General features: G+C 44.1%; 1 long non-coding RNA gene across 1 annotated transcript; it reads right to left on the bottom strand.

Moving 5' to 3' along the window:
- Positions 1–47498: 47498 nt before the first annotated feature.
- Positions 47499–48080, bottom strand: LOC138565889 (uncharacterized). Its single transcript, XR_011301682.1, has 3 exons — positions 47971–48080; positions 47768–47866; positions 47499–47622 (listed from the first exon to the last, which is right to left on the bottom strand). It is a non-coding gene; the product is annotated as an uncharacterized lncRNA (long non-coding RNA).
- Positions 48081–72089: the final 24009 nt, after the last annotated feature.

Here is a 72089-nt window from a genome sequence, read left to right as displayed (position 1 = left end):
GCTGCCAATATTGCAGAAGACTGGTTCATTCCTAATTTGTTGGAACGCATTGCACTGTTTATGGTAAATTGCATTGTGTGTCAAAAGTTTACTGCTGGGCATACAGTGAGAATGATTAGAGGAGTAATACCTCAACCAAATTCTCCATTTCAGCATTTACGAGACATGTAATGGATATAGGTATCTATTAGTGGTGGTGTTCCCCTTCTCCAGGTGGATCGAAGCGGGTCCATGTACACACCCTGATGCCACTTGCACAGCAAAGATTTAGTACGCAAAATGTTCCCGAGGAGGCGTATGTGTAAAATGCTAAGATCTGATAATGGGCCACCTTTTTTCAATAAGCTATTCAAACAAATAGTGCTTTTACTAAGTATAAAGCACAAGTTCTCTTCTGCTTATCACCCACAAGTGAATGTTATATGTGAGAGACTCAACGGCCTCCTCAAAAAAAATTCAGCTGAAAGTAGCATGAGCCTCGCTTTAATGGCCCATTCTGTGTTGAGGAAGTGTCCCCTTCAGCTGTTAAAGTATCAGGAAGATGGGTTTGGTTGTATCCAAACAACGTGAAGGTTTATAAAGGCGAGACCCTCCCTCCCACCTTTGCTGATTCAGACGCAAGACAAGAAGAAGAATTTCCATGTGTGCAGATTCAATCGATGACTAAGAAGAACTATAAAGCAACGGGTGATTCAGACGTACTTTATTTGGACTGGAATTCAATAGATACTCCTTATATGTATTTTAGCACAGAGTGCAAGGACTTGCAGAGAAATTACAGAGTTTGAAATTAACTTTTAGAAATATATTAAAACAGTGAATACATTAATTAGAGTAATGCCTACACATCAGTTCATGAGCAGAAATTAGAAGAGAGACCAATACCCAGATTCATTTCGTGGGGAATATCTGTTTTAGGTGATAAAAATATATGATACCTGCCGATAGTGACGTTCATCAGCTTGTGGTTCCTGTCTTTGTGTTTATACTTCAACCTTACCCTTCTCTTGTCAGAAGAGACGTTAATATTCAAACTTTTTTACAGGATCCTAAAAACAGTCCAGTGATAAGAAGACTCCTCATTGCTCTGATTGAACAAATTGTACAATTGCCAATGTCAGAGAAACTCAATGATTGTATTAGAAATGATTAATGAAGAAGACGACATGATTATAGAACATGAGTTCAGCAAGTATGTTAGGAGACATAAGAGAGATGCAGAGGAAGATAATGAAGGGATAAATACTTATCTATATAATTCGCTCACCAGGGATATAACATGTGGTACCAACACATGAAAAAGGTGGGGGACAGCTCATCTGATGAGAGTTGCACTGTCTGCTCTCTCATCCCCTATGCCATGAGTACAGTAAGGACTTTCATTTCAAAGGAGGTATCAGCATACAATGCGAAATACCTCAGCCATCTTGCAGCAGGTACTACTCGAGGAAAGTTCCAAGGAAGTTGGGCGACCTTGCAATGGAGACAAAGATGGTCATTTCCATATCAGGATGACTATATCAAGACCACACAAATGGAGAAAGAGCCTGGATGGAATCACAAAATGCTTGTGTATCCTGCTGCAGGACAGGATGAGGTGATCATTGAAGAAATTAAGAGAATTAACTGTCCTGATATGACGCAAATAGCAGGATCACCTGGATGTTGGAAACAAACAAAACTATTGATCTATGGACGAGTGCATACCAAGAAGGGATGGTAAGAAGGAATTATGTCCTGTGCAGCTCATCTGGTGAAAACGGACTACATACAAGAAGTACAGGAAGTGAATGATGGATGCTAAAAGTCATGGGCCAAACACTCCAAGTAACTGACATGGGTAGAAGACGAATCAGGCCCAGTAGTTGTAATCCCATTGGTTAATGCGACACTATGTTTCTGAAGTCATGGAAAGAACCATGTGGGATATAACAAGGAATGCAAAACCACAATTGACGTTCCCTGAATGAGAGAAGAGACTGCTATCCTTATCGATCGATATTGGCCTTGTGGATCTAGAGCCTATATGAAGCTGCCAAAGGATTGGGGCGGAGCGTATTCAATGGTGCTCATCCATGTTCCAGCATTAGTGATTCCTCAGAGCAATCTAAACATTGGTGAATTTCCAAAGGTGGATGACCATTTGAGAAAAAAAAGATCATTTGAACTCATATGGATGAAAAGAGAAAATGATTTCCCAGCCAAATCAATAACAGCGCATGAAACTATTCCTGAAGAGCACAAGTTGTTCAGCAAGCCTGCTATGATAATGACAGCTATATTCATGCCTGGAATTCAGACAGTGGCAAAAGCCAAATGGCTGCAAATCACCAGATGAGAGTTTCTGCAGACGATCAATGCTACCATCAAGGTATTCAACGCCATTAAAGAAGATCTGAGGGCCATACGATTGATGACCCTCCAGAATAGGTATGTCCTTGATATGATCACAGTGATGGAAGGAGGAGTTTGTGCCAAAATCATGCCATCATGTTGCACATTTATATCTTCTCACGATGGCCAGAATGGGACCTTGACAGACCAGGATACCAAAATGGAAGCTGAGACAGATGACATTGAAGATGATAGTTGGTTTGTCTCCTTGTACTCATGGATCCCTCAGTGATTGGCAAATGTATTCAAGGTTCTTGGAGTAATTCTGGTACTAATAATGTTTGGATTCTGTATAGTCAGGATGGTGATTGTCCAATGCAAGAAAATGGAAAAGAAGGTGGTAGGAATGAAGATCATAATTGTAGCCAAAGATGAGCCATACGCCAAGGAGCTGACTGATGATGCTGTCATAAAATACAGAGGCCAGCATCATAGCACCTGAGGGAACACAGTTTCTATATCCAAAGAATAATAAGAGGTATGTGGGACAATAGTTCTATTGTACCCCCAAATGCACAATGTAATTACATGACCTAGAATGTGGATGAACATGTCAAAACAGCAGGCACCCTGAGGGGGTGATGAAGATATGGACACCGAAGAAACACTTCTTCAAGAGAAAATATCAGGATTTAGAAACAATTGAGGCGGTGGTTGAGGACTTAACTAGAGGGGGGGAATGTAGAGGAGCAGCAGCATGCTGGAAACCCTACCCCCCTTCCTCCCATACGTTGTAGACCTGAGATTGTGCCGTGTTTGACACCAGCAGTTGTGCCAATACTGCAGTGTGTGTTCAAAAGAAGATACCCTTTGAGACAACCCTCCCGAATGTATCCCCTTAGTGATGACAACCTAAGGGAGGAACTCCCTGAAGGAATATGAGAAAGAGCAAGGAAAAGAAGCTAGTGACGATACAAAAAGTAGGAACTGACTGAATTTTGATTTGATTTGATTTATTTGATTTGATTTATTAAATAAATCAAATCAAATCAAAATTCAGACTGAAGAGGATGCATAGATCCTAAGGAAATTAATGACGAAGTAAAGAATCAAATCAGCTTTTAAATACAAAGAAGAACATTAAACGTGCACAAGGTGCCGCAGAAAATCAACCATTCAAAAAATGTACAGATGCTGAAATGCAAGGTAGACCAAGTCACCATAGAAGCTGGCTATACGTAGTGAATAGAGTGCAGGCAAAGCCGGCATTACATAGAAGCTGGACATCGGTATCATGTATTTAGTAAGCCAGGACACATGAAGCGGGATGGAAAAGCTGTGCCACAGCACGAATAAGTAGAACCGTGGAGCTGCAAGACAAGGCTGTCTGGCCTGGAGTCAAGACTGAAGCAGACAAGGTCAGCTATCTATTCTGGAAATGGGGGAACGTGCAAAGGATGAATCATCCCTTGTTAAGGTGCAAAGAAAGAACACCAAGAGGGCTAAGTTTAATTCTTTTAGAGCATTTAAAACCGGACCAAATCGTGGTCTCCTGTCACGTGAACCAAGGATGAAAATAGAGTTCGAATTTAGAGTCCCAGAACATGATAGTGAGTGCTTTCACTCCCCTTGTATTCTGAAAGACAAGGATACTTTACTTTGCAAGGCCAAGTTCAAAGACAATCTTCACGGCAGAAGGCATGGGCAATGAGAGATGCTGGGCTAATTGGGTGGGGAGGTAGTGTCATGCCCCATCTCCTTGCACCTGGTTCTGGGCTTATGTGCTGCTAAGTGAACAGAATGTTCCAGGCCTGGCACAAGCATGCCAACCAATTATATTAGTCCATATAATGAAGGACCTTATATTTTGAAAACCAATGTTTTGAAGATGACATGTTTTGGAAGTAGGCATATGTTGTCCACCTGATAGTGGGCAGCCAATTACAATCCTACTTCCTTTAGAAAGTATACTTAGATGCTCCCTGTAAGCCAATTCCAACCCTTGGTAGGTTTCTCATTATTGTCACGTAGTATGACGTTGCCTCTGATATTTTTCATATAAAAGCTATGATTTGTGTGAAAGTCTCTGAGAGAACCTGAGCGTACATCCATTGATGATCGTTGTAAACGCCCTGTTTTAGATCATTGTTAATAAAACAGTATTTTGTCATCTTCCTGAGTTAGTTTGGTTGTTTGGACTCAGAGTTTTCTGTGTAATCCCATCCATTATATATGCTTGTTCCTAAAGGGTCCTAATCACATAAAGGTTTTAAGGAGCAGGGGACACACCTTTCTCTGTCAAATATTTTAACAATTAGTGGATGGATGTACCCCAAACCAGTTAGTAACTTTAAGTCAACTCTTTGTGCCTAAATTGTTTCTTATTTGGTCTGAATCTGGACATCGGTTTTCATACTACGGCTTTTCAAAAACTGAACTTTTTCTCTATGGGAAAATGAATGGGCTGAAAACTGTGAAACAGTTTTGTCTTGTTTTCTTAATCACTTTTCCATTTTATAACGAAAATGTCATTCAAATCCACCCAGCAAGTCAAAAGTTATTAGCGATGGAATTTTGGGAAAAAATTGCTGCTTTTCATTTCTGAATATTCTCTCAGCCTCTCTGCTGCAATGCATGATGTGAGATATAGCTATAAATTTGGGAGAAGTGGGAACCCCCTTCTCCATCAAATATATATATATGTTTTTAAACATTTCTTTATTGGCATTTATCAAACAACTTCCCCACCTGCCCCACCCCCCTGTCTCGACCTCCCATGCCCCACAGGGGCCGCATAGTCTAGCTCTGAATTATAATGTACATATAGTTTGTTGACAGCGAAGGGGTTCTCTCTGGTTTCTTTCATAGTCACAGTCAATCCAGGACCTCTCTGCATCCACTTGGATCCCTTAGGTAATCCACTCCATTGCTACTATGTCCCACAGTTTGCAGAGCCAACACGTCCCTGTGGGTGGACTTTTTTGCTTCCAGTTTTTTTGCAATAACCAGCCAGGCCGATATTAGTAAGGTCACCATAGCTCTTTTCTGTGGCTTTGAAATTATATGTTGCTCTGGGTCTAATAGTCCACATAGGTTCTCGCCTAATTAGAGAGGTTGAATTTCTGGTACTATTTTCTGCATATAGGCTGTCACCTTTTCCCTTGTACCCACTCCAACATTCCTGAGATGCAGAGTCATACATTTTATGTAGTCTGCTAGGGGTGTAATGCCATTGTAGTATCATTTTATACCATGCCTCTCATAATTGTAGGGACCTGGTCAATTTTTTCTTTCTTTTTTAATGTTGTAGTTTAATTTTTAAACTTTTCATTTGTCTCCAGTTTTCAACAAAAAAAAATATTTTTAGCTTGTTACAGTTTTGCCCAGGTTAAGGATTTCTTGTAGGAATTGGCATATCGTCAAGATAAGTTTTTGCGATCTGCCGTTGAGCATCTCCGTCCATCTATCCTCTGTCTAAATTACTTGTTCTCGAACCTTGTAGTAGGTGCCAAATCTTGTTCTTTGTTCTGAGAGTTCTGTGCATTCCATTAGTAGATGGAAGAGCGTTTCAAATTTTTGAGTGTCTGAGCAAAATCGGCAAAAGTGCTCTGTTGGCGCAATTTGTCTGGTTTTGGCTAGGTAATAGTGTGTCGGTATTGTGTTCATTCTAACTTTCAAGTATATTGCACGTATTTTAGCATCAGGGAAGATGCTCAAGTAAGCTGGTAGTTCATAGATAGATCTGATATCTGTCGCACATTGTAGATTGAGGGAGTATTTTGTTTTTTCTTCAAGCGTTTTTATCCAGTCAGTTTCCATTATTTTTATTTTTGCATATTGAGGGCGGAGCGTAAGCATTTCGTGTGATATTTCTTCTGATTGCATTAGTTGTTCTAGGTTTGCTTTCCACTTAGCAAGGATTGTGTTGAAATTGTTCCATCGTGGGACCTCAAGATTTGAATTGCCGGTGTTTTTTCGTCAGTGAGGAGCTTTCGATATAAATCTAGTTGTTTCCATAGAACTATTGAGCTGATGGACTGTAAGGCTAATTCATGCCTGATTCTAGGCATAGGGAAAGCAGGTGGGAGTTGGAGAATCTTACGCCAGAAGAGTGCTTCTATTTTTGTCCGGCTATGATCTGTTGCGTGTATCATGGCCTCTGTTCCGTAGACTATTGTCGGAATCACCTTTTGCTTGTAATATGTGATTATGGGTTTAAAAGAATATTTCCCAAATTTGCGCTGGATCACACATCCTTGTCTTGCCAGAGATTGAATTCGTTGTTCTATTTTCAGCGTCCACTCTTTTTCAGATTTGGATTGGTTTATGTGGATGCCCAAGTATTTGAATGTAGTTACTTCTTCAAGCTGATTGTCGTTGAGGTACATTTTCAGTTGTTTCCCGTTGTTGTTGGTCGGTCTAGTCAATTGCATGATTTTTGTTTTTTTTGTATTGATGGTGAGTTCATTAAGATGTATGTAGAAACTTAGTTGACTGAGGCTGTGTTGTAGGCCTGATGGAGTTTTGTCTAGTAAAATTATATCATCTGCATATGTCATTATTTTTACCGGTATTGAGTTGATCTTCGGCGGGTTGAGGGCATCAGTTTGAAGGTGAGTCTAGATATCTGCAGTGAAGAGGTTGTACAATGTAGCTGCTAAAGGGCATCCTTGTTTTAGTCCATTTTCAGCATTTATTTTTGGTGTTGTATGGCCTTCTCTTGTGAGTCTTATTGTTATAGAAGTATTTGAATAGAGTTGTTTAATTGGGCCTAGTATGTCGTTGGGACATTCCCATTTTTCAAGTTTGTTCCAAAGTTTTTGGCGGGATAGCCCGTCAAAGGCCATGTGGAGATCGATAAATGCCACATAGATTTTTGTTTTGCTGTTGATTGCTTCGTGTTTTATTAAGTTTAGCAATAGTAGATTGATATTAGTCCCAACGTTTGGGGTGAAACCAGTTTGTCTTGTAGCAAAGCGCTTTGTTTGGGTTGCCCATTAGTTCAGTTTTTTTCAGTAGAATCAAAGCAGTTTTCCTAGAGGGTCTAGTAGCGTGATTGGGCGGAAGTTTGTCGTGTTGTCCCTTGGGCCTTGTTTATTGATGGGAACAATGGTTGCAGTTTTCCATGACTTAGGGATCTGGTTAAGCTTATTTATGAGTGTGATGATGTTTCTCATGAGATTGGCCCACGAGTGCGGATCTTTCTTTATCATTGCATTTGATGTCCAATCGGGGCCTGGAGCACGCGATATATTGAGTTTCTGGATAATTCCAACGATGTCTTGATGGCTGCAGGTTATTGTCCACTTTGCGTTCTGTCTTTGTGGGTTTCTTCCAGCTTCTGGTCGAACTTTGTATATTTGTGTGTAATGTTCAATCCATTGGTGTTCTGTCACATTTCCTGTCAATTTTTGTTGGTGCGCTGCGTTATTGTTCAGGAGATTCCATAGGTCTCAAAGATTATGTTTTTTATAACTTTCCAGGATTACTTCTGCATCTGCTTGTAATAGCATCATTTTGTGATGTTTTATCCAGTTCTTGTACGTTTGCTTGGCTGCTTTTGCTTTAACCAATGATTCCTTATCTTTTTTTTTCAGCAATTGGCGCACTATATTTCTCAGTGCCCTTTTTCTTTCAGCAAGCTCCTTGTTGTAGGAATTTTGCTGAGTCTGTGAGGTTTGGTGTTTGGCTGTTTTATAGTGAGGTTGGAGAAGCCATTGATAGTTTATTTTTTGGTCATCGGGTAGAGAAGTTTCAATAAATTGTCTTGTAAGTCGAAGTGTGGCTTGTTGGGTTATGCAGAGTTTTTTCCCAGCTGTACATACTTCAAACGGAGTAGGACGATTGGGCTGAGGTCGACGCAGTATGTCTTGTCCTTGTACGACAAGTTGGTTGTGGTCGCTCTTTGTTGTTGCAATTATACTTGTTGTTTCTACTGCATCTCTTAGTTCTTTGGAGAGGTATATATAGTCAATTATGGCAGATGATTTGCCTCGAGACCATGTGGGAAGAAGCTTGCCTGTTTCGTCTTTAGGATATTTGATGAGTAATAGATTGCGGATACCGGTTTCTTTGATCCATTTTTTTGCGCGGGTTGTTTGTTTTTAGATTGGCATTGGTTGTCCAACTTTTTGTCACAAATGTAGGTTTAGGTCTCCACATATTATGAATTCAATTCTTGTGTGTTTCAGGATGAGTTTGTCAATTGTTAAAAAGACACCATCTAAGAAGGCTTTGTTGTTGATTGCCGCTGGATTCCAGTATAGGTTCATGATTGCAATTTTCCTTTCATGGTTGGTGTTCGATGTTGCGCAATCTGGACCGCTCTTTGTCGTTATTGTTATGACTGTGTTTTGTATCCATGGGTTGATATTTGTTGTGTGAAGTATAGACCATGTGGGATCAATCTTAATTAGCGTTAATAGCCCCGAGGAGGGTCTTCCTTTAGTTCTTGTTAGGACTGGGTTGAGGTAGGCTAAAAAGCCATCGCAACACGGGGTATTGGATAGCCAAGTCTCCTGAAAGCAAATGATCTGGTATGAGTCAAATTCCGGTGATGGATCGTTGTCAATTTCAGGATGTTCCTCCACAGCGCCTCCCAATGACCCTTTGGAACAAAATCCCCCAACGTGTTCTCCCAAGCTATTTGGTACAGCCAGATCTTGTGGTCTGAGCACTCGTGGAGTATCGTATATAGATCTGACACCAGATGTTTATCACCCATATGGTTGGCTGTATATGTCTCAAGTTTTGTCAGCGGCCTAGCTTCTGCCTGACAGATCTCCCTCTGTCGTAGCCAGTGCATGAGCTGTACATATTCGTATCTATCTCCCTCCGTTACCCCTACGTGTGTCTTGCTGTCCTCAAATGATGCTATTTCCCCTTCCCACACCATGGCCCTCATTCCGAGTTTGGAGGTAAGTTCCGTCCCTTACCGGCATGGCGCAAATAGCGTGTCCGAGCTGGCAGAAGCCTTACGACTTTGTGGGCACAAGCTTTGCGCCATGCCGGTAAGGTACCTAGCGCCATGCCCCAAAAGGGCCCCAAAAAGCCCTTACCGGCATGAAGTGCACTGTAGATAACACTACTGCCATAGTCCAAAGCGGCATTAGCGATGACCGGAAATAGTGGTGACTGTAATTAGCGGTCACCGCTATTTCCAGTCACCGTTAAATAGCGGAACCAGAAATAGCGTCATCGCAGAGGAACGGGAAGGAGCGCGGCTGCCATCTTTAAAAACACAATCCATTGCCAGCCTCACCACACAGGACCCCTGGGACACTGGTGATCGTCCGGAAAGTTAATCAAACCATCCAGGAATGCCTAATGCACAAAGAAGGGATCTGCCCGCCTCAGAAAGGAGCGCTTCAGCCCAGATGAACTCCAGATGCTCGTAGACACCCTACACGAGCATGCTGGGACTGTGTTCAGCAGCAACATGAGGAGAGAGGCTGTGTTGCGAAAAAAAGGAAATCTGGGCACTAATATGCCAGAAGATCAGCGCAGTGGGCAACACCCCCCGCATGGTCAAGGATTGCCGCAAAAGGTGGGATGACCTGCGGCTAGGGGTGCAGAACATTCTTTCTGCAAACCATGCCCAGGCCTTGGAGACTGGAGGAGGACCAAGTTCTCCAATTAAGCTCACACCGTGGGAGGAAACATGTGCGGCATGATTGGGCCAGAATCCATAGAAGGGGTCGGAGAGATGGAGTGTGGCGCCACGTCATCAGCTGATGGAGGTGAGTGTCCAAAGCAAAAATTGCTAATCCAAAAGTGATGAAAGTCAATGGAAAATGTCTGTCCAAAGAGTGACGCCATGGTCGGCCACACACACACTCCCTGTAAAGTATGCCGAAGCAAGTGAGACACAAGCTAGTGCCTGGTGCAAGGCCGTAACGTACATGACACATCGCACACAAAGTAGCAAATTCCATGAGGCACACAGCGTCAATGATCTAAATATTGTGCATGTCAGACAGCACAGTACCTGGCCAACATGAGTGACACCGACATATGCCTGTATGAACCACCCATGTATGGAATGACATGCCGTTCCCTACATAAATGCCTATTACCCACACTTGTGTGGATGTGCAATCGTACCAATGTATGTATGCTGGCTATCCAAACATCACTCATGCCGTCCCTCTCTTTCACCCCCACAGGCAGTGAGCATGACAGTGAGGAGCAGGACAGCAACCTTCCCTCCACATCCAGGGGCCAAGCCAGGATGGCCACACACTAGGGGGACAGATACCACCAGAAACAGCAATGCCCGTGGAAGGTTACACCACCCCCGTCCTTCACTGCACTGCCTGCAGACACCTGTCCAATGCCACGTTTGGAGGTGTTCAGTGTGGCTGGGGAGGTGGCAGCCACGGCCCCCCTCGCAGTTGAGGACAGCCCCAATGACATCTGGGGAACCATTGAGGATGACTCAGTCGAAGTAGTCCACACCCCAGCACAATTGTCCACCCCCAGGTATCCATTAGTGACACTAGTGATAAAAACACGCGGGTGCAGTCTGGGCAAGAACAGACACAGGGACATATCAGCCCCGTATACAGTCCTGGGGAGGATGAGCCAGCAGGACATGGCAGCCCGATCTCCAGCAGGGCCACTAGTGCAGCCGCAGGAGCAAAGGGGGCTGACCAGCTCTCTGCCCTAATATCGGAATTTGTGCAGGACAATCGGCAGGCCAGGGAGGAGTGGCATGCGGATTTGAGGGCACTGGGCCAGTCCATCACTGAAAACACAAATCGCCTCTGCAAGGTGCTCAGCCGCATAGCCGATGCTTTGGAGGCAGCTCTTCCTGGTTAACAGCTTCTGCATGAGGACACACCGTCCAAAAGCAACTCTACAGAGACCAACCTGCTCCGCCGGTTGCTCTGTGTGCTGCGCCAACGGGACATGCCTCCCCCTGGCTCCGGGAGCGCAAACTGACTGTACTGGCAGCCTCATGTGGGCTCCATGGACCCTATAGGACTTGTGTGGGGTAGTTGTGGGGGGGAGGGAGAGGGGAGTGAGGGTGTGTGGGGGAGTTGTAGGGGGAGGGGGTGAGGGTGTGTGGGGGAGTTGTGGGGGGAGGGGTGGAGGGTGTGTGCGGGAGTTGTGGGGGGAGGGGGTGAGGGTATGTGGGGGAGTTGTGGGAGGGGGAGGGTGTGTGGGGGAGTTGTGGGGGAGGGGGAAGGGTGTGTGGGGGAGTTGTGGGGGGAGGGGGTGAGGGTGTGTTGGGGAGTTGTGGGGGGAGGTGGAGTGGGAGAGGTGGAGGGGTGGAGGGTGGTGGAGGGTTTGTTATTCACGTTCATATTATTACTTTGAATACAACAGTTGTGTTAAAAAAATGAGTCGACATTCATCATTGCGCATATGTCATTTAATCTTGCACAGTGCATAGTGTACATGTATCCCCACACCCAGTGCCCTATGTCATAAAATCATGTCACCCTCTGCTGACTGCTGGCTCTGCTCCGCAATGTTTTCCAACACAACCGCGTTGTGTTTCTGCCTGCTGTGGCTATCACTTTGGGTCTCCGGTGCTCCCAGGGGATGCTCCGCAATGCCGCGTTGTTTCTGCCTGAATCTGCTTTCCCATTTGGGGCTCTCGGGCTCCCTATAGGGAGCCCGAGAGCCCCAAATGGGAAAGCAGATTCAGGCAGAAACACAACGCGGTTGTGTTGGAAAACGCTGCGTTTTTTCTTTCCGAGTTTCTCAGGCTCCTCCGAGCCGGAGGAGCCTGAGAAACTTCGAAAGAAAAACCGCAGCGTTTTCCAACACAATAACGTTGTATTTATGTTTGCGGTCGCTTCAAAGGCGACCGCAAACATAAATACAACGTTTTTAAAGCTGCGGTTTTATTTCCTCCAGCCCGGAAAACTTAGAAAAAAAAACGCCGCTAGTGCTTATTTTTTTTTTTAAATAAATAGCACTTACCGAGATTCAGCTGCAGCTTTCCTGCTCTGGTCTCCGGTCCCCGTCCTCCGCGTACAGCACTAATGAAGGGAAAGCCACCCAGCGATAGCTTTTGTTTACTACAGCTGGCTAGCTTTTCCTTCATTAGTGCCGCAAAAGCAAAAGCCAGCACAGGAGGGCATCCATTTCACAAAATGGATGCGCCCATGTGCTTGCTTTTGCGAATTTTGAGCTTGAATAGCTCAAAATTTTACATAGGAAGTTTTAAAAAAGAGAATGCTAGTATTTTTTTTTATGTGGCCTATCTATTTTTTAAATAACATTTTTTACTAGACCATGGGCCTCATTACGACCCAGGCGGTAAGTATTGAACATTACCGGCATGGCGTAATGAACGTTTACGCCGTGGTCCGATGGCGTAAAGAGCGGCACATTCCGACCCATCACGCACAAGCATTACGCCATGCCGGTAATGTAAATTACGCCATGGCGTAAATGACCCTAAAACGGCCCCTACCGGCATAGTACGCCGCGCAATGTGCACTACTGCCACCCATCATAGCAGCGATCGTAGTGAGCGGTCATCGTAATTAGCGGTCACCGCAGTTAGCGGTGACCGTAAATAAGCGGAACCGGAAGTAGCTTCATCGCGGCGGAACGGGAAAGAGCATGGCGGCCATCTTTAAAAACACAATCCATTGCCATACTCTCCAACCATTCCACATCCGACCCTGAGACCTGTCCAAACCCATAACCCACCCAATTACCAATCTGAAAATGCCCAAAGTTGTTAAGAAAGCATGCGATCGGCAGCGCCAGGACCGCTTCTCCCGCGAGGAACTAACCATGCTTGCTGAGACCCTCCAGGACAATGCTGCGGTGGTCTTCTCTACGCAAATGTCCAGGCCAGCAATAGCCAAAAAGAAGGCCATATGGTCCCTGGTGGCACAGTGTGTCAGTGCGGTGGGGAGCGTACCCCGCAACGCACAGCAGTGCAGAAAGCGGTGGGACGACCTGAGGCTCTGCGTCAGGAGCATCCTCTCGGCGATTAGGAACCTGGGCACGGCAACCAGGTGTGGATGTGATTCCCCCATCAAATTGCAAGCATGGGAGGAAATATGTGCATCCACCATTGGAATGGAGAGCATACAAGGAGTCAGAGGGATGGAGAGAGGAGTCCCGACATCAGGAGATGCAGGTAGGTGGCTCCAATCAAGTCTTGCAAAATTCACCAAAGTCCAATCATGTGAAGTACTATGTTGCCCCATAGTGTAAATGCAACACATCAGTAGGAGACTGCCCACAGACACATCGGAAATCCACCCTGTACACACGCACACCCTAACTGCCGGCCCCCACATACCACCATGCTACTTCCACACAAAAGCTGTATGCCCCTGCCTCAAATGTGCTGCATGTACCTACTGATAAGATGTCATTCGTCACAATGCACGCACAATGTCCGCAGACCCATCAATAACACTCTCCCTCCTTTGCTCCACCACAGGCTCTGATTCAGACCTCCAGGATGAGGACACCACTGCCTCCACAGCCACCAGGAGGGCCAGGGCAACTGTGCCTAGGCCGCAAGCCTCCACCTCTGCCGCCCCGAGGATAACACCCCAGCAGCCACAAACCCTGCCAGGGGAAGAGGACAGGGCACTGACAGGCACCACAACTGTCACCACTGAACCAGCAGCAGCAGCGCACATGACACACATCGTGTCCACCGAAGGGACAGGCTCTGCTGCAAGCAGCACCCTTGGCGAAATTGCTGCCATAGCAGCATCCTCCGACAGTGAGGCACGGAGCATCGAGGAGATTGATGATGGAAGCCCCACTGCCCACCCACATTCCCCCTACACATCCCTAAGCCCCCTGCAGGCGGATGCCACACAGGGGCAGTTGGAGGCTGAGGATTGGCCAGCCACCCCATCCCCGCTGCCAGAGGTGAGCAGCCCAATGGGCATGCCAATGCCATTGGCCATGAGCCAGAGGAACCAGCAGACCCTGGATGATATTGTCACCCGGCAGCAGCAGCTATCCACCCTCCTCAATGAACACGTTGCAGAGTGTGGGGGAGGCAAGGGATGCCATGGAGAAATGCGCAGACAGAGTCACGGCTGCCATTGAGTCCTCCACGAAGGGCATCTGCACAGAACTCGCTGCTGTGCGGCACGTCCTCTCAGAACTGGTGCAGACCATTCGGGACAGCCGTCCAAATGTGCAGCCAGGACCCTCCTCGTCAACCAGCTCGGCACAGAGCAGCCCCATCCGCAGATCAGGGAGGAACCTGCGCAGCACGGGCAGGGGTGCCCCGGGGGCCAGGGGAGGGGACTGTCATTAGTGCCCGGACAGTGGAGAAGAACTACATCACACACTGCTGCACAGACTGAACCACACCTTCGTAGGGATTCCAGGGGGGAGGGGGGAGTGGGTGTGTTGGGGTGTTCAGGGGGGAGGGGGTGTGTTGGGGTGTTCAGGGGGTAGGGGGGAGTGGGTGTGTTGGGGTGTTCAGGGGGGAGGGGGGAGTGGGTGTGTTGGGGTGTTCAGGGGAGAGGGGGGAGTGGGTGCGTTGGGGTGTTCAGGGGGTAGGGGGGAGGGAGGAGTTGGTGTGTCATACCTTTTCACTATTATAATACACTTTATCGTTTAGCACAAATCCAATGTGTGAACATTGCTCATTGCGTATGTGTGCTTTATTGTTGTACAGTCCACAGTGTGCATGTCCAGACACACACAGTGCCCCAAGTGCCGTCTCCATGTTACACACACCCGCCGTGTGTGCTAGAAGCATTGGTCAATGAGATTCTGACGCATTTCACGCCCCTCCTGTGCATCGCTGCCTCCTTGAGGTGCTGCCACATCCCCACCCTCCTCATCCTCATCGTCAGGTGGTTGCAGTTCTGCATCAGGGGGCAGGGGCACATTTCGTCTGACGCACATAGTGTGTAGCATGACACATGCCATGACGATCTTCGCAACCTTCTCATGGCGGTACTGGAGTGCTCCGCCAGACCTGCTGATGCAGCGGAAACGTGCCTTCAGTAGGCCGAAAGCCTGCTCAATCACCACACGGGTATGTGCATGGGCACGGTTGAAGTCCTCCTCATGCTGGTTCTGTGGGTTCCGGACTGGTGTAAGAAGCCACCTCTTCAGGGGATAGCCTGCATCACCTGTATGTGGGCAACAATGTATGTGTCAGGGATGAGATTGATTTCTGAACATGACGTGCCACCATGCCTTGCATTCAAATGTAACTTTGCACCACTTTTAGTTGCGCTAATGGATTCACACTATGCAACCGCTATATGTTCATGGCTCTCATGTACTGTTTTGCATGCCAAAACACAATGTATGCAGGGGGGGCAGTGCCTTGTGAGTGCCCATCCATTGTGTACGTTCAGGCCGTATCTTTAGGTGACCTGGCACGTGTCCTGTGAGGTTAACGCTCACATGATCGCAACATTACTGTCTGCCTCATTATGACCCCAGTGAACAATACTGATGTCAATAGGGACAGTTTGTGGGCCTTCCTGTCTGTGTTGTGGTGCATTGATGTTCCAGTCCATCATGTGCCTCCTTTGGGCACAGTTATGGGGGACAGGCCTTTCAGTAGATGGTGTTTGGTGACGTGCATGTAGGTGCATTTCATTGGAGTCAATGTGGTCACATTTTGTACAATGCACTTGCAGATGGTTGTGTCATGGTTGGGACACACCTTCATTCACATGTTAGGGCTGCTTAGGTCAGGCATCACGTATACAGGTGTCAGATGACGTATGGCCTCAGGGTATGATCTGGCTACTGCTTGTCGCAGCCAGGTGAAGTATGCATCATACCCCCCCCTTGCTGCCAGGTGAAGTATGCATCATTCCCCCCCCCCTTTCTGCCAGGTGAAGTATGCATCATTCCCCCCCCTTTCTGCCAGGTGAAGTATGCATTCCCCCCCCCTTTCTGCCAGGTGAAGTATGCATCACCCCCCCCCTTTCTGCCAGGTGAAGTATGCATCACCCCCCCCTTTCTGCCAGGTGAAGTATGCATTGGTACGTCGATCACCTACCCACTTCACATTTCCATGCTCATGACATGAGACTCACCGAGTAGCCAGGATATTGGCCCTGCATTTCGCTCCATGTAGCGTGGTATTGTGGAGTTCCGCAGGACCACTGAATCATGGGTTGATCCGGGGAATCGGGCACAACAATGTGTGAAGATCCTGTTGGAGTCACAGACCATTTGCACGTTGATTGAGTGAAATAGTTTACGGTTGCGGTACGGTACCTCCATGGCACGTGGGACCGACAATTCCACATGGGTGCAGTCGATGGCACCAATGCAACCAGGTATGCCAACTAGTGCATGGAAACCCATTTTGGTGTTAGCAATCTCCTGGGCAGACGGTGGCAATGAGATGTGGTCATCTGTGTGCTTGAGGAGGGCATGCAGCACTTGGATCAGTGTACGTGAGAATAATGGTTGTGATATGCCATGCAAGTGCCCCACTGTGTGCTGGTAGGTGCCTGTGGCCAGGAAGTGGAGCACGGACACTACCTTCAGTAGGGGGGGGGTGGCGGTGGGTGTTTCAATCATGCTGACGATGTCGTTGTGTATCATGTCCACAATGGTGGTGATGGTGTCCCGGTCCAGTCGTTACAGGGTGTGGATCTGCTCAGCGGTGAGGGTGAATGGACTGGCTCTGATGCGTGGGATTGGGGGCTGCCTGCGTGGTGCCACTGGCTGTGCTGGTGGAGCTTGCTGGCCCTGCCTTGCCCTCCTTCTCCTCCTGCATCTCCTCTGTGCAGCCTCTTGTTGTTGTTGTTGTTGTTGTATTTGAAGTTGTAGCACTTGCATTGCTATCAGGTCCTCCAGCCCCAACATTGCTAGTCCTATTGGTATCATTGTGGAGTGTGACTGGGTGTGGGAAGGGGTTGGGTGTGCTCTTTTTGTACTTCCTGAGTCTGTATTGCCTCCACCTGTGCTGATTCTGTGCACCTGTGGCAGCTGGATTCACTTTACATGGCCCTTTACGGTTGGTTCGCGATGGCGTAATTAGCACCATGGCGGTAAGGTACTTAACGGGCTGGGTGATGGCGTTAGGTGCATGTCCGCTTGGGTCGGCATTCGCATACCTATGCGCCATGCCGGTAATTACAGTGTGGGATCTCGCGTGCGCGCGTCCTTGGTGCAGTTAGCGGCAGCGTTAACTACGATGCCGCTAATGGCATCGTAGTTAACGGTCACGGCTCATGATCGGACCTAGCGGAAAACGATGGCGGTAATCATTTACCGCCATCGTTTCTCACTTAGCGCCTGGGTCGTAATGAGGCCCCATGCCTTTAACGGCTGATGTAGACCAGCCGTTAAAGTTGGGACCCCCAAAGGGACCTTGGTGCTAATTACAGTAGCAAAAATGGGAATGGGAATTATGGGCCAAAAATGGGAATGGGAAAGGGCCATGGAGGAAGGGGGAATTACCGCCCCGCCAACCTTGGAATGGGTTGGTAATTCACCTTTCCTCCATGGTGGTACCAGTATGGTACCGGCGTCAACCATGGTGCTAATAGCACCATGGTTTACCGCCTTCCATGTAATGAGGCCCATAATCTATTCTAGAGAATGTTCAGTGGGCATGGGAGAAACATGTGTACCCTGTTTCCGGCCCCTTTTTAGCGTGTCTAAAGTGCCACATTGCCATTCAAGCCAACCTGCTTTAGATGGGTACCTGTTGATAACTGGCCACTCCTATCCCTGTCTGGGTCCCACGCTATATTAAAATCCCCTGCAAGGAGATTCTTCCCCTCTGCAAAGCATTGTCAGTTATAAGAAAGAGTCCTGTCCAGTATTGGGGGCGTATATAGTGCCTAGTGTCATCACCCTATTCTCCAGCAGAACTTGCAAAAAGAGAAACCTCCCATTCGAGTCTGCTAAGGTTGTAATTACTTTCGCCCCCAGGGAGTTCTTTATGCCCACTAATACTCTGGCTGTTTTATTCTCGGCATTTGCCTGGGGGATTTGTGTAAACTGATGTATGCATAGCCTATGGACGTCTCCTTTTTTGATGTGTGTTTCCTGTAATAATATCAAGTCCGCCCGCTCCTTTTAATCTGTGCTCCTAGCTTTTTCCTCTTCCCAGGGGTATACAGGTCCTGTACGTTATGTCAAAGAATGTGCAGCAGCCTCATCTCTGCTCTGTTCTTTTCCCCCATGACTACTTTTGTAACCCCTTAGGTCCCCATCACCCTGCATGTTTGCACTGTCCTTCCATGCGGCCCCCCAACCCTAGCCATCCCCTGCACCGCTCCGCACCTCCATCATTCCTCCATAACCCTGTCCAGTCTAGGCCTGGTATCCTAGGATGCTTACCAACCGATTGGGAATCGGTCCACATTTTCACCTGGACCCCTAAGGTTGCACTTAACTTCTAGGATTCCAAGCGGTGCCCCTCTCGCTCCCTGTACAGGCCCGATCTCTGTGCTGGATAGTATTCCACTGTTCCTCTTCTCTCCATCTATTCACTCCCCGTGCTTCCCTTTCTTCCATTAGCCTCGGCCTTTCATTGTCTCCTTTGTATTTATCTTGCAGGACTAGTCTGTGTCATTTTTCATCCCATCTTCGTCTGGTGGGGGGACCTTTCATTTTAACTCCTCTCCCATGGTTTGTATCTCTGTTGTTCGGCCCCTTGTCTTTGATCCCTGGGGTCCGGCTCCCCGTCCACCATCCCCAGGATTGCTAGGCCTTCAGCACATGTGGTGGCTCTCTGCTGTCTCCCCGCTCAAGAAAATAGTAGGCCAAAAGAAAAAGTCAATTTGTAGACGATTTCTTTCTCCACCATTGTCGTCGTCACTTGCCCCATTGGTCTTTTTTTCTGTAGTGTCGTAGCCACCAAGTCTTGTAACAGGCTCACCTGCAAGCCATTGATAGTGATCGTGGTCTGGCCCATAGCTGCCCCAATGTTCTCTTTATAGGAGGCCAGTGGTGCCAATACATCCCTGGGCCTGTTTTCCCCACCACTCCTCATGGGGCCCACCCTATGCATCTGATCTATTTGAACCTCCTCTGGGGCAGTGTCCATCACCAGGGCTGGAAAACACTGCTGCGCCATTGATTTCAGATCTGCCTACGAATTAGTCTCTATCAGGCCCTTTATTCTTATTTCGGACCGTCTTGAGCGGTCCTCCAGGTCTTCAGCCTGAATTTCCAGGTTCTGCATAGCAGAGGCGGTTTGCTGCAGTAGCTCAGAGTTCTGTCCACCTCCTTTTAAACTTCAGATAGGACTTGTTCCGCTATGTCTGCTCTATTTCCCAGGGAATTGATGTCTTCTCTGACTTCCTTCAAGAAGCTTTACAGTTCTTCCATAAGATTTGCCATTTGTTCCTGTAGAGACACTGTTAGCCTCTCCTCCATGACCTTTAAACATGCATGCAGATCCTCTTTGCTCATGGCCATTTCACTGGTTCTTGGGGGGCCTCGCCACCCTTATATTTTTGTCCCATTTCACCTGAGGAAGTCTCTGCTGGGGACCTTCTTTCTAGCTGGCCCCTCCTCTCACTTTTCTTGATGGTCTGTGACACTGGGGTCTGCTTTCCTTTTGTTTCGGGCATCTGAGTGTGCTCTGGAGGTTTTGGGGCTTCCCTTGGGCTAGCCTGCTTCCTGTTCTTTTTTCTCTGTTTGGCTTTGTCAGGGTTTATTTGGGCCCCTGCTGTGTTTGGCTCTGGCCTTTTAATGACCCCATGCAGCTGCTCTTTTCACTGCCTTCTTTGCTTTCCCCAGGGCTGGGGCACCAACTCTCCCCTCTGTTACCTAGGGTCCTATCTTCACCTCTGGGCCCCCCTCTCATTCTTTTCTTTGTTTATTGGTTGGCAGTGGATGGAGGGCATGCTAATATTGTTTTTTTTCTTCCTGTCACCCCCGAGGGCCACTGCATGTAATACTCATCCCTCACTGTGTGGGTGCAACGCTCTCGTTATTTTATTCCTGTGCGTTCTTTACTGGTGGCCCCTTGCAGGACCAGACTGCTTTCGGGTTGGGTGTAGCGCCCTATGCGTGTTGTGGTCGCCACTGCCTTCCCTCCATATGGGCATGTCTGCCTGGGGCCTTCCTCCCGCTCACCTGCTTTTTCGTTCTGCCCCAGCAGGGCGACCGAGATCCGCCTCTCCCATGTCACTTCTGATGCCGGGCCACTGCTATGCCCAAACACTCTCTCGCTCCTGTATGGCCGCCTCTTCAAGTCTTTGCTTTAGCCGGGTGCCCTCTTCACCCGCTCTGGCGTCTCCGACAAGGATTTCACCACTGACGGACTGCTCCTGACTCTCGTGGCATCCACGGTACGCTTCTCCACTTGTCAGGGATGCTGCCCGGCTGCTTCAGTCTGGTCCCCTTCTCAAAAACTTTGGTCCAGCTTCTCCACTGTCGCCACAACTCTTCTCACTGGGGTTCCACGTATTATTCCTCCTGTTTTTCAGCTATCAGACGTGATCTTTATTTCTTCTTTCATGGGACTGGCCGGGAGCTCATGGGAGTGCGACCTCACTCTCCGGCGGCCATCTTGGAATATCTCTGTCAAATATTTTAACAACTCATTGACAGAATGACCCCAGACCTCTCCCAGAAATCGAGTCACCGCTTAGTGCCAAAGTTTTTTTCATACCTGGTCCGTCTAGCAGTTTTTGCTGTGCGCTGTGCAGAAATTTTGACTTTTTCTCTATGGGTAAATGATAACTATTTCATTTTTTCCCAATATTCCCACTCTGGGGTTGGCGCGGTCATGACAAATGTTTTGTTTGTAAAATCTCAGCAAAATCCGTAATGCAAGTCAACGGTTATTAGCAATTAAATGATCAGTTTCTTATGGAACTTGATATTCATGACGCACTATTATATTACACGGCCCGCAGTAGCGGCCTTGTAGTTATGGTTAAGTTGCTAAACTCATAGGAAGAGCACTTTCTTAACTTCGCGCCCCCTGGACAAATCCTCACCAAACTTTGAAAAAAAGGTATATGACTGGCTCTGAATTTTGGGTGAGGTTTTGTGCGGGGTGTGAGGGCAAAGTTATAGGGGGGTCCCAATTAATTTTTTTTTCCATAGACTGAATCGGGAAAATCTTTGCGCACAGCTACAGCCCGAACGGCTGGACGGATTTTCACCAAATGTGTGGTAGGAGCAGAGGCTTGGGTCAGAAAGCATGCTTTTGTGTGTTTGGTGGAAATCGGACCAGTACTTTTTTTGCAAAACACTGAAATGTAGATCCCAAAGAATGTGTGATATCTGGGTCCGCTCCGCAGACCCATTTCCCTGTTTGCTCCGCGGACAAACAGTCTAATTGGCCTGTGGGACACAGTGATGTCGGCGACGATTGGACATAGCCAGTGGTTGGCTGGAGGAAAGCGTGCTGTGCGTGAGTGTTTTTAGGGGAACACCGCCATGGTGTATCGGAGGATAGTGGCGCATCGAAAGGCATTGGAAAACATGGTTTTCAGGATGGGCTGGGTGAAAGAGGGCGAAGCTAAGATATTGGCAATGTTTTCTGCTGTAGCACACAGCTGCGGGTGGTTACGTTGACTTAGTGCATTTTGGTTGTTTTGCAGCAGTGGATTTGTGGTGAAATGTTTGTTTGCTTGTCTGACTTGGCTTGTAGTGGTTGTGGGTAAGGTGTAGCCTTTTTATGCATGGGCATTGCATGTAGAAAGAGCATAGGGCTTGGGCACCACCCTCGCAATGTAATGCCTCCAAGCATGGGAGAGCAGTGAGGCACTTAGCGGGTAGGTATGCAGCCAAGACACTGTTGCTGCAAAGGAGGCCATAACGACATGGAGAAATGGAAGGATTGTGTGGCAGCACACTGTTGCAATGTGGAGCATTCTCGTAGCTGCTGACAAACATATCATATGTTGGTCAGTGTAGGCAGACTGTATAGGGGATGGGGAGTGCATTGGAGATAATACAAGAATATTGGCAGCCGGTCTACTATGTTGTGTTGTGCCTGCAAAGGCCCTACTGCCTTGTGTGCATGGCTACGGCCCTTGGCCATAACAGTGTGGGTACTGGTTGGAAGTAGGTGTGAGAATGTTGCATTGTTTGGGTCCGTTATTGTAGCTATACGTATTTGTAGGTAGGAAAGCACCGTGGGAAATGTTATCATGCATGCCTCTATTGCCTTCCAGTGGGTGTGTAGTAGGACTGGGCAATTGGGTGCATGGGCCTCCGCTTATGTACCGAAGAGCCTACGACTTGGGCCCAGCCTTCCTTTAGGGAGGGCAGTCAGACATTGGCACATTGAAGGAATTTGTACGCAGGAACTCACATATACTTTATTGGTGGGCAGTTGTGGAGGCGACTATCCTTTTTTGGTGAGTGCAGGGAGACTCCATTGGGGATGGGGAGTGTATTGGAGACAATATGAGGATATTTTCAGGGCTTGGGCACAGCCTTCCTTTAGGGAGGGCAGTCAGACATTGGCACATGGAAGGAATTTGTATGCAGGTACTCACATAAACTTTATTGGTGGGCAGTTGTGGAGGCAACTATCCTTTTTTGGTGAGTGCAGGGAGACTCCATTGGGGATGGGGAGTGCATTGGAGACAATATGAAGATATTTGCTGCCGGAGTGCTATGTTGTATTGTGCCTGCGAAACCCATACTGGCTTGTGTGCATGGTTGGGGCCCTTGGACATAATAGGGTGGGCACTGGTTGGAAGTAGGTAACAGAAAGTTGCCTTGCTTGGGTTCATTACTGTACCGATATATACTTGTGGACAGAAAAGGAAGGTGGTCACATATTTCCATGCTGGCCACTGGTTGTAAGAAAGTTGGCGAATGTATTGTTGCGTGAGTTTGTTAGTGTACCCATACGTACCGGTACTCAGGAAAGGTACATGGCCACATGCTACCATGCATGCCTCTATTGCATTTTACTGGGTGTGTTGAAGGCGTAGGCTATTGGGTGCATGGGTGGAGGCCATAGGCCTCCACCTACGGACCCAAGAGCCTAGGGCTTGGGCACAGCTTTGGTGTAGGGAGGGCAGTCAGACATTGACACATGGAAGGAATGTGTACAGAGGTATTCACATATACTGTATCAGTAGGCAGTTGTAGAGGTCACTATCATTTTTTGGTGAGTGCAGGCAGACACCAATGGGGATGGGGAGTGCACTGGAGACAATATGAAGATATTTGCAGTTGGAGTATTATGTTGTGTTGTGCCTGTAAAAACCCTACTGGCTTGTGTGGATGGCTGGGACCCTTGGACATAACAGGGTGGCTACTGGTTGGAAGTAGGTTAAAGAATGTTGCCTTGGGCCCTTGGACATAACAGGGTGGCCACTGGTTGGAAGTAGGTTATAGAATGTTGCTTTGATTGGGGTCATTACTGTAGCAATCTGTACCCGTGGATAGGAAAGATAAGTGGTCACATGTTTCCATGAATGGCTCCATTGCTTTGCAGTGGGTGTGGGGAAGGAGTAGGCTGTTGGCAATAACGCAGCAACGAAATGCTGCAATGCATGGGAGTATTGTGATATTGGTATGTGGATTGCACACATATATATGAAGAGTAGCATAGGTGTTTGGCACATAACCTGAAACGCAATGTAGGCATGTATGGGAGGACTGTGATAATGGTGTGTGAATTGCACACATACGTTGAAAGAGTGCATTGAGTCCTGGTAGAGTGCATTGGGATGGGGAGTGAATTGGAGGTAATACGAGGGTATACAAGAAGTACTTCAGGTTATCGCGGCTGAAAAAATAAATGAAATCTATCATGCGAACAATGCCAGCGAGCATAGATACGAAAACCATTTTGTCAACACTGGCCGATGATGCAGCTGTATTTTAACTTAATACGGCTCCTATTAGTACAAAGGTTAACTCATGGGATACAAATACATATAGTATAGATAAACAGACATATAAGGGTTTGGATGTTACTTATTTAGAATCTAATGCCATCTCAGGCACAAATCTTACATCAGGTCTAAGTGAATTTATTTTATCAGATATCATGAATTCACATTCCAAAGTGATCAAGCCCAAAAATACGCTGCGATACTTGCTTTTAAACACACGATTGTTGGTAAAACATGCTACTGATGTTGCAAATATTATTGAGGACCAAAAACTGGACCTTTGTGCTCTCACAGACACCTCGGGAACCAAGACTGCGGCTCCCTCTCTGAACATGGCCATTCCAGAAATATATACCATGATTAGGAAAGATAGGGTGGAAGGGAAAGGAGGTGGGGTTGCATTCATATTAAAGGAGACTCTAACTGTCTGGGAAAAAGCGGGGCTTACCTTGGAAAGGATAGATACATTGCATATAAAAATTGGTATGAATGCGGAAGCTACCACCAATTTTGTTTTAATTTATCGTCCACCTTCCTCAAAAATTGATCTACCTGAAGCAATTCATAATTACCTTTTACCACAGCTTAAAATCATTTCAAGATTTATAATTCTGGGTGATTTCAACCATTGGTTGGGTTCCATGCAGGACCAGGGGGCCACTGAGTTACAACGTTCCCTAAACAATCTGGCTTTCTCCCATTGCATGTTGTCTCCAACTCACGTATTGGGTCATACACTTGATTGGCTCTGTGTACTTAATACCTCCTGTAGAGAGGTTAGCTCTAGTACTTGCCCTTGGTCGGATCATGTTTTTAAAAATTTTACCATTTTGGTACCTTTTGTAATTAAAAAGAACCACGTACTGCAGGAAAGACTTTCCCGTAACACAAAACAACTGATAACTGCCAACATTGAACCTCTGATTGGCAACATACTTGATTTTGCACCTGAAAAAGCTCTGACAATTCAATTTATGGTCACTGCGCTAACTACCAATTTGGCTAGTATCTCAGATCAATTAGCACCACTCAAACAGAAAAAGATACGTAAAGACAACAACAATAAAAAAGACCTGGTTGTGTTGCATGGCTGGGGCCCTTGGACATAACGGGGTGGGCACTGGTTGGAAGTAGGTAACAGAAAGTTGCCTTGATTGGGTTCATAACTGAATTAAAATGTACGTGTGGACAGAAATGTTAAGTGGTGACATGTTTGCATGCATTGGTCTATTGCTTTGCACTGGGTGTGGCGAAGGATTAGCCTGTTGCTAACAAACCGGCAATGCAATGCTGCTTTGTATGGGAGTACTGTGAAATTTGTATGTGGCTTGCAGACATTGTACTTTCACCTTGCCTTATGTCATTTGCATAAAGTATTATAAGCATACCTTGTGCCATACAGTACACTTGTACATATGTGAGTGTTGTAAGGTTCACGCCTTTGCAGAATCACTATGAAGGACATGGTCCAGTTCGTAAAGGAGCATAGGTGAGATGGTGTGGACGTGAACAGAGCTTCGTTTCAGGGAGTGTGGTAAGTAAGTGGGACATGAAAGGATTGTTTCACTGCATAACGTTTGCGACATGGCCCATGTACACAGATACTAACATATAAAGAGTTGTGGGGTAGGTGTGCAGGTGACAACCTTCAGAGGCTATTGGGGATGGGGCGGGTATTGCAGATGATATAGGGATTTTTGTAATCAGTGTACCATGTTGTGTTGGGAGTGGCAAGCGCCTACTGCCGTGTATGGATGGCTAAGGGTGTTTGAAGTAACAATGTGGACATTGTTTGGAAGTAGATTTCAGAATGTTGTCTTCTTTGAATCAGTTCTTATACTGATATGTAACTGTAGCGTATGCAGTTGGAAATATGTAAGTGTCCTGTGTGTGCTCACTGTGACAACATGGCTGTGGAGGAAATTTTGCAGTTTGCAAACCAGTAGAGGTGGCGTGAAGTGACTGCACTTGAATATGGTGAACTTCATCAGCCTTTTTCCATTCACATACTGAGATGCCACAATTAATGTACAGCATGGTATACCTCTCGTACTACCCGTGACTTTGAGAGCGAAGGAAGGTAGTGCGAAATTACACAAGTTAATAAGCATTACACATGTAAAGTATGGATAATGTACAGTCCAACACACAAACATTTGCAGCCGATAACAACATGAACGCCATTATGTCCAGCTATTTACAGGATGGCAGGATCAGACTGTTACCTTTGTTTTGAGTACTTGTTCAGATGGGCAACGGAAGCGGGTGGAGCTGTTAGTGTGTGCAATTTGAATGTCTGCATCGCTTCCGTTAGCTATGTCTATGTGCCGCATACACCATTGCAGCAGTTACTGGCGTCAGTGACTTCACTTGTGGACAGTCGTTCCTCACAGCATGCAGTCCAGGTATTTATTTGATGTGCGAGCCAAGCGTAGCACACTCTGTCATGTGAGCACATAGCTCTGGAAAGGAACAACATAAACAAAAACAAAAGCAAACGCAGACATGCACACACAGAGTATACGGGTCCAGAACATTCCATACTTTACTAACAATACAGTGAGTGGTTGGAAGTGCTTTATTTTGCCACAGAATGTAAATGACAACATTCCAGTTGATGCATTCACCGCTCTTTTATTTTGCAAACAAACATCCAGTGAGTAATGCCGTCTGTGCAATTCTGTACTTCTGTTCTGGTCTAGCAAAGTGGGAAAAGGAGTACGTAGTGGTACTTGGTGGCCCGTGTGGAAGAATACATTTTCTTTGAAAGGTAGCGAAGGTAGCATCTTGTGCCTCTGAGATGGCTTACAGAGTAAAGGTTTGCAGGTTGGTTCGTATAGCAGGAACATACCGGACCATATCGGACGGCCCAGATAATAACGATGGAAAAGAAATTGCTTTGGTAATCTTCCAATGGTTGGTCCACCAGCTGTCTATTGGAATGTGGAAGGGGCGGCATGTGCAGTAAGGTGCTAGATATCTGAGTGGAAAGAGGAATAAGAGTAGATGTAAGTAGCAGGTATTAGTTGTAGCGTGTTAGGGAGATTTCTCACACAAGTGCTAAATACGTTCTACCTTAGAGCCCTCCAGCTCTTTTGCCATATTTTGGGACTTTGAACTTTTCATTTTTCAATGTGTTTTTCTTTTGTGTTCTTTGGATATGGAGTTTTAAAACAACTCCATAGACCTCATCTTTTTCTGTGTGTCACACAGCACCCTCAGTGCAGTGGCACAGCGGTGTCTTTCAGACTCACCAAGGTTTAAATACCTTTTCTGGGACTGACTACTGTCTCCCAGATCATGTAAAGTGAAATTGACTTTACTAGTCTCTTTAAATTTACAGACCCAGCACACACTATCTTCCAATAGAGTGCTGGTTGCCTAGCTTCCTCTGAGTCTAAACACTCATGTAACAGTCAAATGTTACCCTTTCCCACTTGAAATGGTTGGTGGCAGTGGTTTTAAACAAACTACCCTGGTTTTTCATGAGCACGAACACCGGTAGCTAAAAATCGGGTCAGCCATATTTTCAAATATGGCGCCCAAGACCTATCTGTAAAAAGAGACTCTGGTCAACTTTTTTCTCCATTTCCTTTTGGAAAGGTAATTCTTGTGTTTGTCTCTGCACGCCAAACCAGGATAGGTCCCTTTGTTCATTGTACTTTGGCGGGCTTCAGTGCTGAAGCCCTCCTCTGGCGCCTGAGTGTCTGGGGCAGACAGGATGTGAGGGAGGTGCCTGAAACTCCCTGTGCTTAGTCTCCTAGGAGACCTGAATGCACTCTGGCGTGATTGGCTGGCTGGCTGTCCGGCCCTGCTGTGTGAGTGACAGCCAGGCTGGAATGAATGGGGGAAAACTGTTTAAAAGCAGGCCTCTGGGTCTTGGAAAGCAGAGTCGACCACTGGAACGAAAGAAACGAAGACGAGCTGAGGGAAGACGACTGCTGCAACTCCTGGTCCATGGGGGAAGACCTGCTGCAGGTCCGAATTGCCTGAAACTCCATCGACAGAGAAGCCCTTCAAGGTTAACTTCTTCCCTTGAGTTTGGTGGGAACAACCAACGCGTAAGCCACCTGGACACCGTCCCCAACCTGGTGGAATTTTCTTCAGAGGGCTGTTGAAAACCGGATAGTCAGGGGGAAGGAAACCCTGCTCGTGGACTTTAAGGCACTCACACCTTAAACCGATGTTTTGCCAAGCTTGTGGCCACTTCCCTGGGCAGTGCAGGAACCTCCTGATGTCCTCCTTCTTGTCCCCACGACTGAAGCCCAGGAACAGCGAGATCTGCAGGATCTGCCAGGAACAACTGCCTCAGCTACAGCTTTTCTTCACTTACAAGGTACTGTGCAAGTGCGGTGCAGAACTCTGTTCGGGCGCGGTGAAAGTTTGTGACACTTTCCCAACTTTTCGTCTGGCCAAATTCTTCTAAGATCCATGGCAAAGACTTAACTGTTCACTATCAGAACTGTGCTCTCCTATACAACACTCTGAACCATTGACTTTGGCACAGGCCTATTTAATTGAATTGCTGGTTGTAGTAAACAGAAACCCTTTTCCCTGCCTATGAGAGTATTTGTGCTGGTGATTCTTATAACCTTGTATTTTTACCCCTTTTTAAAGTAACAGAATTTTGCTCCCACTTCAGGGGAGCTGAACTTGTTCAGAAACTGATTGGTTGTGTATTGTAGTATATTAGATGGTGATATTTATATGCTCTTACTAGTGGAATGTTTTCCAAATTACTGTGTAAATAAATGTATAATATTTTACCAAGAAACCTTGAGTAATTGTGTGTTTGAATCACTGTGTTTGTTGGTCCTTTGTGTAACCTGTTGTACTGCTCACTTTACTCTAGAGATAAGTCTGGCTGCTCAGCCTCTGCTACCACATTACTGTGTAGTACAGGCTTGTACCAAAGGTGACATTGCACTTACACGTGTGGTCTTAACTGTGTATAGTGTTCCCAAAGGGTACTGCATATGATTCTGTCTAACACAGCGTACAAAAACAATGCAGGAAGGATAATGTAGTAATAGCTGCATGCCTGATGGACCATGAACTGTGCGTAGGTGCAGAGCATGCATAGCGTCATATGTTAACCCACTGCCTTGGTCTCCGGTTTGTAGGTAATACTGTGGTTGTACGGCTGCACGCAAGAAAATGTGTTTGAACCGTTGGGACGAGATGCTGTTTTCATGTGTTTCCTTTTTACAAAAGTTGACAGTGGTAGCGAGTGTAGTTGGACCAGTGTCTTCAAAGAAAGTAATACAATAGGAAACGTAATGGGGGTCACCTCGGATTGCTGGAGAATGGAGGAGCGGCTTTGGTAAGAAGTGTGTCAATGAAATGTGAGCTGCAGATGTTTTTGTGCCGGGTGACCGCTGTGTGCACCTATGACCGTTATAAAGTATGGTGCACTGAGGGTGTGTTGACATAGTCATTGTGTGATGGGGCATACAATTGGGAATGGTGGAGACATGGCAGTGTAACAGCGTTTTTTTACTGCCGTCACAAAGGTCTGTGTAAGGTAGAGAGAGGAAGTGAGCGGTAGAGTAATTTGGTAAATATGCATACTGAGGAGCACGTTAATAAACGTTAATCGTAATACACATGTGATGTAAAGGTGTACTTACATAATTTCGGAAAACTCAATGCATCTATTGGACTACCTTTGGGGCACATGGAACTGCAGTGTAAGTTCTGTGTCTTTTTTTGCTAGACTTTTTGCTAGATGTTTTGCTAGACTTCTATACAATATCTGACCTTGGAGCTAAACATGCGTCCCCCTCAAGGCTGTTTTACAATGAGCGTGTGTTCTGTTGAAGGAGAGGTATGTTAGGTTTTCGATTTCTTAGAAACTTGTTTCTAATGTAGTATGTATTTACGAATGTTGGTAGTGTCATTACGGTGAAGGTAGTGCAATGTACAAGTTGAAATGATGGTGCCGTACAAATGGTTCTGTGAATGCACAGATGGCAAAATACATAAAATGTGCTTTTACAGTGGGTAAGGACCAGTTATATGTGCAGTGTGTTAACAGGCAACAGTGGGTCATGTCAGACTGTGTTCGCTGTTTGAGAAGACGTGGGGGGTCCATCGTACGCAGTTTGGTGTTGTGCTGCATGACCTTGTTTGGGGCTACTGTTCAGGAAAGCGAAGCAGTTAGTGTGAACGTTTGTCTAACATTGTAAGGCGGGTATGGACTTTAAATGGTGTTTCCTTTGCATGATGAAAAAGGGAAACAGAAGTTTAAAGAGTTAAGCAGCAAGGCAGTGGTTTCAATATGGCTGGAGAGCTATGCTGTTAGAGCTACAGTGAAATATGGGTTCGATACGTTTCTAGGAAATGGTTTTCATAACAATGAAAATGACCTAATGGCCTACATGGTGCCAGTGGAAGTTATGTAAGGTATATTGATTCATTCATGAAATTGCATTGTTGTGATTGTGCAGATTGTAGGGTAGCTTACTGTAGGGTTGTTTATTCAGTGTGTGCACTTATGATATGCTTAGGTGACCAGCGTATGTAAGAAACAGCTTATGTGTTTTGTGAAAGTAAGAGCAGCCAATGTCAACTGTAGTGGATAAGGGGTAGGTGGCTGTGTTATGTGTGGGGTTAGTGGTACGTGGATAGATGTTTGTATCTATAGTTCTGCAGTGCAGCTGCAATAATGGGCGGGGTGTACTTTGTAGTGTATGGCTGGAGGCCCTACTATATGCAGGTTGTAGTGAAGCGTGTAGGGCGCAAGCACAAGCTGCATTGTGTAATATAGGTGTGCATTGTAAATGGTGGTATTGGTATGTGTGTAGCACAAATAAGTGCACTTATTGCACTGTGGATATTGTACAGAAGTATAATAGCAATCGTTGAAGAAGTTTGCATTGAGGACGGCCTGCACTGTGTTTTGTGTATGGAGTGTAAAATGTTGTGGTACTGGTTGCTCCATTATCTGTGGGAAAAGAGAACAGAATATGTTAGCGCAGGTATTTGTTAGTTTGCAGTCCACTACATAGCATACATTTCTTTATTTTGTGGACCCTCATAACTGGTACGTCGTAAGTGCTATGCTTTGACCCAGTTCACTGTACAATCAGCGCAGTTCCTGTGGTTCTTTGCACAATCATTCGGTCTGTGGGGAAAGAAAATCCATGCTGGATTAAAAAAAAACTTCGACATTCCATTGCTACTCTGGTGCACAATGAATGATAGTGACGTTTGAAGTGGTTAGAGCAATTTGTAAGGTGTACTCTTCAAGTAGGAGGAAATGTAAGGGTCTACGATATCTGGACTATACATGTTGGTAGGATGGGTGGTAGGATGGGTGGTGTTGTATAGCAGGTGGTGATTTATAAACACTGTTGTACCACTGTTTGTTTATGTGTTTGGTTGCTGCTGGTGGTTTGCAATATTATGACATTGTTCTGTGTTAATGCAGAATTCTGACTGTAGTTCTGACAATGTACCTATTGGCGTACTGTAACTGCTCATAGTTTGGAAGTGTGTGATGCTATGTTTGTAGTACAGTAGTTGTTGAAGGTTGAGGTGATGCTGCAAATAACATTGTCGTATTCAGGTTGCAGTTAGATACCAGGTGGCATATTCTAACTGTTTACAGTGTCACGTTTGTAAAGGGTATGTAGAAAAGCTTGTGCATTCCTGTGGTTACTTCGACATTTGTGTACATTTTGAAATGGTACTGTCCCATTAAAGATTAAAATGGCGATACGTCCATATGTGTTGGAGTTGTATAACTATTCTTGGAGAGCTGGTGAGTCATTTGCGTAAGTGGTGATTTTAGAGGTTACTGAAGATAGTTTTGAACCCTCATACCTAGCACTTTCCATTGCACGTATCCAGTGGAAAATACTGGCACTGTGCTTTGTGTACACGTACTCTTTGTGTGACTGTACTCCATGGTGCATTGGGGATAGAATTGTCCAACACACACTGTACTGCATTTCGTTAATGCTTCCAGTATGGTACGTTGCTTTAGGTCAAAAGTGTGGAAGGAAAAACATTTTTTGTCCACTTACGAAGGTACTGGTTGGTGCTGGGGAGTAAGGTATAGTATGTTTGTACATCAATGAGTACATTTTGGCTTCAAGAATATTAAGTAGGAATTTGCAAGATTTGCAGGTGTCTGTGCTTTGGACTGATGGAAGTATCCTTTTATTCCCACCATGATGATTGCTTTCTACTGTATGCAGTTTAGTGGCCTCTATTGGAGGAGTCCCTGCTAGTGCAGAATTCTGACGGTAGTTACGTACCTGGTGGCGTATTGTAACTGCTCATACTTTGGAAGTGTTTGACGCTATGTTTGTAGCACAGTAGTTGTTGAAGGTTGAGTTGGCAAGTTGTGATACTGCAAATAACATTGTTGTATTCAGGTTGCAGTTACATACCACAGTGCGTATTCTAACTGTTAATAGTGTGCTGTTTGTAAAGGATATGTAGAGAAGTTTGTGGATTCCTGTGGTTACTGGGAAATCTGTGTACATTCTGAGGTGGCACTGTCCAATTACAGATTTACATGGTGGTACGTCCATATTTGTTGGAGTTGTATGACTATGCTTTCCCTTTCACGTATCCAGTGGAAAATACTGGTACTGTATGTTGTGTACACGTACTGTTTGTGTGACTGTACTCCTTGGGTTCATTGGGGATAGAATTGTCCAATACACACTGTAGTGCATTTCGTCGAAGCTTGCAGTATGGTACGTTTCTTTAGGTCGATAGCGTGGAAGGAAAACCGTGTTTTTTCCACTTACGAAGGTACTGGTTGGTGCTGGGGAGTAAGGTATAGTATGTTTGTACATCAATGAGTACATTTTAGCTTCAAGAATATTAAGTAGGCATTTGCAAGATTTGCAGGTAGTCTGTGCTTTGGTCTGATGGAAGAATCATTGTATTCCCACCATGACGATTGCTTTCTAATGTATGCATATAGTGGCCTCGATTGGCAGTGTCCTGCTAGTGCAAATTTCTGATGGTAGTTACTTACCTGTTAGCGTACTGTTACTGCTCATACTTTGGAAGTGTTTGACGCTATGTTTGTAGCACAGTAGTTGTTGAATGTTCAGTTGGGTAGTTATGATGCTGCAAAGAACATTGTTGTATTTAGGTTGCAGTTAGATATCAGGTGGCGTATTCTAACTGTTTACAGTGTCCCGTTTGTAAAGGTGTGTAGAGAAGTTTGTGCATTCCTGTGGTTACATGGACATCTGTGTACATTTTGAAGTGGTACTGTCCGATTGCGGATTTTTGTGGTGCTACGTCCATATGTATTGGAGTTGTATGACTATTCTTGAAGAGCTGGTGACTGATTTGCATAAGTGGCGATTTTAGAGGTTACTGAGGATAGTTTTGAACCCTCATACTTAGCACTTTCCTTCCACGTATGCAGTGGAAAATACTGGCACTGTGCTTTGTGTGCATGTACTGTTTGTGTGACTGTACTCCTTGGGTTCATTGGGGATAGAATTGTCCAACACACACTGTAGTGCATTTAGTCAATGCTTCTAGTATGGTACGTTGCTAGTGTGGAAGAAGATACTTTTTTGTCCACTTACGAAGGTAATGGTTGCTGCTGGGGAGTAAGGTATAGTAGGTTTGTACATCAACAAGTACTGTTTGGCTTCAAGAATATGAAGTAGGCATTTGCAAGATCTGCAGGTAGTCTGTGCTTTGGGATGATGGAAGTATCATTGCATTCCCACTATGACAATTGCTTTCTAATGTATGCAGTATAGTCGCTTCCATTGGTGGAGTCCCCAGTGTGGTAGATTATGACTACCGTTGTGAAGGTTTTTTTGCCAAGTGATAACTGTCCGTGTGTGAAGGCAGTTAGTTTGCCGTTATTTTTGGTACTGTCAGCATTGTATCTTAAGAGCATTAATATCACATATTGACTGTGTGAGTTTATATGTAGCGTCGAACGAATATCAGAATTGCAGGACGTACACCACATGCTATGGTTTGCATTTTGCACCAGTTACTGAAATGGAATGGAGACACAGTTAGGTATTGGTACATATACGAAGAATTTGTTAGGGAATTGCTCCTCAATGGCATGGCTCTAAAGAGTGCATGTATGTTTCCACATGTAGAAAATGTGAAAGATTTCATCTATAAGTGTGATTTTTCTTTCCAGTATTTGTAGTTTTTTTTTATTTATAATGAAATTAGCCATATATACAAAATAGAAAAACAAACAGATCAAACAATTAATGGCTTTTAATACTATTAACACAAAACAAATCAGAGATAACAGACAAGAAAAAAAAAGAGAAATTCATAAAAGACAATTTCAGGAAAAAAAAATTGATAAAAACACAAATGCATAAAAAAGAACTAAAAGAGCGAGAGGCCTCAAAGCATTTACACACTAAATAAAAAGAAACAATGCATCTAAAGTACAAATCGGTCTAACTAAGGAAACATGACATCAAACACAAATTAGACCGAGAGTACCAGTGCACTATTAGCTTTGAGAACTCTCCTCCTAAATTACATTTTTTTAAGACTGCAACAACTTCAAATGTCAAAAAAGTTTCCTCCCCTGATGATAATCGATCCCAAAAAATATCAGAATTTAACCACCTCTCATCGTGAACAAATCTATGAAACCTAGAGACTCTTAAGTCCCACCTTCCTGCACATTTTGAAAGTAGGTGATAGAGGGCTTGATTTTCTTTATCATCACATTTGTTACAAATAGCACCGGAGAAATCATCTCTATTTCTTATTGCCATCATTTCCCGCGTAGGGAGTAGATTCAACCTAAATCTAAAAAAATGACCTAATACATGAGTCGAATGACCAATTTAGATATTGGGGCAAACAGGCTCTCCGTCTACTAGTCTGATTATGAGAGGTTGCGAGCTTTGCCTGCCTCATCTTATCTAGTGACCTGATCCAGCAAGCTTGCTGAATACGAAGTTTAACTTTCATGCGATTTTGGATAAGTAATTCCAATGTGCAATCGCAGGCAACCAACATTTCTTGACATCTTACCTCCAGATTACTGAAGCAGATGTTCCCTCCTCTTTGCCTTGTAAGTGCTACATCTTCATAGAGTGAGCCTTTTGGGAGAGTCTAGATTCAGCCTCCATAATGAGATCCATTTCCACTCCATAATATCCATCAATGAGGTCAGACCTAGTTCGTACCTCAAACAACTTATAGGGGCACAGTTGGGCAAATTTTACGATTTTTTAAGCTGTCTGGCCTCGATTTTATTCCAATCTATGTTGAACGTTAGGTGATGAGTGTTTAAACCAAATACAATGATCAGAATTACTTTACCCACATATAATTCAATCATGGGCTGAATGGAAAACCTACATAACTTAAAAATAATCTTTTTCATCTGTGCCCCTAAATTGAGAACCTTTAGGTCGATAGATGCCACCACATGGCCCATGGTCGGGGAGGATTGGATACTAGCCCCAAGGCAGATGATCTCAGATATTACCTCAACAACCCGATTCTCCAACTCCCAAGTGAACCGCTTAGATAGCTTTTTTGGATGTTTAAATATAAGAATCTTTGATTTATCTGGATTGATTCTTAAGTCGTTACACTTGGCATATTTTGCTAAAGCCGATAATAGGCACTGAAGGCCCACTTGAGTGTGATCCAACACTACCACTTCATCGGCATAGGCCAAACATCCAATTTTGAGATCACCAATTTTCAGGGACATCAAACCACTATCTTGTAACCACACCATCAGATATTTAATGAAAAGAATAAACAGAAAAGGGGCAATCATACAGCCCTGGCAGACTCCTCATTCGATCTTAATTGAGTCCGACAGGGCACCAGCTCTTGAGAGCCTGATTCACAGGGTGGAATTCTGGTGAAGCTCTATTAGAATGGACAGGAGGGGAGGGGGCAAGAGTTTAATTTTTTCCACAGCATATTTCTGTTAATAGTATCAAATGCCTGGGAGAGATCAATCCAACCTCCAAACAGAGGCAACCCCCCTTTGACATCCGTTTCCACACTTAAGCAGCTCAGAACCAAACCATTAAGTGAAGTCCAAAACCTCCTTCTGAAGCCAGTTTGTTGTTTAGGAATAATTCCTTTTAACTTAGCCCAAGACTGCATTTGCGCCAGGGACAGGCCAACAAAGATTTTGCTATCCACATCTAAAAGATATATCGGATGATAGTTTGAGGCTGCTAAGCAGTCCCCTTTTTTATAGATAGGGATCACCCCAGAAGACCTCTGTCATGGCTAATTCTGCCTCATTTGCTATGAGTGGCTCTCCAAGTGGTTCTTGGCTGCCTGTTTGAGAAGGTTCACTGCAGTCAGAAGTGTCTACAGTTAGGTGTACTTGAAGTTCTTCTTCTTGTTGATGTTCACTGTCCAATATGGTTTTGTACCGTGTAAAATTTTCATCTGTAATTGTACTTTCAGTGGCTTTGAAAGCATCTTCATAGCAGGTGTTGGTGGCTAATAAATCTTCTACTTTTCTCCATGGTTTAAAAAGTTGCAGTGGAGCCATGTAGTACAGTTCTTTGTGTTGAGGAGTTTTTAAGGAGAGCCTCATGTGATTAATAAGGGTGCATTTGGTAAGTCTTACCAGGCTGCCGTCACAACTTTCCACTCTACCTTTTTCCTCATTTGGTGTAATGTTGTTTTTGTATGAGAAGTTTTGGGCTACCTGGTACAAGCACCAGGCTTCTAAAGTACTACTTCTGTTTGGGTAGTAAGTGTCCAATAAGTTGTTCTTCAAAATGCCCTGGCTGTTAAGATCGCTTTTGGCTATTGTTTGTATGTCTTTCTATGATGTAAGTACTCTTCTTCTGGATGCAGCAGGCGCAAGGCCGAGGCACACTATGTTGTCTGATTTTCCATATAAGGATATGCTGGTTAAGCGGACAGCAGATTCACAGCTGCCACATTCTAATTTTAATGCCAAAGCTGTACAATGTTTGTGCCAGTGTTTTGTCAGAGGATATGTCATTCCAGAGGTGTTTGAACTCTGTTTTTTCTGCTTTGGTTAAGTAGGTGATGACATAGTGTGAAACAGCAGTGGAATTGTCTGCAATGTACTGTACATCAACACTGGCATTCCATAAGAGGGCAATAACTGCATTGTAATCATTGATGTACTTTGACGCTTCGCTCCTTTTTATGTAGTATGTGTTTTTAGGAGAATTTCCTTTTAAACTGTGTCGAACCAAAGACATGGAGCTGTTTACTTGGCCTGTTGTTGAAACTGGTCTAGGGAAACCAAAGTGACATTTGGTGTAGTATTTGCCTATGTTCTTATATATGCATCGACAATACTTGCCACACTTGTGTCTTTGGAATTGCAAAATGTGTGCTCGTAGGTCACTATGGGAACTTTCCAAAGGGATTTCGCAAGTGACATATTTGTGAAAGAACTGTAAAACAGTTACATCACTTTCCTCACCAAATTTAGGAGCATTTTTTATCCACAAAAGCATATGGATGTGTGGTGCTCATCTGGCTTGATATTCTTTTCTCCAAAAGAAATGTTCCACTTCTCAGATGGGAGGAAGTGCTTTATTGCAAATGAAGTGCAGCATGGCAAGGAAGCGATGATGAAAGAAGTGTGAAACATTTACTGGATCGAGAGAGAACAGCTCTCCTGGTGTTTTCATGTCTACACCTGTTTTTTTTTTGTTTGCTTTGCGTAGGAAAGTGTACAAGTCTTCCCATGCACAACTTAAAGTGACAAACCATGTGATTGATTGGGAGGGCCAAGGTTTCATAGCATACACCGTACATCTGTGTGCCATCGGAACCAGTACTCTTTCGTACCACGCATGTTTGCCAAGAGATTTGTAACACTTGACTGTAAAACTTCATCTTTCTCTTGCATCTTTTAAAGTAGGTGTGTAGAAGACATGTTTTGGAAATGGGAACCTGTTTTTAATGTGTGGGACACTCCATTACATAGCTTTGCTAGTTCACTTTCAAAGAGCAAGTGGAATATGTACTCCACGTTCAGTCTAAATCTAGGGTCTTCAGAATACATTTGTAAACAGCGGTATTCTGATGCTGTTATTTGCGTGCTTCTTTCATCATATCTTCCACCTTTTCCAGTGGGGAAGAGTAGAGGAAGGGCTTGTGCTTCCACACTTTCTTCACATATACTGATTGGCGCTCCTTTGGCTTGCCGCATTTGATATGTTTCTAGTGCATTGTCTATGGTGTCTTTGCAGTGCAATGGGTGAATTGGATAGTGGTCTAAAATACTGGAGGCTGCACTAGGATCTAGACGCTCAAATTGGCCACTTGTTGAGGAGTCCTGAATTATTTTGGTTGTTTCTCTCAGGTTTTCTTGAACATTTATTTCCTTGCAGCATTCATTTCTTTAAGCTACTGCAACACCTCTCTATCTTTGGTTAAGTCCACTAGGTGTTGCTAAATTTGTTTGTCTTGTGTAGGTACACTATTCACCAGGATAATCAAAGATTTGTGTATTGGCCTTTGCACTCGTAGAGTGTCTACATTTTCTTTGAGATCTAATGGTAAATAGACTACTTTACCATGAATGCCTTTCAGTAATTCTGTGGGAGGTAACTTTGCAGTTTTTGGTTGAAAACTTATTATTGCTTGAAATGGGTGCACTGTTTGTATTCTAATGCTCTCATACAAATGAAGCTGCTGTCGTGCATTTGGCAGTGGAAATAGTTCCAAGTTATTACTAATTGCCAGTGAAGTCCTTTGGTTATTGTCAAGTTTTGCAGTGCAGTATGTGCACAGTATGGCGTTGTTGGTAATGCCGTACTTGTTTTCTGCTAGAAGGTACAGACCTAATTGAAACCATTGGGATTCTTCATTGCCTTCTATTTTCTGCATTATATCGACAGTTTTGGTGCTCTTTTTATAGAAAGTTCTACAACAACACACACATACTTGGTTTGGCATTTCAGCAGAAGTGCGTTTGAACTTTTGTATTTCTTTTCTGTATGTGTGATATAAAAAGTTGATAACTTCACTGTTGTCAGTAATGTTGCCTGAAAATGTTGGAGTGTGTTACTGCTCTTCATTTCCACAGTATTTCCTTTGGATGTGCTGATTTTCATCGAGCACTTGTTTGACTGTACCGTGCAGGAGAATATCAATTAAATGCTGGAGTGCTAAAGCTGGAGTTTTTGCATAGTACAGTTTGTACACTAGATTTCTGACTGTTGAATGGTGGGTTGCTGACATTTTAATACGGTGGAAGGTGCTTTTGCAAGCTGGTCCAGAAATACAGGCTAAGGAATGTCCTTGTATTCCAGAGTGGTTGTTCACTAGACAGGCGTCCATAGTTTGCAGTATTTTCATTCTTCTTTTGTCGTTCCCTTTGACATACTGATTTAGGAATTGCTGCACATTTTTGATTAGGCTTTGGCGAACGTTGCACATTGATGTGCAAGGCCATTTGATGGTGAGACGTGTTGGTTTGCTGGATTGGAGAATGACATCTAAGTTTGATGGGAATATTTCTGAAAGCAGTGTTTCCTCTTCCATTATGGTATTGTGTATTTGTTCATACCCTCGTCCACTCCGATGTAAGGCAATTTGGTTAGTGTGTTGCTATTTGTATTATTTTTCATTGAAGTATGGCTCTGTGTTGGTGGTGTGACTCCACTCACCTGTACAGATGTGGCCAAGGGTATCTATACTCACGTTGCGTTTGTTACGAAGTTTTGCTTGCAATTTACTAATTAATCTTGTTAGTGCTTTCATTCTCTTCAAAATTACTATAAACTATTCCCGCTTCACGCTTATAGCACTGTCTACAAGAGCTTCTAGGATGACTTTTCTGCTGTAGGTTTTGAGGGTTGACCGTGATTTATGTCCTATACTTGTAAGCTTCTGAAGCACTCTGTGGTGGAACATTTTTTGTAAAATTACTTTTTTAGAATGCTTGGTTGTGATTTCGTTACCATTTGTACGTGCTCTATTAGCAGTAGTGTGTGTTCCTCTGTATGTAGTGGTTTTCTTTACATTCTCACATTTTGCCAGATCGCCCATACTGTCCTTACTGATGGATCCGTTTTCCTTAATGACTGAATTACCTCTTTTCCTTCACCTTTCTGTTCACGTTGAGCATGCAGTGGATGGCTACTTTCTGTGTTTGTAGGTTGCATGGCTCTCTTTCCGCATTGCTGTCTATGGAATTGCCATTTGGTAGGCATTATGTAGTGGCTGCTGGCGAAGAAAGGGAAGTGTGGGTGTGCACATTTTCACATGTATATGTGTGTAATGTGCATCAGTCAGTAAATGGGAGGGTAGGCAGCTATTTGATTGCAAGTGTGTGGCTCTGCAATGGTGTGTAAGGCTAGGTTGGGGAAACTATGTTAGTATGTGGGCATTACTCTAATGGTGGTGACATAACAAACAATTAGCACCTGTAGAGGTGTGAAAAGTAACAATGAGGTACATATTGCTGGATGGGCACACATTTATATGCTGCAGTACAACAATAGCGCACTCGTTTAGTAAGACATACAAGAGAATGCTGGTATTGTACTTTGTTGATTGCAGAGATTAGGTTTATTGTAGGCGGTATTTTGAAGTGCACACTCCAGTGGCTTCCAGAGACAGGTGGGTACTGCTCCTGCATAAGAAGATAGTAAGAAAATTTGTTGGGTAATGACATAGTGCCTACATTTGTAAATTACATTTTTCAAAACTATAGGGAGATGTCTTAGCAGGAAGACGAAGTGTGCGTGTATGAAAGGAAGGTGTATAATATGGAGGGCGCTTGGGAGCATAATCATGTTTGTTAAGGGATTAGGCAGGCTATTTGGGAGCTTAGTGTATCACTTGTTATGAAAAACGTATGTGTATTACTGTAGGCTTATTTACTTCACAAATGTAATAGTGCGCTTTGTAGAAGGATGACATAAAAGGTGCGGAAAGATGTACAGAGTGCAAGCACAATGTTTTCAAATGTCCATCTGCATGCAATTCTTTGCATATTTATCTTTAGTACATGAGTGCAGGCATTGCTTTTGGGTTTTAATTTAATTATGCACATTTACACACATTTACGACTGTTACTGTTGTGACTGTGGCGATAACTTTTTTTATTGCTTAACTGCTGTTGTTATGTATAACGTGTGGGTGGAAACTGTCGTTATGCTTGAAATGTATGCACTTTGTACAGTTTGGTCATAAAGGCTGCCTGATAGATTTGTGTGCGGTTTCTACAAATTTGCTAGAAGGTCTTTTCATGGGGGAAAGCATTGTAAAAATGATGGAACAAAAGAACAGAGTAACCTTTTTCATATACCAATGCCTGTTGTGGACCAATGGAACCTTTGATACAGCCTGCCACTGTAAGAGCGATTTAATGGTAAGTGATGGGAGACTTAACAGTACACCATTTTGAGCACGTTATGGAGATTTACTCCTAGGTACACTTCTGCTACGCACGTATAACACAGTTGGCACTGTACTGTACAAAAAATAGTAATACTTACTGGGTGTAGTGATGGGTAGCGATGCTGACATTTGTAATTGCAGAATGCATAGATTGTTGTACAGTATTTTCTCGTGCAAGTGTTTTTGATTTACAGGATATTTCACCTCTACGTGCTTAACGGCTTTATGCAGTGTTCAATAGATGTGATAGTATTACATGCACAGTTCTTGGATGTAATTGGTGGATGCGTATGTAAAATTTCAGCAGTTGCCAATCAAGGAGTGCTGCTGAAAGAGTACTTGAAAGGGAAGAAGGACTGGCCCTGATTTACTGGGCCGTGGCCCTCGCGGTACTTGGGGAAATCGTACATGCTACATGCTGTCCTTCGTAATGTGCTGGCTATGGAAATGGGACTGAGGTTTAGCGTTTCACGTGTGTCTTTGCCTTTGTGTTCCATTGGAGGATGTTCTTTTGTGCCCATAACAATGTTAGTGCTTGTAGCGTGCCGTTTGTCAGTGGCGATGGAATTGTTTTTCTCCCTATTGCAATTAGTAATCTGTTGCAGTATGTGCAATGTACGCTGCAGACACACATGTAGTAAAGTTCAGAGGACAAGCCGAGAGCAACCCTTAGCAAGGAGCACACGAAAAGCTGTTTATTGAAACGTCCCTTTAGCAAAATTTGAAAAAAACACTTTGCACAACTTCTACGAAGACGCCCACTTTCTATGACGCTTAAAATGGGTTTGTGCAGCCCTGTATACAGGGAAATATGTTGGCGATAGCCGCGCCTTTTGGGGTGGTGCACGTGCTACATCCGGGTCTTTTGAGGGTGGCTGCAATGGAAATGGGGCTGTGCAGGAGTTGGGATTGGTCAATATGATTTTGTGGGTGTGGTGTGTAGCAACAGATTGTGCCAGAACGTCTGTTTGCCAATAGGAGTGGACATGGCTATGGGGACGGGTGTGCCGTTAAGTAGGCCGACTATATGGCTGTAGGGCAACTCGTGGATACATTGGGTACAAGTTTACGCAGAACGTTGTGAACTAGTAGCACACCTTGGTTTCCATAATGTCGATGTGTACTGGTACGTGGGATGCAGTGGTTCCATGTGGGTCCTCTTTGTGCCAGTTTGGTGACGCTTGCTCATCCAGACATTATTGTTGTTCATTGTGGAGGGAACAGTTTAGGGCATGTTACTTGCAATGAAGGAGACATTTATGCAACTCGGGGAAAAGTTTGCAAAATCACACACATTTTTTTCTCACATTGCCCAGAGACAGATGTGACTGCGTTCTTCGTTCTGTGGCCCACAAATGGAGAAAGCGTGGTGCAATGTCAACAAGGCTGTTTGCACTTTTTTGCGCAACGCTGGCATGTTCTCCTTCCACAATAAAAACATTCTGTTTAGTAGTAGGAACATTTTTCATTCAGATGGAGTTCATCTGATGCTGGCAATGAGATCTTTCTGCGTAATAACCAAAATGCTGTGTAGCGCTTCCGGCAAAATACAACCAACACAAAATGCCAACAATTATTTTAGCAAATGCGTACAATGCTTTTGACAGCGTCCCGTCACCCATTGTTATCATCTCTGCACGCGCCGCTTATAGGCAGCGTCACCGCCTGCATGCTTGCATTGAATTTCTATTTTTGCCCAGTGGATGGTGGCTCTGAAAAGAGCCTTTTTGTTCCCCCCAGCTTCTGGCTGCGTAGCATTTTTCCTGTTGTTATAAGACAGGCCAGAAAAGCCAACCCCTTTTAGGGACTTTTCATGAAATTTAATTCACATGTGATGTCATCAGTGATGTCATCAATGACATGTGTGATGTCATCTTTGATGACCTGGGTGTTAGTCTTACCAGTGCACGGTGGTGGCTCGAGTTATGGTTCTTTAGCTTACCATAACTTGTGAATTTCTGGGGTTTGTAGGTTTTACCTGTAAGCATAAAGTCCCTATAGCAACATTTTTCCATTGAATTTCATAGATTCTTTAGTAGTGCAACTTAATCATAGCATCCCTTTAACAACATTTTTTGTTAGTGAATTTCGTAGGTTTTTACTAGGGCACTTTAAGCATAACGTTGCTTTAGGCTATTTCTTTCAATAAAGTATATATTTAAGGTAAATTGGCCTCCCATAGGGACCTCAACAAATTTTCTTGATAATAACTGTTGATTTGAGTAACAAATTTGGTGATATTCTAAAGTTATTTAGGGACATGCACCTGCTCCCACCCCCAGACTGCAAAGTTTTGTAAAGATTGGTTACAAAATAAAAAGTTATTAAGAATGCAAAAAAAAATCAAAGTTGCAATCTACTTTTCCATAGACAAACAATGTGAATCTTTGCCTGACCGCACAGTCCAAACCGCTGGACAGATTTGGACCAGGACAGAAACAACTTGGGCATGAAGCGGTTGCTGGAATCCTTTTTGTGGTTTGGGGTTATTCCATGCAGTCATTTTTTAAAATATTTGCATATTTGATGGACAAGGGAGTGATAGCGATACCGCAGGTACATTTGTAAAACTGTTTTTTAGAAATGAAACAGTCATCATCTTGTTTTTCTCTTGATGCACGAGATAGCCGAGGATATAGCTGAGGTTATCAGAAAATGAAACGCAAGAAAAAAACATTTGCAGGTCAAAAACATGCAAATGCCAACAGTCTAGAGTTGTGGGGTGGTGGCTAGGGATGAGTTTGCAACACAAAGCTTTTCTGAAACTTCCGGTATTTTCACGAACAGCCGTCATCTCCAAGCAAACTTTGTCACAGAAACAGTGTGTGTTGTGGGGAGAATGGGAGAGGGCAAGGGAGGTGGGAAGGCCATCTGGGAAGTGGGGGGAGCTGGCACAGATGAGGGGGCACTTGGTGAGGGCCGGGGGCAGGAGACCTTTTTTTTCAGTCGTTTTTCCGATATTCACTGCTATAAAACTACAGATAACCACGGCTATCTGTAGTCCATACATAAAATGATTACAGATTGCAGAGGGTATCTGTAGTTCTGTGCCCACGGCTATAGAAAGATATTTATTACAGCTACAGTGACATCGGGGGTGAGAAATCACTGGGGATGGCCAAAAGCAATGGGCAGCAACACAATAGCCATCCAGGTCTCCCATCCATGCAGTAACCAGGATCGACGCTGCTTAGTTTCACAGAAAGGTATCTGCCGGCACCTTCAGGCCATGTTACAAATACATTAGCACAAGTTACAAGACCATGTAGAGCAACATGGCCTGAGGGGCAGGCCCCTTCCTCGCTTTGAAGACAAGCAGAGTTGGTGCTGGTTACTGCATGGGTAGGAGACAGTCCACAGTCCTGTATGGCGTGTGTTTTTTTAGTTTTGAATATCTCATAACACAGTTAGAAAACACACAGCATCCACGTGATTATTTTTTTAAACTGTGCTACTGTCAGTCCTTGAAAGGATTGCAAAAGGGACCTTGAAAGGATTGCAATTGTAGACCATTTGTTTGCCTTTTGCTGAATTACATTCTGGTATTTGTAGTTTCCCGGTCAATTTGGGGGAATAATGCAACAATTGCACACTGGTGCAGTTATTCACCCCTGATTGTGGCACAAGTAAAGGACACATGTGGGTTGTCAGCGTAACTTTTTTTCAGAGGGTGGCTGCAACCCCTTGTTTTTTTTTGAGGTTGGCAAGCAGGGAAATCACTTCACCAAAATGCCAAGGGTAGTGGAAGTGACATCACACAACCCTTGACCCATTTGACCCCACCCCAAAGTGATATCACGGGAAGCGATGGAACACAACCTTTCACCCCTTGACAAAACAGGAAGTGGCATCAAATAGTATTGTTCCTAAGTACACTACGAAAAATATGGTTACGATATCACTGTAATGTGATATACATTTCATACAAGAATGGATCACCATATGTATCAATAATATCAGTGTGTATAGGCCCATATTTGCAAATTACTGTGAATGCAAGCAGATGCCCAAGGACAAATGATAATGATCTGTTATTGTACAACACTTACGCTTAAGAGCTTTATAGAGAACAAATATACATACAATATCACCCAACCTGTGTTGGTATTCATTTATGAACCTCAGAAGGATGAAAGACCGAGTTGGCCAATCCCAGGATTTGAAATTGCAACCTGCAGATCACACATCGCAGCAGCGAGTGCTCAACCCACTGAGCTTTCTTACAGGCTATAGCTATCTTACCGGCTATATGCTATGTGCACAAAGGGCATGCACTTACAGGTCCAGCACAGATGTTGGCGGGTTTACCCACGTTAGTAGCTGCTCCCCTCACAACTCCATCTGCACCTCGTTGTGTGAACCGCAAGCTGTTGTTGTCGGTGGGTGCACATTGTTGCTTCTCGAGCAACCATTTCTCTGTTGGTTACCATGGGGAAGGTTGCGCTCCTTTGCCCCACCAGTATCTGGCAACGTCAGCGCACAGCATCTAAGTGGTGACTTGATTGGCTGTTGCCATGGTTCCTTGCATACTACCCCTGCCTCATCTGAACACCTCTTACAGTATAAAGGCAATCACAGCTCTGATACCCACAGGTCTCAATGCTCCCCAGTACCTCCATTGTTCTGACTAACAGTGTTCTAAATTCCAGTCTGTCTAGTCTCCTTTTCCTTGCCAGTACTTGCTTTGCTTCTCTGCCTTTTTTCTTGCTTCTGCTGGTCAGATTGCAAGTCTGCCTTCCTTATCACCCTCCTCCTGACTTCTCCTCCTGACTCCATGGACCCTGATGTTCTGATCTTCTTGATCTTGCTTGGCTCCTTTATTACCTCTCAGTTTAGTGCTTGCACTGCCCTGCCACCACGCTAATACTGGGAGGTGAGTCTGTGGTGTTTGGGAATTTAGTTCCACTATCTCTTGCGTTCCAGTACATGATAGGTGCTTGAACTGGACCCTTGAAATTCACCTTGTTCAATCTGGTGCACAACAAAGACAACACTTCACCAAGACAGACACAAGACCATCAACTCACCTCTCTCAAGAAAGAAAAAAAACGTAGTGAAGCTGAATGGCTTAAAAACCAAACAGAAGATCAAAAAACAAGTTGGAAATTAGTTCAGAAAGCCTATAAAACCAAAATCATTGAAGCGAAAAATAACTATTTCAATAGTAAAATCGAAGCCTCTGTTAATTCAGCCAGCAAGCTCTTTGATATTCTCAAATCCATAGAGAAGCCCAAAGCGTTGGCCCCGGCATTTATTCCATCACAATCTGAATGCGAAAACACCCAGGTAGCATTTGCTAACAAAATAACTAAAACTAGAGATCGCATTGCACTAGCACAAGCAAAAACACCTTCATGTAGCCTCCCTGTTGAACAATCATCGATAATTGGAAAAGAGAAGTTTCAATTCCAACCTATCTCTCCAGAAGCCATGTTAAAAACCCTGGTAACTGAAGGGATAGCCCGAATACGACAGAACATTGGGCTAAAGATACTAGGTCAACAATGGGGGTCTGTTCTGACGTGTAGCGTTTACTGGGGACTACTATTGTGCTAAAGTAGACCTGGATTATTTCTATTATGTCAAAATCAGTACATAAACACTTTAAATGTGAAAGATGCACAAGAAGGAATTTCAGACACAGATAGATATTGAGCTGTCAGCTTTTTAAATTTATTTCGCTGATGAATGCATTTATTAATCGTGCATTTTTTGATATTGAGCTGTCAGCTTTTTAAATTTATTTTGCTGCTGGATGCATTTAATAATCATGCATCAGAAAGTAAGAAAAAAAGTATATTGTTAAAAGGAACAGTTGCGAGCTGCAAAGGGTTCAATCACAAAAACAGAGTTTGCAAAACGATTAATTCTCAATATTTCCTCAAACAGCTGTTTTTGACAAAACAAATTTATAACCACCACCTAAAGTGACTAGTGATTAAGATATAAAACATACATAACAAACATAACAACCAAAACAAAAGCAATAAATGGAAAAGCTTTGGGTTATGTGTATCCAGGCTGGAGGGTGACCTAACAGGTGGTCTAACAGGTGGTCGACGTCTAGATATGGATCAGGAAAGATGTTGTGACCAGGCCAAGTATTGAGGTACTGGTCAAAGGGACGTTTCGGCTTGGAGCCTTCATCTAGGGCCTGGGGTAGGTCTCCCTAAAAATAGAAACAGGGGGACTGCATTAGTGTCTGAGTGAAAAGTTTAAAACTATTGTTTTTTAAAAAAACACATGACATAATAATCTCCGTGAATGTGGTACACCACTCTAAAAATCAAGGACAAGGAAGACACGGGACTGACCTTAGGGGGTGCAGATCTGTTAAGATCTGAAGTTAATGTAACTCATGGATGGCAAGAGATGCTAATTGGTTTGGTCTTCTGGCAGTCAGCTATGGATTGCTGCAAAAATCAAAAGAACATGTGGTTCTGGGTGAGATTACTATTAATGGAGGAAAATAACAGTAAGATGTTTAACCAAGTGTGCCACAAAGACAAGTTCTCACCTGACTAGGTTCTAGCTGCGCGACGACTCTCAGGAAGTACGCAGAGTGCCAGTTGGAATTGCATTTGATCATTAAGATGTGGACCAGCACATAATGGTGGCTGGCTGATAGTTTATGGTCTGTAGTCGTCCTACAAGGGAAGCGAAATGTATGCGCCCGTTACGATAATTCGTAAGGAAAGGGTCTGTGCTGTGTGCCCAAGGAGGAAGAGGACATACCTGGTATTAAGTCCCAGGCTCGCTGCCGGCTGGCGTGTGGAGCCGCGTCTCGGGCTCGCTGCAGGCTGGCGTGTGGGGCCGCGTCTGCTATTTGCGACTAGATCGCTACGTGCAGGTTAACGAACTGAAATGCGCCGAGCACTTCACGTCTGTACTGAATGCGCATGCGCATCAGGAGTAGTGTTCTTTGAACTAGCGAGTGCGCATGTGCCGGCCCGCTGTGGAGTAGCGTTGCCGTAGGGACATGTCAATACAAGACACTGGTCTCTTGCGCATGTCCCTTTTGGGACGGAATGGCAATGAAATATATTTGCGCATGTTTTTTAAAAAAAATAAAGAGAATTACCAGTTATTATGGATGATTCCAGAGATATCCTGAAGAGGGGTTCCTGCCGGGTGACTGCATAGAATGCATCACAAGTGAAGTTGTGTGCTACGGAAGGAAGGTGGGGAAACCAGTAAAAGACTAGTAAAGAGCCCGCTTCCCGTGGGCTCATATAATTACATGAGAAATGGAGATGACAGAAGGGGAGGAAACTCAGGAGATTTTCACTAGTATAAAAGTGTGCAATTATCTACAAAAGCGCGTGGGATCTAACTCATTCAGCCCAGTTGTAGTACTTTTCAATTTAAAAATCCACCAAGCTTCTTTGTGATTGAGTGAGTTGGTGGCATTGCTTGTATTTGATACTGAATCAGCTACCCACCATAGGATGTCATCTGGGCCATGGTGGTTTTCAGTATAATGTTGTACCATTGGGGCTGTGGCAGATTTGCATCGGATTCGAGATCTGTGCTCTCCTATCCTTTTGTGGATTTGCCTTGTTGTTTGACCCACATAGCGCAAACCGCAAGGACATTCAATGATGTAGATTACATTGGCTGTTTTGCAATTTGTGAACTGTCTGAGTTCCCAGTCTTTTTCGCCAATCCTAAATGAAGACATTTTCCTAGTAAATCTACATACTGTGCAGGTGCCACAGGGGTGATGTCCCTTTATTTCCCGCATATTCCAGAGCGTTGATCTTTGAGATTTTTTCTCCAGTCTTGCATGTGATAACATGTCCTTCAAATTCTTGGATCGTTTCAGCGCCATTCTTGGTGGTTTTTCTTCTGGCAAACTCAATTGTACCAGGGGCCAGAACTTTTTCAAGATCCTTTTTAGTTTAGTTGTATCAGGGCTGAACGTGGAGACAAATGTAAGGGTCTCATCTCGGTCCAGGTTTTTCATTTTTGGTGTTAATAGACTTTCCCTGGGCGTGTATTTGGCTCTTTTGATAGTCCGACTGACAAGTTTTCTGGGATATCCTCTTTCTCGTAGTTTGCTTTCGAGCTTTTTTGCATGTTCTTGAAATGTATTCATTTCGGTGCAGTTACGCCTTAATCGTAAAAATTGGCCATACGGGAGGTTATCCCTTAAATTCCTTGGATGATGACTTTTGTAATGAAGTAGAGTGTTCCTCTCAGTCTCCTTTGTGTAGAGGTCGCATTGTAATTTGCCATTCTTGGCTAAGATGGTCAGGTCCAAAAAGTTAATGGCATTATTACTGTTTTGCATAGTGAATTTTATCTCTTGGGTCTGGGTATTGATCCACTCGAAAAATGAGGTGAGGCTATTTTCATCTCCGTTCCATATAAGGATGATATCGTCAATGTATCTAAACCATGAAGAGATTTTGTTTTGGAACGGGTTGGATATGTCTATAACATGTTTCCTCTCAAATTCTGCCATAAAAATTATGGCCAGACTCGGGGCAAATGCAGCTCCCATCGCCGTTCCACTTATTTGGAGATAGTATTCGTCATCGAACGTGAAAAAGTTGTTGGTTAGTGCGAGTTCAAGTAGTTCCACTATGAAGTTAGTTGGAACTCTTGTTTGAGTCATAAAGTGAGTTAGATGTTGTCTAATACACTCCACCGCTGCTTCTTGTGGGATGTTTGTGTAAAGGCTAACAACATCCATGGTTACTAGGAGTTCCTGCTCGTTGTTGAACTTGCGTCCTTCAAATTTAGAGATGGTTGACATGGTATCTCTGAGGTACGTAGGTGTTTGTTGGCTCAGAGGTTTCAGAAAGTGGTCTATAAATTTACAAATGGGCTCAAGAATAGACCCACATCCTGATACAATCGGTCTTCCTGGGGGGTTTTGACTGTTTTTATGAAGTTTTGGAAGAGCATAGAAAGCCGGTATTCTGTTGTCTGAGGTATTAAGGAAAGTTTCTTCGTGCTCTGTAATCCACTCATGCTCTAATGCAAATTTGGTTGTCTCCTGGATTTTATGTTTTATGGCGGCTGAGGGGTCTTTCCTTAGTTTTTTGTAGTTGCCTTCTTCATTCAGTAAGTGCATCACCATTTCTTTGTATTGTGTTATACTCTGAATCACAATCCCACCACCTTTGTCGGCTGTTTTTATAATCAAGTCTTTGTTTTTGGCTAGGGTGGTTAGGGCCTTGCGTTCCCCTATGGTCAAGTTCTGTCTCAGCTGCTGCTGGTCAGTTTGGAGTTTCCTCATTTCTTTCGTGATGCATTTTTCAAATGTAAGCAAGGAGCTAGGTACTTCGTTTTCCATAGGGTTAAATGTTGATTTTATTCTTAATCCGGTGTCATTTTGTTCTTGGCGACGGTCCTTGTCCCTGAAGTACACTTTTCTTCTGATACTTCTGAAAAGATTGGATACTTCAGAGTCCAGTTTGAACCAGTCAGTATGTTCTGTAGGTACAAAAGATAAACCTTTGGTAAGGACGGAGATTTCTTCTTTAGAAAGCACATGTCCTGATAGATTAAATATTGGGATTTCCATTATACCCTGCGATTGACTCTCCTCCTCTGGTTGCGTGGTCCCCATTGGGGGTAGTTGAAAAATTGCATTGCCTGTGGGTGCGGAGGCGGCCCCCAGTATGCGCCTCTGGGGGCCATTTGCCCTAAAAAAGGCATCTGATTAGGGGGTTGATATTGTCCCTGTTGTCTATTTCTGTTCCTGTTTTGGCTAGAATCTCCTGACGAGGAGTCCGAACTGGAAATGTCTGAAAAAGAGACCCATTTGCGTCTATTTCTAGTGGCCGCAGTTTGGTTGGCCAATCTCTCCTTTTCCTTCTTGTCCTTATATTCTGCTGAGAGATATGGGTAAATTAATTCTATTTTGAAATTACTTATATCTTTTGCCAATTTTTTATGTTTTTTCTCCAAAGTGGTAGCAGTGAACTGGTCGAAGGCTTTGTTGATTTCTTTCAATTTATCTCTGGCATTGGACAGACTATCATCATGCAGAAACTTGGCTTCTTCTTCCTTGAGGTCTTGTTGTATTTTGGTATGAATTCGTTGGGCTGTTGTTATTGTCAAGGCCATTAGGTCCCTGCTACATTTTGTTGAGATTTTGCTGAAACTCAGCATATATTCCTTATCCTCAAGGAACAATGCTGGTTCGTTTTTGACCAGCAGACCCATTGGTACAAGATTAACTCTCAGGTATTCCCTGAGGAAATGAGCATGGACTTCCGTACGAAAGCATTTTTTCTTTAAATTTAATAGCGCGTCTCCTGAAGCTGTGGAAGCAATATGATGTTGTGCTCCTGCTAAGTTGAAGAGAGATGGACCCTCTATAATGTTGTCTATTTCTTCTTCCGTGAAAGATAGCATTTGATTCATGATATTGACGTGGGAGGTTTTACACCCCTGGGGGAGCAGGTACCGTGTAAATCCTTGATAGGTGTAGATATATGTGGGCCTGAAATTAAAGCTCAGGTGCTAGAATTAAATAAAAAAGAAATTAGAAAGAAATTTAAAAGAATTTTTAGAGGAACTCCCTATTATAGCGTGGTGCTATATCTAAATACTGGTAACTGAAGGGATAGCCCGAATACGACAGAACATTGGGCTAAAGATACTAGGTCAACAATGGGGGTCTGTTCTGACGTGTAGCGTTTACTGGGGACTACTATTGTGCTAAAGTAGACCTGGATTATTTCTATTATGTCAAAATCAGTACATAAACACTTTAAATGTGAAAGATGCACAAGAAGGAATTTCAGACACAGATAGATATTGAGCTGTCAGCTTTTTAAATTTATTTCGCTGATGAATGCATTTATTAATCGTGCATTTTTTGATATTGAGCTGTCAGCTTTTTAAATTTATTTTGCTGCTGGAACACTCTACTTCATTACAAAAGTCATCATCCAAGGAATTTAAGGGATAACCTCCCGTATGGCCAATTTTTACGATTAAGGCGTAACTGCACCGAAATGAATACATTTCAAGAACATGCAAAAAAGCTCGAAAGCAAACTACGAGAAAGAGGATATCCCAGAAAACTTGTCAGTCGGACTATCAAAAGAGCCAAATACACGCCCAGGGAAAGTCTATTAACACCAAAAATGAAAAACCTGGACCGAGATGAGACCCTTACATTTGTCTCCACGTTCAGCCCTGATACAACTAAACTAAAAAGGATCTTGAAAAAGTTCTGGCCCCTGGTACAATTGAGTTTGCCAGAAGAAAAATACTGGATAAAATTGCAACAGCCCAACTCCAGGAGTATGTGGAATGCCACAAGATCTTACACGCCCAACAATCTGGCTTTAGAGCAGCTCACAGCACCGAGACTGCTATGCTGAACTTACAGTCCAGAATGCTGGAAATTATGGACAAGGGTAAGGCCGGCCTATTGGTCTTGTTAGATCTAAGTGCTGCATTTGACCTGCTAGACCACCAGCTCCTACAGAATGCACTCGAGAAAATTGCAAACTGTTCTAAAGAGTCCACATGTTGGTTGTCATCATTCCTGGAAAACAGAATATCCAGAGACACTGGGGCGACAAATTCTCATCCGAGTTTAACATCTTTTGTGGGGTACCACAGGGAGCTAGTCTGTCCCCTATGCTCTTTAACCTATACATTCGCTTCTTATGTGAGCTACTACAAAAACTCCAGGTTTACTTTACCAACTATGCTGACGATACTCAGCTGGTTCTAGAGCTGAGTGGGGATCATACTAAAGATAGTATTAAACTAAACACACTATACAAAAACATTGAAGACTGGATGGACAATAATTGGATGTGCCTGAACGGCAATAAGACCGAATTAATGGTTTTCGGCTCCACTCAGGCCCGTGCCAAACTCTCTGATGATTATAAGGCCTTCCAAATTAAAGAAACCCAAATTCCAGTGGCAGACAAAGTCAAAACATTAGGCATGACACTGGAAGCCTCCCTAAACTCAAATGCACAGGCTATGTACGTTAGCAAAAATTGCAACTATTACATTAGGCTTCTCACAGCAATAAGACCCCTACTGAGTGAGAAAAACTGCGCTACAGTAGCAAGAGCTACCATCATGTCGCGTTTGGACTACAGGAATGCCCTCCTGGCAGGAGCTAGCAAGCAAAGTATCCATAAACTCCAGCTGGTCCAAAATAATACGATTAGAATGGTAAAAAAGAAAGACGTGAACACATTAGTGAAGCTAGACGGGATATTCACTGGCTGTGAATAGAGGATCAGATTCAAGTCCATGTGTCTAGCCCACAAGTGCTTATATGGTAAGGCTCGGGCCTATCTGAAATCCAACCTTTCCTTCTACCATCCCCCTAGGACATTAAGATCAGAAGCAAACGGACGTATGACTCCCCAGAAATATAAGAAGGAACTCGGCTTGGGTAGAGCTTTCCCCAACCGAGCGGCAGCCAATTGAAACAAACTGCCGAAGTACATCAGATTGAAGCCAAACCTTACAGCTTTTCGTAAAAAGCTTAAAACTGAGCTATTTAAGTAACCCTCGACCTAGAAACACTTAATTAGGTCACTAGTATCTTTGTATCTGTCCTGTTGCACCTTCTAGGCTCTCTCAGAGTATTGTCCCTGTCTCTATGTGAGCGCCCCGATGCCTGCGGGCGGTCAGCGCTATACAAATAAATAAATAAAATAAAAAACGAGGGCATCCAATGTCAGAATTGTCATGGAAATCAGGTATTTTACACTCATGTGAAGCTGTGTTTAACACTATAGAAAATGAGCAATTACGTGTCTGAATGCTCTCAAAGTCAGAAAGCAAATTACACTCTGAAGTGGATACCATTAAACTCGTAACTGAGATTAAACAGCAGGCCAATTCATCTGCAGGTCTGGTGCAAAGTTGGCCACATGTCAAGCATGTGTGGATCCACTTTTCAGGCTTCAGAGGTTGGCAAAATACATACCATTGGGAGGGTTCTTAACTGTGTATTAAAGAATTTAGAGTATCACATGGAAAGCAGCACAATCACAAGGCATTCTGTACTCTGGGCACTCGTTACCTCATACATACAAACAAACATCCTGAACATCATGCCATGCAGATAAGAAAGATAGACACATTGCAGAAAAGAATGAATTGTTGCACAATGAGATCAAGCACCAATTTATGTGCAATGATCAAACAGGTCTATAATTTACACAAGCTTTTAGGCACAAGGATTTTGTCAAGTGATCGATGACAGCGAAATGGAATGTCTTGTGAGGATCGTAACAGAGACGACGGCACAAAAAACATACTATAACTGAAACTTGCGGGAAGCAAAGTACATAGTCCGAAATTGATGTTTATTCTACTATAAATGCTTTTTGGAAGTTTGTGTCTACTTTGTGAATTTGAGCTGTTTAAGAACAGACTAAATCAATGACTCACCCCCTGAAGGGTACTTGAAATCCAACTTTAATGAGTCTAGCAATTATTGTATAGAATTCCAGAAAGACAATTTATTTGTTATTCTTATTCTTTCTTATTTGGGGTCAATGCTCAAAATGTTACACTTGTGGAACCCCCTTTAAGAGGCCTGAACAAGAAAGCCAGCCATTCTAGAAACAAAGAGCCACATGGCACTAGACACAGCCCAGGAGATTCCATTAAAAAAAAATAAAAAGTATTTTGTTTTAGAGGTAGCAAGTGAGACCAGTGGGTTAGCAAGGGAGACCTCATGGGTCGCAGGTGTTACCCCTTGCTTGTGTATAGGCGTGTTACAAATGCCATATCATATCATATATCATATCATACTTGCAATCCCCAAATGACATTCCTGTTGGCAAGCTTTCTCAAGTATTTGGCTACCAAGATTCTACTCAGGTTTTCATGTTCCCAGTGCAGACGCTTACTCACAAGACCACAAGCTGGGATTTTGTTTTTCAGGAATTATTTCATGACGGATTGCTGTGTTTAAAAGGTGAGTGCCTTTTATACTTCGCCAGCATATTTATTGGAATATTTCCTCGTTCAGGTTATTTTTCTGGTGTCACTTTTTTTAAAAGTCCAATGATATATTGTCTTGCATGCTTTCTTCTAAGGGGAAGGTCAATTGAAATACATTTGTATATTTCACTTTTAGATATATCTTCACTTACTGAGTGTATATTCATGAGTGCCAGCTTTTGATTTTCGCTATGGTGGCAAATGTACCTGGGCATATGCTATTCTTGCAGCTGGTCATCTGTTTCCATTTTCAGTGCTGCTTAAATGCAGTTAGTTGGGTTTGTGTGATGTATCACAACAATCACCAAAAGACCAGCCATAATGCAAGGGGCTTGTAGCACACTGCTGTACAAAAGTGTGTGATCCATGGCAAATAATGTAATCTCACTGTGCATTGCCTAAAACCATTGTGAGTTCACACAGCCTGCAACCTTTTATACATACCAATACCCCTGTCAAAACTGGTCAAAATCAGTTTCTGATTGAACGTCTTTGAGTCATGGGTTGCAAGTGTTTTAAAATATAGAGTGCTCACGCCCACCGGCCATGGCCAAAGGCCATGGCTAGTTGTTGGGAGTGTTCTAAAATGGACATTGGGCACTTCCATGGCCAGAGGCCATGGCTAGTGGTCTGATATTGTTTTAAAATGGAGAGTGGGTATGCACGAAGGCCATTGCTAATGGTCTGGTAGTGTTCTAAAATATACAGTGGGCATGGGCCATGTGTGGTAAAAATCCATGGAATAACAAAACCTTTGAAAATCAAGGAATAAACATCAGTTGCAAGGACGTTACATTGAGCAATACATTGTAACAAAACCTTTCAAATTCAGGGAAAAACCTTTGTTGCAGGGACATTAAGGTGAGAAACTAATACAACACACCCCCTGAAATTCAGCTAAACCCACCTTAACATTGTGCCTGCTGTTGCGCAGCCTATGACCACAATGATGGCATCACTGATGACATCACTGCTGATATAACTGGTGACATCCCTAATGACATCATCTATGATGTTACTGATGACATCACTGATGGAATCAGTGATGACTTCGCTAATAGCATCCTATATGGCATCAATGATTATTTAACTAATGGCATCAGACATAAAATCACTATACGTATTTACCCATATTCAGACCACCCTTACATTTCTACATATGCAAGATTAGCATTTTAGAATAGTTCATAACAATGAGTACATTTTTTAAAAGAGTAAACAGCTACACGTGCATCTTATCACAACTTGTGGAGCTTTCCTCCATAGTACTTTGGTAAAAGATATCTGAATTATAAATAGTACACTGCTTAGAATTTTCCCGTTTGTGCAAAATATATCTAAGACATGTTCACCATCATATAATCTGTATCTAGATTTGCAAAATAAAAAAAGTGTAGAAATAAATAGAAAGCGACACATGTTGAACCCTAATGATTTACTACGCTTTAAAATAAACATATGTAAATACCGTTTTATTGTAAGAATAATATGTACAAGTATCATTTTCTAAATGGCATGAGAAGTGCTTTAAAACAGAGAACAACTAAGTATTAGGATTTTTTAAAGATTCCATACATGGGTATTGAAAAAAAGTAATTATTATTGTAAATGTATATATTTGTGGAAAAGAAATGAAGTTTCAACATTTGCTTGAAAACATGAACATAGATGTGTATTTCTTTCTCTGTGTCTTATGTATGTGATTAACATGTTAAAATTGAAATAAAACAGATACTGAACGCATTAAAAGTAATCTTTAAATAGTATCCAATGTTTTAATCCATTGGCTTGTATGTAGATCATACATATTGTATCAGTGACGCCACAGGGGGCGTGAGGTTAAGGTGGCTTTAGCTGAATTTCAGGGGTTTCGTTTCATTAAGTTCTCAGCTTAATGTCCCTGCAACTAAAGTTTTTTCCTTGAATGTTTTATGTATATCTCTTCCCTGGCTCTGTGTGCGTTTATAAATATTCTCATATTTTGTGCAAGTGCTGGTGGTTCTTTTTTTTTCATTTGATAAAGCAGCTCCTGATTTTTTCAACCATCTGCATTTTTAGAAAGTGCCACAATACAAATCTTGTTAGTTAACATGTGACTGCACTCTGTTCTCATTCACAAACTGTTTTAACAGGATTGTGATTTGAAAATGGAGCCATTGTTTTCTTCTCTGATTGCTTCATGCTTGTCATTTGGACACTGATGTCTTGATGAGGGGCACCTCATATCTTCAAGTCCACCATTTTTTAGAAGATTTCATTCAATGTAATTGCTCACTGAGACAGGCATTTCCAGCGAGAAACACGTGTGATATTTGCAAGTGTCACTTCCATGTAAAGTATATCTATATGTATAAGGCTCCATGTAATTCTATATGCAGATCAGTTCTTGTTTGCTGACAACACAAGGATTAAGCACAATTTCACTTCTCTATAGCATAAATACAATCCTATCATTAAACCAGAAAAAAAACAATGTGTCATTAAAAAGTGTCATCCTTTGACTTGTTTTCTTTGTTGTTGGCAGGGCTAGCCGCCCAGTGACTCACCAGTCGATCTTCAACAGGAGGATGGGCACCAAGGAGTTGCCGAGTTCTCCTTCACATTGCCTATGGCAAGTACTAGCTTTATGCCTGCATTTTAATCCTGTTCCTCTATTGAAAAACATTATACACAGGTGTCCAATGTTTGTCACATTGGAAAAATTGATTCTGGAACTGGGGGGGAGATATCAGACCATACCCCAGGCACAAGAGTGCTTAAAAGGTCAAGGGGACTAAGAGAGAAAAAAACAGTCACAAATTAGCAACGTCAGGACAGTTATAAAACTCAAGGAGCCAAGAGATGCCATGCTAATCATACCAAATCTGAGTTCAGATCCCAGGTTAAAAGGAATGTATTTTCTAAATAGATACCACAGACCATTCCGAGAGAAGAAAAGAAGAATACCAATAATGTACACTTAGAAAGGATGATGACCAAAAGGATGGGCTTACTTTGCTGGCATCCATCTAAAGGAAGGGCATTCCTGCATGGTGAAGAGAGGGCTCAAAAATGCTAAGAAGAATTCTGCAATTTGAAAATAATTATTCTATGCAGGAGGAAGACAGAGATTGTGCTGAAGGCAGAGGCATGGGAGTCATAGAAATACATTGGGCCTCATTACGAGGAAGGTGGCCACGGAATGAACGGTGCTGGTAAGGGACCGGCACCTTTCATTCCGGGCCTCCTCATTACAAGGTCTGCAGTGGGTCCCGCTCTGGATGCCTGGCCAAACCAGACGTCCTTAGCGGGACCCGCTAGCAGACCAGGATGCTAACAACAAGCCCGTCATTAATGTGCCAGCTGTTAGGATCCTCCCCATTCCCATTGAGCCCTATGGGTGCTCAAATGGGGATGTAGCGGGTCTGGGTCCCAAGAATGGGAATTACTGGGCCCGCCAAAGTCGGCATGGCCCGCTAATTCCCTATTTCTGGCACCCGGACCCCGTACCCGGTTTGGGGGTAGCCATGCCGCTAAAACGGCATGTCTACCTCCAAACTCGTAATGACGCCCATTGTGTTACTTGCCCTGGTACCAGTTCAAGCTGTGGCCACAAGAGCAATTGAGGTTGATGTGGCATAAGCAGGGGCACAGATTATGAGATTGTGGCACAGGACTATGTGAACACCAGAGAGCTGTTGGGAAAAAGGGTGCAGGAGCACACGTGGCCCTACTGTACCAGAATCCCTGGGAGAAGGAGCAGAGCAATGCAGAAAGAATAGATAACCATTTCCTGTCCTTACACTTGTAACGGTTTACTGAGAGGCCACCCCCAACATGGGGAGTTCCTTCCCTCCCAATAAAGGTGCCACACAACAAACTGTTTAATTGATTATTTGTTCAGCCCTATTTCAGACGCATTTCATGCCGCTTGGATCCCTCGCCCTGTGCTACCAATGAGTCAAGAACCGGGCCAGTGTACAGAAAATATATTTATGTTCATTTGTATTATAGGTAATGGAGATCGTAGAAAAACTACATAGGCCACCTTCTAAGTGGCTCACAATTAAACTTCTTTTTACATGAATAAATCATATTCTTGGAGTCAACCCTTTTTATAATTAACTGGTTATTTCCATATTTCAGTTACTTGATGACTTGCTTGTGTTGGGGGAGAGGTGGCATCATCCCACCCCCTACATCATTCGCACAGTGTGTAGACCATGTGTAAGCCAAGGGGGGAGACACCCCCAGACCCATGGTACCTATTCGCACAACATAGCATTGACCATTATGCAAATAACCTAGTGTATGTATATGCTCAGAGACTCCATTTTATGCCACACCAAACGCACCAAACGCCATCTTTTACAAGGCCTGAAAATCATCCCTCTGTAATGCGAGCTCTCCCTTCCCCTGAACCGTGCACAGACATCCCATGACACCTCCCCCCTCTGCCAGCTCCACGTGAGTCCTATTCTCACGGAAGTACAGCCATTTATTGTTGCAATTACATAGTATTGAGTATGTGCTCACTGCAAAGTGTGAGACCGGAGCAAGCTCTCGACACAGTATCCATCAATCTTCATTGACCTGCTCATGCTCTCTCCACCCCCTTCCTGCCAGGCCATGGGCCACTGGCCTCATGCCCGCTACTCTCTTTGAAGCAACTTTGTTCAGGAATCCCTGAATGGCCACACAAGATTACTCATCATATACTTAATCCTGTGCAGCAATACATTTTTCCTAAAACCAACAACTGTCTGTCTATCTGTTTGTATCATAAGGCACTAGGGAGCATAAATAACAGATCAAACCCCACAGTCAAGGCACCTGGTAGAGGGGCCCCGTCCCAACATAACACCCTGAATGTAAAGGTCGGAATGCCAATATATCTGTCCATACCCATCAAAGGCCCCCCATTCATGTAATGATTTTTATGTCCACCATTATTCTCTTTATGCCAATGTTCACTGTGTAGCTTAGATTAGTTAGCAATGTAACTCTTCTGAACTGACCTGACCTTCACCAGGACGATGAGCCGAGCTGACCATGTGTGCCATGTCTGATGGAGAGACCGGGAACAATGGGACCCAGGCACCCCATATGGGGCTGGAATTAGTATATGTACCTAGCCAAACGATTTTGTTAGTTTGTTACCTTTATGTGACGTAACACATGACGCTTGGTGCCCTTTTAATGTGCTGCCCATGTAATGTTTGGCCGAGCGCTCTCAGGCAGCAGAGTTCTTTGCTTGCAATTTCTATCTTATATAAATTTGTTTTACTTGCAATTATTCTCCTTGTCTCATTCCCTCGCGGAGTGTGTCCTTTATTTTGGACTATTGGAAATTGTATGCATTGTTGGGTGTGAGCCTTCATTTGGTGACCCCTCTTTCGTGATATTCCTCAATTGTGGCGATATCCAGGGCTTCCCTGGAAGGGTTCCATGTCATTTCATTGCGGGATGTTTTTTTCTCGTGATTTTTTTTCTCGAAAAAACCCATCGAATTTTTGGGTGGGGGGTTCCCCCCAAAAACCCCCTTTTTCAAAAAATCAATGGGTTTTTTTCTAAAATAAATCGCGATAAAAAACCCAGTGAAAAAAATCCCACGACGAAAGGACGTCGTACCCATGGAAGGGCCGCCCCACCTACGGCTGGCCAAAAACGTGCATGCAGAGGAGCAGGTTCTTGTGGGTTCCAGCTTTGCAAATGCCCCACTGCTCGCCTGAGCTGTGTGCGGTCATGAGGGGGAGGCCCAGGCTTGTGGATAGACCGCGAACGGAGGCTCTTGGAAGAACACGGGCACTTGAGTATTAATTGCAAGACAGAACAAATGAGGGAAAGTGGGAGGAGTTGGAGCAGAATGATTGAAGGGAACACGCACGATATTGAGATGAATGAGTAGAATGAGTATGAGAGAGTAAAGCACTTTTTCTTTTTATGGCCATTATTTTTATATAAGGACAAGGTGGAAAATAAAGGAGAATCGGAAACCTAGGTCTGAAAGCGGGTAGATGGTGGTACCGCAGTGCACTGTCCTGACCAGTGCAGAAAATAAGTGAAAAGGAAGGAAAAAGGTAGGAGCCCCGCATAATTAGTGGGCGTGGGAATTACTAGTGGTTGTTATTTTATTTTATTGTATTAGCTTATTGTTTTCAATTTCTTTTTAAACATGTGAAGGTAGGCCCAGCGGGGGCAAAGGTGATGTGAATGTTGTATGAGTGAGAAAGTGGTATACTCTGAATAGAAGGGGGGTTTGGGGTCTAAGGAGAACATATTGATATTTATATTTTTTGTTCTGTGTCCTTGATCTATTTGTTGGTTTGTTTCGTTAAACTGTTCAATGGTTTATATTTTTGTTTTTTTGGTCTGTAAATATTAGAAGTAATGTTTCAAAGTGAAAAAAGCTAGATTATTGTTGTTATATCAGAGATCAAGGTGTAAGGGTTGATGGTGGGGAAGGGGGAGCAGAAAGAGGGTCTATCCACAGAACAAGGAATGGATACCCCACTATACCACATTTGCAAGCACCTCCCCTTGTACAGTGACTGAATAAAAATGTACAATAGCCAGGGGGTAGCGGAATTAAAGGGGGAGGGCTATTCTAATTCTTGGCCAGAAGGAGGTTCTTTTGATAAGGGGATATTAGATCATGTAGAAACTTACTTAATGGCAAAGTATAAGCTTAAACAGCTGCAAAACAGACAAGAGGTGTTAGATTGTGGAGGATGTTTGAGGAAACACCTGTGAAGCCCACCAAGGGAAAGGAAGGAGGGTTGATTGCAGAGGTAAAGGAAAGTGAAAAAGAAATTGGGAAGGAGGGCAGAGAACCAAAAGGCTGAAACACGTGTATGGGGTTGCTGGTGGTACTCTTGTTCAGAGAGGAATTGCCATAGCATTTCGGTGCTGGACTGCCCTTGTGGGTGGGACAAAGACTGATATGCAAATGGGTATTTCCCATCTGTGAAGGTACAGTGAGCAAAAAGCAATGGCTGCAAACTCTCAATGTGGTTAATAACCACTGAACAGGTTATCATGCCTTGTTCTTTTGAGAGAGGGGCGCCTGCTACCTTTTTTGTAAACCCAAAAAGATATACCTGCTGCTCACAAGACCCGCAGAGGGATACTCAGACCCAGGTTATGTACTGGGGGAAGCACACCAGCTACATCTGGCACAATCCCAGCCCCTCCCTATGTCCCATCTACAATCACCCCCACTCCACTAGGACCATCCACATGAGATCTTGAATTAGCATTAACGTCAACTCAAACAGAGCTGGCCCGATTAAAAGCAATATGCGGGACAACACAGCCATCTGGGGGAGATCTGCTACCACTGCCCTTAAAAAGCTCCTCCCTTCTACCAGAGGATGAATGTAAATTGGGGGACTTTCTCTTTAGAACAGATAGTGCTCCTATACTGGCTGTGCAAGTAGAGAGGGAGGGACAGAAAGTGTGGGATACGATACAGTGGCTTCAGAAAGGGACGAGGAATGTTGGAGCGATTTTTTGACACATCTGATGAAGGGGCGGTGGGGGAATACAGCAAGTACAGTGGCCCACCCCAAGAGTAACAGGGGAAGAAGAAGGTTGGGAACATAGGCTGCGGAACAGAGTGGGGAGAATAGCATTAGCAAAAAAGAAGGCAAGTGGTGGAAAAGTGAGATCAAAATTACAAATGCCCTGGGCAAAGATGGACAAGAACAACCTTCTCAAATCCCTCCTTCCGCTCCCCTCAGCTCACCGCAGGTGCGGGGAAGTGGATCTATGCATTTGAAAAGAATACTGCAGGGGTACCTCTAGCCATAGGGGATATCAAAAGCCTTTTAGTATCAGCATTGGGTGATCAAGCAGACTCAGTATGGGTGAAAGCAGGGTTCCCGCATATCACCACAGGAAATTATATGAATGATGGGGCATCATTTAATAGCGTACGTGGACAAGTTTGGGATGCCCTGCGGAGAACCTTCCTAGATCCCCCCGATTTACACTCAATAATGCAAAGCACTATGGGGGATGAGGAAGATGCTGTGCAGTTCATTCTTCAGGTGCAGGAAATGTGGCGCACGGAGACAGGCACGTCATGGGACCAATCCACCCCACTATTCTACTTTATCATTAAAAGAGGCCTTTCAAAGGAAGTACAGATGACCCTTAATAAAATACCTCAGATAGACGCCAAGGGATGGACAGACATACAGAGCATTATATTACATCATTGCAGGAGGATCAAAAACAGGGAAAAAGAAACAGCTCAGAGGAGATTAGCAGAAGAAGCAAAACTCGTACAGAGCAAGTTAAAGAATGTTGCAGCATTAACTACAGTGCTGCCGTCAGAACAACAGGGGAATGAAAGAGGGGTGTCAGTTGCCACAAAGGCTAGGATGGCTGCAACATGGGCAGACAATGGGCAGGAACAGTGGGCCCTCAATGGCAAGGAAGACCTGCAAGAGGACAAGGTGGGTTCCGGGGCAAAGGGGAGGAGGGTACAGGGGCAAGGACTGCAGGAAGGAATGCAAGGACAGTGTTGGTCATGCGGAAGGTGGGGACATTTTTCACGAGAATGCTACAGTAGACGGGGCAGCAATTACCAGTACCAACAGCCACAATATAATCAGCCCCAGTATGGTCACTCGCACCCAGGGAGCACCAATGGCCTCCCCCAAGGTAATTACGAACAAGATGAACAACCGACAGTAGACAAATACTGGGTTACAATACCCTCCAAGACCCCCCACATAGCATGAAAGCACGCCCAACCTGCCAAAATCAAATGACACATACACACGCCAACCCATTTGTAGCAACTGCCATGGTGCCCTGGCTCCTCATCAGGGAACATGTGTGCTTAGTGAAAACATGTTCTCTTGCCCTGGGACAGACACCCCCCCCGTCTAGGACACCCCATAGAGAGAACATGGGTATCCTGTCCTCTGGACTATCTTACGCCTAGACGAGGAACCACTGGTGGGGGCAGAGATAGGGAACAAACAGTGCATCTTTATGGTGGACTCGGGAGCGGAAAAATCATGTTTATGTGAAGGTGATTTTCCGTTATCTGGCAAAAATCTCGAGATGCAAGGATTCTCTGAGGCTGTGGTCACGATTCCTTACACAGAAGATTTGGATGTTAGGATATGGGGAAAAAACAGACTCCCCTATAAACGTACTGGTACGGGGCTTGCTTAGTAATCTCAACATAACAATAGCATTCACAGACAGGGGGAAAGTTTGCTCCACTCCGGGAATGTGCCCACTCAGAGCAATGCTGCTAATACACACCATCACAAATGAGACAACCGTGCAAGGGATACCCACAAATGCAGACATGTTTATCTATGGGATACAGGTGTTAGCAAGAGCAGTGCCTGAACTAAAATGAAAAGAATGGAGAGTGCCCTCTGATTTTGTTTTCCACCCAGTAGCCACCCCAGAGATAGTGCCTGGTACAATTCTCTCTCTCGATCTACAGGTATAAGTGTCAGCAAAGCATATTGTAGAATTTGGCAAGTACACACATGGGCATGAGTGGTGAACAGTGTTTCATATTGACCCAAATGTACCATTGCGAGAATTGACGGATGAAGAGCTGTTCACTAACAATGACACTGATGGGGAGATCATATTAGAGATTTCCATGCCCTATGATAGAATAAAAATAAAACTTAAACCAGGTGCTGTCTTGCCCAGGGTGAGACAGTATTCCTTGTACAGAGAGGCAGAGGAAGGTATAAAAGAAACAATACACGCACTACTACAACACAGCATCATTATCCCCTCTAATTCTCCATGTAATACCGCAGTGTACTTTGTCAAAATAGAAAAGGGGGGGTCGTGGTGTATGATCCAGGACCTCCACCCCTTAATACTATTGTCCAAAAGGAGTTCCCTCTTGTTCCTAAACCAGCATCCATTTTGTGTAGCATTCTGAAAGAAGCCACACACTTCACAGTGGTGGGCCTGAAGAATGCCTTTTTCTCAATGCCCCTCGAACCAGAATCACAATATCTTACAACCTTCAAACTGGGGGGAGGAGATATGAAGACCGCAGGCTTCCCCAAGGGTACTGCGAAAGCCCTAGCATTTTTAACAGAATAATTCATGAAGACCTTGGCAATATTGATGTTCAAAGCACAATCATCCAGTATGTGGATGACCTCCTGGTGTGTGGTGAAGGGGAGGAAATTTGTAGGAGAGATTCTGTTACCCTGCTCAAATTGCTGGCCCAAAAGGGGTACAAGGTAGACAAGAGCAAATTACAGTATTGTCTGACTGAGGTGTTGTACTTGGGCCAACTGATTTCATGGAAAAAGAATAATACCTGACAGAGCGGCAACAGTGCGTGTCTCAGCCAGATGACATACTGTTAAGGACATGCAAACGTTTCTCGGCATCTGCAATTACTGCCGGGCATGGATATTAGATTATGCCACTTACAAAAGACCCCTAATACACGGCCTAAAAGAAGCACAGAAAGACAAAACACCCGTTACATGGACACCTGAAATGCACACTGCCTTTACAACATTGAAAGAACTAATAAGTGCAGCACCAGTTCTAGCAACACCTGATTATCAATGGGAATTCTTCTTGTTCTCACACTCGAATGGAACAGTAATGACTGCAGTATTAACATTTTTGGGTCACAAACCACTAGCTTACTACAACTCTAAACTTGACTCTGTAATGCAGGGACACTTCACTTGCGAACAGGCTCTTGCAGCTACCACCTTCATTATAGAAAAGAGCGCAACAATTGTGATGAGGTGCTCCATCACATTGTATGTTGAACACTCCCTGTTTGCCATTCGTGAACGGTTCAAATCCACCCTCACCACACAAGAGCATAGGCATATGAAATTATTATTTCAAGCCCAAATGTCCATGTAATACATTGTAAAACAGTAAACCCAGCAACGTTCATCACAGAGCCATGCACAGTGAAAGACATGAAAGATCATTGTGCCACTTATGAGGGAGAAGGTGACGACATTCCTAAGGCTAGTGAGAATGCACTGGAAGAAGGTGAAGTGTTCTTTGTAGCTGGTTCAACATCTATTTGGCCAGAAACTGGAGAAAAACATGTTGGGTCTGCAGTGGTAAGGTTGGAGGAGGGAGAGTATGAGATTTTGGTATAAAAACGCCTACCAATGCACTATTTTGTACAAGCAGCAAGATTAGTGGCACTAATTGAAGAACTACATGCAGCAAAAGGATGTGCAGATACAATATATTGTGACTCGGCATATGTCACCACTACGGTGCATGCTAGGTTGTCACAATGGAGGAGAAGGGGGTTCAGGAGAGCAGATGGGACCCCGGTCCAACATGCAGAATTATTGAATGAACTGATTGAAGCACTTGCAGAGCCATCAGTAGTGGCCCTGGTAAAATGCCAAGCCCATACAAACAATAATGACGAAATATCACTTGGAAATGCAGCGGCAGATGCCGCTGCCAAACAAGCAGCTTACTTACAAAAACCAATAACGACAGAGTGCATATTGAAACAGAAACAAGAAGAGCCCAAGGGGGAGTGATATAATGCAATACCCATAGCACATATAATAGAGTTCCAAAAGAGATCACCACCTGAAGAAAAAGAGCTATGGGCAAAATGAGGATGCACCCAGTCTCCAACTGATCTCCTATGAAGACAGGATATAACAGGGAAAGTAGTGATGCCTGTGGAGTTACATGGGAGAGAGGTGAAATGGAGCAAGATACTTGATTGTCGTGGTCTTCCCCTTTTCACAATGGGTGGAGGCAGGACCCTGTGCCCACCCAGACGTGAAGTGTGCATCTAAATTCCTAGTGAGAGAAGTGTTCCCGCATTGGGGAATATGTGAGGTCATATGATCCGACAACGGAACACACTTTGTAAATGGTCTATTCAAGGAGGTAACAGCATTACTGGGAATAAAACACAAGATGTTCTGGATTTACCACCCACAAGCAAACGGAATGGTCGAGAAAATCAACAGCCCCCTCAAAAGCAGATTATCTAAACTATGCCATACCCTGAAAAAGAACTGGGTGTACTGTTTACACTTGGCACTATTCCAGTTGTGCACACAGCCTAGCAAAGACCACCACAAGAATGTCCAATGAATATAGAACAGCCACAGTATTAGGTGAGGAATTCAAGGAATACCTCACACAATTAAGTAGAGCATTAAGATGCATTGCAAAACAAATTTCCCCACCCTTAACAAGATACAGTGAAATAGATAACACCACTGCAGCAGCTGACAGCCCAACCCAATCTGTAATGCCTGGAGAACTAGTGTATGTTCGAAGATTAGTGAGAAGGTGGAACTCACCAAGGTTCCACGGCACCTATGAAGTGGTATTCTGTAACCCTTTAGAAGTAAAGGTGAGAGGACTGAAATACTGGGTGCATCTCTCAGATGCAAGGAAAGCTCATGACAGTGTAACTCCAGAGGCACCACAGGAAAATGAAAGAGAAGCAGCGGTACCCTAGATAGGTCCTCAAAGATCACTGACAAAGTGAATAAACATGGAACAAATACAGGTATAAATATAGAAATAAAATGATGCATATGTAAAGTAAATGATTATATTGTTATGTGAAATATTTTCCCTCTTCTGTTGTCCCCCTTTCTATGGTTTTTCTATTTCTCCACTCATCTTAAATCTTATTCAGCCTCAACATTTTAGGTTCTACGATAGTAGAGACAATGCCACTTGCAAATTAAAGAAATGAGATACATAGCAGTAGGAATAGAATAAGTGCCACAAGAGCATACAGCTCTTCTTGTGGCTTGTATTGTGTAGCAATTGTATTTAGTATCATCATGTTGAGTATGGGAATGTACTGGGGAGCATCTTTTATTTTGGGAGATATAAAAGAAGGGGGAGGGGGAAAACTGATACGGGAAGGGGGAAACCAAATATGGGATGGGGTAACGCTAATTTGGGATAACACAATGCTGTCTAACCTCACTACTTTACACAAAAACATAACCAAAGCAACCTCAGAGACTGGAATATTTGTATATAAAAAAAATGAGAGCGTATTTGATGTAGACAATGTCATGGAGCCAACCCCCACGTTATTTATAATACAAACTACCTCGCAACCTAACAGTATAACTACCTCATGACTTGCTCAATTGCATGATATGTTCCCTCCCACCGTTTCAAGCCTCCTATCAAATATCCCATATTGGCAGCAAAGCACTGACCCCAATGTAAACATAGACACTGGAATATTCCCAATGTATCGTCCTCAGTCCTTTAATGTGTGCAAGAAAATATGTACCACAGATAGGTTATGTAAAAGGTTGTTAGGTTGGAGGATATCTCTATTACAGAAAAGTAGAAATAAGAGACAAACACGACAATTCAAATATGATGCTTACCATGGGTTAGTTTTACAAAGGTAGCGGGCGCCCCTCTCTCGCAAGAACAGACATGATAACCTGTTCAGTGGTTATTAACCACTTGAGAGTTCGCAGCCACTGCTTTTACTCACTGTGCCTTTCACAGACGGGAAATATCCATTTGCATATCAGTCTTTGTCCTGCCCAGGGGCAGTCCAGCACCGAAATACAATGGCAATTCCAATCTGAACGAGAGTACCACCAGCAACCCCATACACGTGTTTCACCCTTGTTGGGGATCATCAGTGAGGTGAAGCTGATGCCTCTCTAAGCACAGTGAGAGGGAGACCACGTCTGGTTGCCCCCAGGAGACCCAGGGTTACCAATCCCAGGTTCCTTAAAAAATAGTTTTACAAAGGTAGCGGGCGCCCCTCTCTCGCAAGAACAGACATGATAACCTGTTCAGTGGTTATTAACCACTTGAGAGTTCGCAGCCACTGCTTTTACTCACTGTGCCTTTCACAGACGGGAAATATCCATTTGCATATCAGTCTTTGTCCTGCCCAGGGGCAGTCCAGCACCGAAATACAATGGCAATTCCAATCTGAACGAGAGTACCACCAGCAACCCCATACACGTGTTTCACCCTTGTTGGGGATCATCAGTGAGGTGAAGCTGATGCCTCTCTAAGCACAGTGAGAGGGAGACCACGTCTGGTTGCCCCCAGGAGACCTAGGGTTACCAATCCCAGGTTCCTTAAAAAATAGTTTTACAAAGGTAGCGGGCGCCCCTCTCTCGCAAGAACAGACATGATAACCTGTTCAGTGGTTATTAACCACTTGAGAGTTCGCAGCCACTGCTTTTACTCACTGTGCCTTTCACAGACGGGAAATATCCATTTGCATATCAGTCTTTGTCCTGCCCAGGGGCAGTCCAGCACCGAAATACAATGGCAATTCCAATCTGAACGAGAGTGACACCAGCAACCCCATACACGTGTTTCACCCTTGTTGGGGATCATCAGTGAGGTGAAGCTGATGCCTCTCTAAGCACAGTGAGAGGGAGACCACGTCTGGTTGCCCCCAGGAGACCTAGGGTTACCAATCCCAGGTTCCTTAAAAAATAGTTTTACAAAGGTAGCGGGCGCCCCTCTCTCGCAAGAACAGACATGATAACCTGTTCAGTGGTTATTAACCACTTGAGAGTTCGCAGCCACTGCTTTTACTCACTGTGCCTTTCACAGACGGGAAATATCCATTTGCATATCAGTCTTTGTCCTGCCCAGGGGCAGTCCAGCACCGAAATACAATGGCAATTCCAATCTGAACGAGAGTACCACCAGCAACCCCATACACGTGTTTCACCCTTGTTGGGGATCATCAGTGAGGTGAAGCTGATGCCTCTCTAAGCACAGTGAGAGGGAGACCACGTCTGGTTGCCCCCAGGAGACCTAGGGTTACCAATCCCAGGTTCCTTAAAAAATAGTTTTACAAAGGTAGCGGGCGCCCCTCTCTCGCAAGAACAGACATGATAACCTGTTCAGTGGTTATTAACCACTTGAGAGTTCGCAGCCACTGCTTTTACTCACTGTGCCTTTCACAGACGGGAAATATCCATTTGCATATCAGTCTTTGTCCTGCCCAGGGGCAGTCCAGCACCGAAATACAATGGCAATTCCAATCTGAACGAGAGTACCACCAGCAACCCCATACACGTGTTTCACCCTTGTTGGGGATCATCAGTGAGGTGAAGCTGATGCCTCTCTAAGCACAGTGAGAGGGAGACCACGTCTGGTTGCCCCCAGGAGACCTAGGGTTACCAATCCCAGGTTCCTTAAAAAATAGTTTTACAAAGGTAGCGGGCGCCCCTCTCTCGCAAGAACAGACATGATAACCTGTTCAGTGGTTATTAACCACTTGAGAGTTCGCAGCCACTGCTTTTACTCACTGTGCCTTTCACAGACGGGAAATATCCATTTGCATATCAGTCTTTGTCCTGCCCAGGGGCAGTCCAGCACCGAAATACAATGGCAATTCCAATCTGAACGAGAGTGTCACCAGCAACCCCATACACGTGTTTCACCCTTGTTGGGGATCATCAGTGAGGTGAAGCTGATGCCTCTCTAAGCTCAGATTGAAATTGCCATTGTATTTCGGTGCTGGACTGCCCCTGGGCAGGACAAAGACTGATATGCAAATGGATATTTCCCATCTGTGAAAGGCACAGTGAGTAAAAGCAGTGGCTGCGAACTCTCAAGTGGTTAATAACCACTGAACAGGTTATCATGTCTGTTCTTGCGAGAGAGGGGCGCCCGCTACCTTTGTAAAACTACCATGGGTTAGGACTAGATAAAGTTGAGGACCTCTGCCATTCTGGCCCGTCTACCAAATGGTACTCAGGCATGAGCACCACTGGGAGACAAGCAAAAATGGTAGTTGCTATGTGTGTTCACTGATCCCTCATGCATCTGGAACGCCTAAGGATTTAGTACGCCAAGAAACTCTGATAGTAGAAGCCTAATGTCTCATCCACCTTACACTATGAAGGATAAAGGGCACCTTCCAAGCACACATAGTAAGTATCATACTTCTTCCGCCAGATGAAAAGATTTATCTTCCAGTGCAAAATGTTTCAAAGAACCATTCCTAGCCATAGAAGGGACAAGGTTTGCGGAAAACAAATGGCAAAGTCAACATTCATGTGCAAGGTGGAAGGATTGCGCGGCCTGTCAGACAAGAGGTTAGAATGGATGGAGAACACGTGTGCCCAGATATGGACTGAGCACGTATCCAAACTAATGTGGGTCACAGCTCTTGAAAAGCCGATCAAGATACAACATGAAGAAAAATGTGAACTCTTTTTCCGCAGGGAAGGAGAAGTACCAATGGGTTCTAACACGCATTGCAACAGACCCCTCATCATTCCTGATCTATGAAAAGGAACTGCTGCTCTAATGGATCAATGCCGGGTGTGCGGCAAACAGGCATACTTGCACCTCCCGTCATCATGGAGGGGCGACTGTGCTCTGGCAACGCATTCCGCACTGCTGGTGATACATGAAGAACATGTAATGGGGGAAGGGGTGACCGACAAACTGCAACCAGCACCCATGCCAGCAGAGAGATCACCCCCCATTGTCAACATACTGTCCGAGGATAAGCTGCTAGAAAAAGTGACATGAAGAAAGAAAGCATCAAACTATCTGTCTAAAGACTCTTCTAACCTCCTGGCACAGATCCCTGATGATTACAAACTTTTCAACTCAGCTGAGACATTCTTTGCATCACTGATCCCCTGCATCCAAACACGAGCAAATGCCAGATGGCACCAGATTGTCCGCTGGGAGTTGATC

The sequence above is a fragment of the Ambystoma mexicanum genome, chromosome 2p, assembly GCF_040938575.1.
Source record: "Ambystoma mexicanum isolate Mex_15411 chromosome 2p, UKY_AmexF1_1, whole genome shotgun sequence".
NCBI lineage: Eukaryota > Metazoa > Chordata > Amphibia > Caudata > Ambystomatidae > Ambystoma > Ambystoma mexicanum.
This window is presented reverse-complemented; position numbering and strand designations above follow the sequence as displayed.